The sequence below is a fragment of the Arvicola amphibius genome, chromosome 4 (genome assembly GCF_903992535.2).
Source record: "Arvicola amphibius chromosome 4, mArvAmp1.2, whole genome shotgun sequence".
Classification (NCBI taxonomy): domain Eukaryota; kingdom Metazoa; phylum Chordata; class Mammalia; order Rodentia; family Cricetidae; genus Arvicola; species Arvicola amphibius.
Window position 1 is genome coordinate 66678275 of NC_052050.1, and position 71885 is coordinate 66750159.

The window sequence follows — 71885 nt, forward strand, 5'->3', positions numbered from 1 at the left end:
CTGTGATTTTACCAAACCTATTCCTGTAGACTGAGTAAGAGCTCAAAGGAGACTCCCAGGGAGGAATGGGTTCAGTTTCTTGCTAAAATGACATCATAGAGGTGACAGGTACCTAGTTACCTGCAATGGGGGTAGCTGGGTAGGCCCCCCGATAATCACACTGACTTTATGGGAATGGGGTTTTTCATTGGCCCTGGTTCCTTGGGAAGCAGCAGGTATCAGGCTGCACATAAAGGATCTCCCTTGGGTGCTGTCTGAACCGCATCTGCCTCCTTTGAGAATGCCTTTTACTCACTTGAAGCTTTTGCGGCCTATTCTCTTGGGCCCATCACCTTGCCTTAGGAGTGTTTTATTCTCTGACCATCAGATGCATGGATCTTCCCAACAAACTTACTCCCTGACACTTGGCTGTCAAAACCCCTCAAGGTCACCCCCAGAAACCAAACTCAAGTGACTCAACCCTACTGTCCCTCTCACCTCTGACCCATCTCTCTCAGGGTCTAATCTGTCTCACGGAAGGCACAGAGCCCACGTTCCCTCTCTTCACACCAAACCTGGGATCCCAACACACTGCACCTTCCCCACCAGACAGATGGGACCCTCACAGGCAGCCTTGTGCTAAGATCCCTGTCTACAGGGTGGTGTGAACTCTGGTGAGGGGACCTTCCTGTGTAAGGTCCATCAGGCATGTTGTGTTCACCTGCCACACAGGTGAACAGGCATGTCTTGTACACCACCAGTCGGTTTGTCCCTGTCTGGAAAGGCCCTTCTCTGACTGTCTGACTCTGCTGGTGGCCCCCATGCGTCTCCTCTTCAAAATACCAATTGGAGGGCTGTAGAGATGGCTCAGCTGCTAAGATCACTTGTTGCTCCTGCAGAGGACCAGGTTTCAAGTCTCTGCACCCACATGGTGGCTCACAGCTGTCTGTAATTCCAGTTCCAGGGTCACTGACACCCTCTTCTGATTTCTGCAGGTACTGAGAAGGCACGTGGCACACACATACACACATGCAGGCGAATACCACACATACAAAGCGAATTTAGAAAGTGAGAACGAACTTTCAAAAGGACAGATTTGAAGAGTCTTCTGCTGTCTTTCCCGCCCTTGCTCATTCCTCAGCCCAAGGCTACCGGCTTCGACCCAATGCTACACTACAGCTGCTTCTAGAAGCGCCAAGACTTTCTCATCAGAATTCCAACAAGACACGTTCTCCTCATCCTCTTGGCCCCTTCAGCCATGCCGCATGCATTATCGCCTACGCCTGTCCCTTTCTGTGCTTTAGAGGGGACATGGCCTCTGGGGTCAATCTGACCTATTCACATTTGGTCCTGGTGATGTCACCTCTTAGTATCTTGACCCCAGTCTCTCTAAACCTCAGTTTCCTCATCTGCAAAATGGAAATAATAATAGCATGGCCTGATAGGCCCATTGTGAAGATTAAAGAAATTAACCACAAGGGCTTGGCTCTTGGCACGTCCTAAGGGCCGCTCAGTAGACTCAGCTGTGACAGCCCTGAGCGCCATCTCGATCTCTCCATCTCTGTCAGAAACGAGTCCAACCTCTCCCCCAACCCCTTCTCTGGCTGCTTCTCAACGATTCACCTATCTTAAACTAGACAAAGCTTCCGGGGACACTTCGCTGCACTGTTCCCTTGCTGGTCACCAACAGGTTTCAATGCTACTAATGCGAAGCACCAATTCCCTTTCAATAAACTTTATGATTCCTCTTATTGATTAAAAGCATTGTCATTAGTATATGAGATAACTTCTTGTCACTTTGCCCAAATGGCTTTAAATGCCTGTGCTCAGAAGATCATCCCACCTTTGCCTCTGAGCAGCTGGAACGACAGATAATGCCGCCGTTCGCAGTTTGGTATCGTATTTCCAGCAAGAACCAAACCCTACCAGTGCCAATGTTCTTTCCTTTCCCTCTTTTCCTCAAAAATAAAAAAGATATCTTTTGTGTGTGTGGTAGACATGTACATGTATGTATATGTATATATATGTATGTGTGTGTGTAGGCATGTATGTACATGCATGGTGTGTATGCGCACATGTGTGGTATATGCATATGTGTGTATACATGGCTGTGTGTGTACCTGTGTGTATGCGTATGTGCACCTGTGTAACTGTGTACATGTGTGTAGAGGGTACACGTGCCAGTGCACATACATGTTGCTAGAGGAGGCCCTCTGGTGCCCTGCTCTGTTATCCTTCACCCTAAGTGAGTGTCTTCCCCTATACCTGGGGCGAGGCTGGCAGCCAGCAAGCCCTGTAACCCTCCTGTCCCTGACAAAAGGGAAGGTCTCATTATGGCATTTTCATAAACTTAGGTCAAAAGCCTTGCTTATGCCCTACTCCCTCCTGTTGTCTCTACGCATCTAACAGTGCTGCTGGCGGTTTTTCATTGCTACAACACAAAACCAGGTGTTTTAAGGAGGCAAAGAACATATATAAGAATGTTTTGTCACCATAGCTTTAAAACTCATTGTTTTGGAGCCGGGCAGTGGTGGTGCACGCCTTTAATCCCACCACTCAAGGGAGCAAAGGCAGGCGGATCTCTATGAGTTCAAGGCCAGCCTGGTCTACAGAGTGAGTTCCAGGACAGCCAGGGCTACACAGAGAAACTCTGTCTTGAAAAACCAAAACCAAACCAAACCAACCAAACAAAAACCCAACAAAAAATTACAATTTTGAATTCTCTCAAAACATCTCACTTACATGAAAATAGAGATTTTCCTCAATGAGGAACCACACTGTATATGCTCTGGTCCCCAAAATGCTCATGCCAAAAGTAACAGCAAGCAATAGTGGAGAGCTCAGGAAACAAACCCCAGTCCCTGGGGCACTGGAGACCTTGCCCAAGTTAAAGCCACTGACAGATTTCAATTAGAGCTCCTCAAATATCATTGAGGGTCTTATCAAAATCAAAAATCTCTGGTTCTGAAAGCCGAGAGTACAATGCTGACATTGCAGGCCTGATACCACTGAGAGAGGAACAGGGCGGGAAGGCCACCTTTCTCTCAAGGCCAGGGTCTGTTTTATCTATGGTGCCTGCACACGGCAACTGCTTAACACAAGTTGTTTGGTTGGGTAATGCCTCCTGGGCATCTAGACTGGTCCTAAGTCTCCTGTGTGTTGCCTAGTGAGATTCCCTTGGTTACAGAGCATCCTCTGATCTAGATCTAGGAGTCAAGTCTCCTGGCACAAGGTCTGCTCCGTCGGGCTGGGAGTACGTGGTCTGTGGACACTCTTCCCTTCAATCCAGGTCTTTGCCTCCCTCCCCTTTGTCTTTCACCATATTTGGTCCTGCTCTGAAGACAGATGCACTCAATTTCCACTGCCTCAGCACAACGTGCTAGTCTTCATCTCTTGCTGATCGCATCGTACCACATCCCAACCCAGAGCCCGGGTCCTCCACCTGCTTCCCTGCAGCCCAGCCCAATCATCTTGAAGAAGCATTTTCCCCCAGCCCCATTGCACACATCTTTGAGCAAAGCTCCCAGCTCCCCATGTGGCATTGCCTGCTGACATGCCCCATGGGCAAGGGAATCTCCTCATCCTTTGGGGACTGTCCCCTCGCTCTCCACCCTCCTGACTTTCCCATTTTCTCTCTTGATGTGGCTTCTCGGGTCCTTTGTGGACTCCCCCATAACTGTCCCTGTTCCCTTCCCACCTTTGCAGGCCAGCACCCCACATGCATGCTCCAGGGCATACAGGGATACAAACTCCTCAGTATAGTTTTTCTTCAGGGAGTTGTTCTCCTCTTTCCACTTGCCCTCTCCACTCCGACTTGCCAATGCCACCTGCTAAACCTTCCACTAGAGTGCTTCCTCCAGTTCCCAGGGACACCGTTCTCTAAGGCCACCTTCATCCTTAAAGTCCCCAAGCCTTCCATCTGCACCATCTGAGGGATATCCCAGCACTTGCAGCCATATCTCCATCAAGGACTTTGTCCTCTAGACGCGGGCCTCAGCACAATGTCCTACTGCCCTGTACTGACATTAGATCAACGAAAGAGTGGGCTAGCTCCATCTACCACCTGCCGGGAATAAGGGTCAAGGAGGAAGCTGCCTAAAGACATACCTAGCTCCAGCTACCACCTGCCAGGGGACTAGCCCGCACACGGATGCTTGACTGTGCGTCAGAATGCCCACCCAGCTCAAGTCTGCTGCAGTGACTCTGGTGGCCACCTCCACCAGGTAGGGTGTACAGTAAGGACCAGGTTTGTAGAAGGGATGGTAGGATAAGGTCCCACTGCACAGGAGGCAAGAGCTGGCTCAGAGCCAAGCTACTCACTCTCACCTCGCTTTTCCACTCTGCCCATCTCTGTGACAAAGGAAGAAGATGGCCTTTGAATAAGCAAGCTGTCTTGCTTCCCATGTCGATGATCTCGAGTACTAGAAAGTGATGAATAAGCCTGTGGTTTGCTATGGAGGTTCCGTGTCAGATAAAGCTCCTTCCGATGCCTGTCCCCTCCCCCCTCTGCCCCTACGAGTTGTAAGCACATATAAGGTGGAGGCCACTGTGGCTTCTTCAGAACTCCTCAAAGGACCAGAACGGGACACAATGGCTCTTGTGAGCTCCAACACCAGTCTCTTCTCCTTGTTGTTTCTGTTCCTGATGCTGCTCCACCAGGGACTCCAGACTCCAGTGCCGCCTTCAGTTTCAGCCTCAGGCAAAGCCAGCAAGTTGAACTGCAACATTATTGTCAAGGAGATTCTTAGTTCCATCGAAGTGAGTATCTGGGTGAGGTTGGCCAGGTGCAGGCTGGCTCCAACAGGTGCCACCTCAGGCTGGCTCCAACAGGTGCCACCTCAGGCTGGCTCCAACAGGTGCCACCTCAGGCTGGCTCCAATAGGTGCCACCTCAGGCTGGCTCCAATAGTAGGCTGGCTCCAGTGGGTGCCTCAGGCCAAGAAGCTTCATGGTTCTTTCTGTGTCCTCACAGGAATCTGATCTCATTGAAGATGATGTCAGAGCACAACTGAAGGTAAGAGCTTGGCCCTGCTTTGGGGCATACTTGGGTCCCCTTTATCTCCTGCCTGGGGGACTTCAGCCATGTCCCTCTACCCTGCTCTGCTTCAGTTTTTGTATCTGTCTCAGTGGGGTTGTTAAGAGAAACATCAAATGACTCTAGGCCTTACACTTAGCTGGGGTCAGTACACACAGCCTTGGCTGTAGTAACAAAAGTTATATTTTAGCATATACAATGAAAAGACAGCTGTGGGTGAACCCTACAACAGGCCTCTGGCTCCATTTTCCGTGGGGAATCAATGAACTGGCCAATGGGCTGTGCCCTGTGGCTTCATCCTTTGCTGGTTTTCCTCCTTAAAAACCGAGTTCCACCAGCCCCAGACATTACTGTCCTAGTTTCAGCCAGATGCAACGGTTGTGTCTCTTTCTGTTGGCTTGGACCTAACATGAAGTCCTTTCCAAGTTTGTTAGATGTCTACATGTCCCCATCCTTGGGGGCGTGATAGGGTCCATAGGATTGTTTTTTAAGTCTCTAGAAATTCTTATTTAAGTTGACGCATTAACCTTGGTATCTGGCATTATTGGGCATAAAGTATTTCCCTTGGTCAACTCTCTGCCTTTTTCAGGTCTTGTCTGGGGTGGTGTGTTTTCCTCAAGTACTGACAGATCTGCCCAGCCCTTCACACAGCCCACAGACAGCCAGGGGTTAAGACTTGGTACTTGGGAGAGGCAGGCCTTTGCCCGGGATATATACTTGCTTTTAAGCCCAGGGTAAAGAAGGGACCAGGAATAAGGCTGTACAAAAACCCTCTAACAGCAGGCTCAGCTCCCCAGTTCTCACCCCCTCAGCTCTCATCCCCTCAGCTCTCACCTCCCAAGCTCTCACCTCCCCAGCTTCTACACAGAGGATTCTTTGCCTTCTCAGAATAACACCTTGCGGAGAGCAAACCTGTGCGAATTCCTGAGAATGGGAAATACATCAAAAATAGACAAAATTGAGACCAAACTTAAGGTATGTGAAACTGCTGTTTAGGGGATCCCTGTCTCCCTCCCCTCTTCTCAGCATTTAGTGGGCAGGGATGTAGGGCCTGCTCCTTTTTCGAGGGATCTGACTGTGTCTTGATACTCTCCACAGATACTTGGACGTTGTCTGCCCGAGGCTGAGGGCACCTCTGAGGTAAGCTGTCCTTCCCTCGACATACCCTGCAGATAGTGCCTTTACCCACATCCAGACTTAGCTTGCTATGGCCCTCAGCAGCCTGCTCACCTCTAACGCCTACCATCTCCTCCGGTTCTTCACAGATGCCCGGCATCTTCCTTACAAACGATAAAGACTTTAAGAAGAAACTGAGGTACTTTGTGAGCCAACTGAACGGTCTGCTGCCAACGCCAATCCCTACAACACCTCATCCAACCTCTGACCCGGTCACGTCTTGCCCTGTGACCATGAAATAAAAAAAGCAGCAGAAGTGTTGGAATGTCCCTCAGAGCCCACACCAAGGAGGAGGATTTCATTTTTCCCTTTGGCATCACATATATTATCAATTTATTTATTTTCTAAATTATGTTCCCATTTTACTTCACCGAGGCTATTTATTTATGTATTTATGTATTTATTTATTATTTATTTATTACCTTCTGCAATGTGAAGTATATCTGTTACAGCTGAGGAGTGGTTTCTCCACGTTTTGAAAGAGAAAAAAATAATTCCAAGGGAGACTGAGGGGATTTCATTTGTTCCTTGTGTTTTAAACCAGTTTTTGAACACTTGTGGAAATAAAGAGCTTTGAAAAAATGGCTTTGTCCAATGTCTTAGTGTGGCTTCATCTCTGTGCCAGTCCTAGATGAGACTTGTGGGCCATGCTCTTTGGGTGTAGGGTAGAGGCTGCCCATCTGAACTCCTCCCATCCCCTGCAGAGGACCGACCTCAACTCCAACATCACAAGCAGCCACGCAGCATGCAACATGTGCCAGACCTTAGTTTGCGCACTTCCCCTGTACTCTTTAGTACATTCCTCATTCTAAACTAGAGTGTGTGATCTCTGTCTTACGGGAATACTGAAGGGCGTGCTGCTGAAGACTGAAATCACATGAACTGTCTCCCCTAGTGGTCACGCTTAAAACTGCAGCAGTACCCGCAACTTCTCCCTTAGTTGAACTCCAGGTCCACACATGACAGAACCCTCTGAGGATGCAGGCTACTCAGACCCAGAAATCTTACTCCTTCTAGAAGTTTCCATGCCTTCCTGGGCTTCCGGCTTCTCTTGACTGATGTAGTCTCCCTATACTGTGCCTGACTTCAAACTCACCCTGGAACACATAGCCTGTTGAGCCAGACTGTGCTTTCAAAATGAGTCTTTGACCACTAATCCCAAATCTTTGGGGTCTTCATGGATTTGTCCACAGTCTGTATCCTAAGGGACCCACCTTCACCTCTTGGGTTTCTCCATGCATATCAACCTCATGGGAGTTCCAGACACCCCACGGCCTCACCTCAAACATTTGTAGGACCACCACTGCTACTCTGGATTGTCCAAGATGCCTCATGAAGGACACTCTTCTCTGAAAGCGAAGGGCAGACAGGGACCCACAAGAGGGGCAGCCTGAATGGTGGAGACCCAGACGGCACTAAAGTGGGGTTCAGTTACCGCCTGATTCTCTGATCCTGTGTGCTTCTTCTATGTCTGGCTTCCTGAACCCTACCTGGTGAGTCCTCAAGTCTAGGACCCGGTGGAGGAGGGGTGGGGGACCACAAGAGGCCAGATGAGCCATCTTCCTCGTCACCTTGCTGAGAAGTAGTAGTCTCCCCAGTTCCTCAAGAGTCCCATAAAGGCAGTTTTAGGCACTGACATCAGACCCTGGGGGCTTATTCCTTTTATTTTTCTTTTCTATCTTTATCTCTTTACGTTCCAAGTGAGAAACACCCCCAGTTGATTGAAGACGTAGGAAGATGTGGGCAATTTACCAGATACTAGCTCAGAAATGTATTCTTCTACATCCCTCCTTCCAATACACTTTTAAATTTCCAAAGAAATAAATCTCTCCCTGTGCCGCCCCCTCTCCAGACAGACTCACCCAGAAGACCTTGGGGTGCTCACAGGGCAGAGAAATGAGACATTGCTGCAGTTCTTTAAATGACCACTAGAGGGAGATATGTCCCTAGTCTTAGGGTAAGCCTAGGCATTGTGGGAAAGATGTCCCGTTAATTTGGAATTAGACCAGATTTCTCAGTTCTGAGTATCCATTTCTACCTACTTGCCTTCACTCACAGATTTTTTTGGGGGGGGGGGGTCTGGTCCTATTTTCATCCTATCTGAGACAACCTCTGTGCCCCATTCCTTGTCCCTATGACAAGCCATAGCTTGTCATCAATCCCACCTTCCTCTGCGATCTGCTACCTACTGCCCTGTCCAGCCATGCTTCTCCCATAACTAGTCCACCGAGATTCAAAGTCAGTGATGAACCTGAGACCAGCTCACACTGGCTCCTGGAGCCAATTGTTAAATGTTTAAAAAGAAATTGCAGAACTTCCTGGGTAAGGCGGCGGATTAGCAGCAGCATGTGTGTGCATAGATGAAAACTAGATAAACCCACAATAGCACCATTCATATAGGAAAGGGAGCTAAAGAAAACAGAAATAAGGCAGGATAGAAGTTTCTCCACAAGAGGAGCCAAGTCTCTGGTATCAGCCCCAACTCTGCTCCTGCTGGCCAGTTACAAATTGCCTCAGGAGCTAGAGAGAGGGGTCCAGGCTCTGGAAACATAATCGGAGGCTGAATAGGGCCTGCACAGATTGTAGCTGGAGCAACTCAGAGACCAGAGGCTAGGATCAGGAGATAGCCACCAGAGAAGACAACTGCCCTCCCCCGCCCCTGCCTGGTGAGCTGCGCTGGACCACGAGAGTTCTGTGGGACCTGGCCAGGGCTTTAATGGCACACAAAGGTAAGCACAAGTGTGCAGGCCTCACAGGCTCCAGAGCCTGCCACGCAAAGCCCAATCCTTAGAAAACCAGAGGCAAGGCTGTAGCTGGCAAGTAGCAGGCTTCAGAGCAGGGAATGCTGACAGAGTGAACTTTAGCGACGAGATCTCTCTCATTTGGAAGGACGCATTGACTTAACTTGCATGAATTACTGAGACTAGCAGCCCCCCTTTCACTTGTGGGGACCGATGCACCTACAGTTCTTTTTTTCTGCAGTCGTTTCTTTGCTCCTGAGGCCTTCCTTCTCTACTTCACTGCCTCATACCCCTGTCTCCATTTCTTCCCCATTTCACCAGTTACGTATTGATACCCTTAGCTCTAAAAGAAATGATAAGACACCCTTTCCCCAGCCAGTGCCTAGCAATGTTGTATCTGAACTTCATCAAGGACACCTCCAAAGTGCACACAAATCTTCTGCAAGTCAACAGCAGGGCAGCTGTTAACGCATGTATGTTACCAGCCTTGGCTCCGGTCTTAATAACAGCATGGGTAGCCGGCTCACCAGGAAGACTCGCATAAAATAAAACAAGCAAACAAGAGGAGTAGAGGAGAGTAAAATCTGGAGGACATATCTATCCTAACAGGTTCACGAAACACAACAAAGAATCACAAAAACTAAAACTCGCTACAGCACCATCACTAGCTCCCAACTCCTCTGTCTTTAGCTAATGAAATAACAGAAATTCCAGAAGATCACCAAGTCTAACTCTCCCCAACACACACTGCCTAAAGCAGTTAAGAAATTAGCTCAGTGCCGAAACAAACAAAAACCGCCAAAGAGAAACGGATCAGTAACTTAGAGGAGAAATACAAAACCATGAAGTAAAAAAATATCCAGCAAGGAAATTGAAACACTGAAAAGAGAACCAAACAGAAAGTTTTAGGAGTGAAAGAACCAGTAAATCAAATTTAGAAAGACAGTGGATGGCATGGTGAGATGGCTCAGGGGCAGAGGTGCTTATGTGTGGGTCTAACAACTCAAGTTTGATCCCCAAAGCCCAACCACAGGTGACAGGAGAGAACCAACCCCAAGACTGCTCTCTGACCTCCACACTTTCCACACTTGCACTGTGGGACACACGCGCCTGCATTCACACACACGCACATGCACACGCACACACACACACATTTGAAAATCGGTACAGTCATCGACAGACGAGCAAACTGAAGAATGAATTTCAGGTCATGAATGAACAAGGTCATAATAATACGTTCTGACATACAGAAAGACAAAGGGCCAACCACGGACTCCAGGGAACGCATTCAGGAGATCAAAGGTTGAAGTAGCAATAAAAAGTCTCCCAGTAAAGAAAGTCCTGGAACTTCAAGCGGTCACTGTCAAATTTTACCAGACCCTTGAAGAGGCACTAACCCCAGTGCCCCATGAACTGTCCATAAAACAAAAAGGGAACAGCTAACAGAGAATAACAGCACTACAAAATTCAGTACAAGCTCAGTAGTACCCTGACACCAAGGCCAGATAAGGACACAACAAATGGTAAAAGTATAGGCCAGTTTCTGCAGTGAACACACACACACACGCACACACGCACACGCACACACGCACATGCACATGTACACACATGCACATGTACACACACACGCACACGCACATGCACATGTACATGTGTGCGCGTGCACACAAGTTACCAATAAAATATTTACAAACTAAATTCAAGAACATATTAAGAAGATCATACATCATGAACAGATTGGTTTCATATCACAGATGCAAGTTTGGGTCAACATACATAAATCAATAAGTACGCGACACAAACAGACTTAAGGACAGAGTCATGTTATCACTTCTATAGGTACAGAAAAGATGTTTGACAAAATTCAACATGCCTTCATGATAAAAAGTCCCAAAGAATTTTAGAAGGAGCATAGCTCAACATAATAAATATTGCGTGTGGAAAACCTGTCATCAACAATATACTAAGCAGGCAAAATGGAGAGCATTTCTTCAAAATCTTGAACAGGATAAGGGCATCCACTTTCTCCACTTTTGTTCAATGTAGGGTTTCAAGTACTAGCCAGAGCAATAGACAAGGGAAAGAAATAAAAACAGATACAAACAGAGAATAGAGATGTTAAATTATCCTTATCCGCAGATGGCATGAATATGCTTAAAGTTTTCAACAGAAAAGCCTTAGACTTGACAGGTCTCCGCAGCAAAGTTTCAGAACATAAAATCTACACACAAAGATCAGCAGCTTTTCTGCGTGCTAATAATACATTTTCTGAGAAAGAAACTAGAGGAACACACCAATCGTGATAGCTCCAAAATTTAAAATACCTAGACAGGAGACTATTCAGCCTAGTCAATGAGATGACAGAATCCCACAATGAAAACCTGGAACACACTGAAACTAGAAATTATTGGCAAAATAAATATTGTGAAAATGGTTACATTACCAAAAGTAGTCTATGGTTTCGATGTGATTTCCATCAAAATTCCAGTGACATTCTTCTCAAAACCAGGAAAAAAAATCTAATTTTCTTATACACTTAGCTTAGAGAATACTAGGCAGAAAGAATAATGATAGAATTATTCATAATATCAAACCTCAAATTATCCTACAAAGCTATTGTCACAAACACAGTAGAAAACAGATACATACACCAATGGAACAGAATAGAGGCCACAACAATTAACCCACATGGCTATTGTCACCCGTTTGTTTTTGTTTGTTTTTTTTTTTTTTTTTTTTTTTTTTTTTTTTTTGGTTTTTCAAGACAGTGTTTCCCTGTAGTTTCTAGAGCCTGTCCTGGAACTAGCTCTTGTAGACCAGGCTGGTCTCAAACTCACAGAGATCCGCCTGCCTCTGCCTCCCGAGTGCTGGGATTAAAGGCGTGCGCCACCACCGCCCGGCTTGTCACCCGTTTTTTAACAAAGGCATTAAAACACACTCTGTAAAAAATAAGGTAACCTCTTCAAACTGGTGCTCAGGAAACTGGCTGTCCGCCTGCAGTGTACAGAATACTGAAAGTAGACCTTGGTCTCCATGCTGCACAAGGTCCAATTAAAAAGTAATCTAAGACCTGAATCTAATGCTGAAACTGCTGGAGGGAAAACAGTCCAAACATAGACATGAGCAAGAACCCCTAAGAGGAGTCTAGCAGCAAAGGAAATCACCCTCAGAGCTGACAAATAGTGTCAATGAAATTAAGTTTATACACAGCCAAGGACACTATCAACAAAGCAAGGAGACAAACTACAGAATAACAGTAAACTTTAAAAGACAGACAGTTCTCGAGAGAAGAAACAAGTGGTCAATAAATATTTGGAAAAGTATTCAACAATCTTAGCCATCAAGGCTGCTCAAAACTTTTTTGAGATTCCATCTCACTCCAGTCATACTAATACACATGCACACACACACACACACACACACACACACACACACACACACACACAGTGGTGGTCAGTGTGTGGAGAAAAAGAAACCCTTACTTACTGGGAGTATAAACTGGCACAGTCACTGTGGAAATCAATATGGAAGCTTTTCAAAAAGAAAAAGTAGAACTACCGTATGACCACTTCTGTATCTAAAAGATTCTAAGTCCTATCGTGGAGACACTTGCGCATCTGTTTTATCCACGTTAGCCAGGGAATGGAGCCAGCCTAGATCCCATCAGCAGAGAAGTAGCCAAAGGAAACGTGGTTTATATAGCAGAGCTCTAAGAAGCCATAAAGAAACATGAAATCATGGGATTTCAGTTGCGGGGCAGGGTGGGAGTGTGTATAGAACTGGAAATGACTGTATTACAAGAAGTAACCCAGACTCAGAAAAGACAAAAATCATTTATTTTCTCTCTACCGAGGGTCTTGTATTTTAGCGTTTATATATGTGTCTCTATGTGGATGTGGTTATAGGTCATGAAACTAGAGAGGGGACTGTGAGAAGGGAAACAGAGTTCTTAGGAGAGGTGAGAGGGGACAGTGGGTAACAGGATAGCTTTCAAAGCAGAATTGGGGCTACCCAAGGGAGGAAAAGGACCAACAGGAGGGGAATGGGGAGGTTGAGGGTGGGGAGGGGTTTCAAAGAAAGTATGTTGGGAATTGCAGAATGAAATCCATTACCTTGCATGCAATTTTTTTTTAAACTCTAAAAAAGAAGTAGTAATCACTGGACAAAGATCAGGTATCTGCAGCATGACAGTCATCAGTCTCGGCGGTAGAATTTACAACCGTTCAGATTGGGAAACATGCCTGTGCTAGCGTACTTCTCTGGTGTGATAAAACACTAACCCAGAGAACTTGTGGAGGAAAGGGTTTTTTGGGCTTACCAATCAGTCTGTCACCAAGCCAGCGGAAGCAAGAACTCAAGGCAGGAACCTGGAGGCAGGAACCTGGAGGCAGGAACTAAAGCAGAGACCAAGAAGGAATATTGCTTACCGGCTTGCTCAGTTTGCCTTCTTATAGGACCAGTGGCCATCAGCCCACCCACAATGGGCTGGGCCCTCCCACATCAGTTGTTAATCAAGAAAACCCCCTCAGACACACAGTCTGATGGAGGCATTTCTTCAACTGAGGTTAGCAAATCTCCTCAGTAGACTTCCGCCAGCTGCCAGAGCCCCTCTCACTGAAAGGGGGGACAGTCTGTCATTTTGCACTTGCCTAGCTGTCTCACTGAAGAGCTCCCTTCTACTTCTTTATGCTCCTGTCCCATGGCTGTAAATTTTCTTCAACTGACGGGTACTATGTTCCCACAGTGCCTTGCGGTCCATGGTGCACATTGGCTAAGTACCCATGTGGGAAGCTCTGTACTGGTCTTGCAGACATGTCTGTGAACTAAATAGATGTAGGGGCCTCTGGGGGAATTGCTTTAGGTGGCACGGTTTGTGAAAGTCTCTCTGAGGGAGCTAACATATAAGTGGGAGACCTAAATGACAAGAATGTGCCGTCTGTGTGACTGTCAGAGAGAGCAACACCCAGGAACCACAATGCATTGAGGGCATTCATGGGACAGAAGGACCTGGGATGCTTGCCATCCAACCTAATCTCTCTGCTTTTCTCCCAGTTCTGGGTTGGACCCTGGGGTGGTCCAGATCTGTATTGCTGAAGAAACTTACAATAAGCAGAAGTTAGTGGCCGGCGGGGACACAGACCTGGTACAGGAGGGTGTGCAGGGGGGAAGGGGAGGTTGGAAACACAGACACACTGTAAACATGGAGTGGCAGATGGAGATGATCTTCCTCAAGTGGGAGTGATCCTTCGCAGACCTCCTGTGGATACATTAATGTACCTCTGGAATTGTCCAGTCTGCTAGGAACGACCACTGACTTGTCTCACATTTGCCTTTGATGGCAGACCTCAGACCCTATCTCGGGTCAGCATAGTCTCGCCCAGACATAGCCCTGGGTTAGGGACCAGAATCAAGTTGTGGTTGGTTCTTGGTAGGATTTGCGAAGTATCTGTATTCTTTGGATTTAGACTGAATGTGTACCCCTAAATACATGTGCAATAGTATTTGCTAGTGGGGTTTTGAGGAAGATATTAAGTGTGTGTGGGCTCATAAATGGGATTAATGTTCTTAAATAAAGGACTTCTGGACAAGAGAGATGGACTGGTGGTTAAAAGTATGAACTCCTTCTGTGGAGTTCATGTTCCTAACACCAGCGCTGGGTGGCTCACAACTGCTTCCAAGGGTACTTGTACTAATTTGCATATAAGCCCTACCCCCACATACTAAAAAATAATCTTGAGAAAGGACCCCTGGAGTCAAGTCCTCATTCATGTGAGGACAACGTGACAGCCATCCGTGGACCCCCGGAGGCAGGCTAAAGAGCACTGTGCTGTTAGTTCCTTCTCTGTGGGTTTCTCAGTGTCCAGAACTATTTTTAAAAAAATCTCTGCTGTGCCTAATCCTTTGTTATGATGGCCCAGATGGACAGGCCCTGTGTCATGCCCAGCAACTGGCAGGAAAGGGAAGCTGGACTGGCTGGCATCTTCTCAGCAGTTGTCACAGTGACCAGACTGGCCTTTGTACTGGGTCAGTAAGTCCGAAGGGCAGCAGAGGGCAGCAGCAGTCCATGGCAAATCCTAGAGCGGGCGGCCTTCCTGCATTGGGGGCAGGGAGCCTCTTTGGAGAGTAGGTCACACCTGTCAATCATGAGTTTCACTTTCAGCTTTTATCAACTTTACAAGTATAGTTTTTTATTGGGAGGACAAGACAGGAAGCATGTCTTTTCTTCACCGAAAAAGATATGGGAACCCAGAAAAATGAATCAAAGACATTTCCAGAAAGATAAATATCTAAGAAGGTAGAAATAGAGAACATGGTTAAACTCAGCCCACAATTCGAACCCTCTTGGACCAGAAGCAGTTCTTTGCTCCTTTGAATTGCCACTTGAATCAGTTGCTGAGGCTTCTCCATACAAAGGCAGAGTTAATGAGATATAGGCTAGAACCCTTGGGGGCCTCCTGGCTTTGTCCAGTCAGCGGGAACAATACAGGGACAGGGGTCAGTACAGAATGAAAGAGATGGATGGATGGATGGATGGATGGACGGACGGACAGACGGACGCTGATCTCAGGTGCTTCCCACTGGAAGTGATGTCCAGGAGCGCACCCAAGCAGCAGGACTCCACCAGGCATGAGAGGATGGGCAAGATACTAGGAGTCAAGCAGATGGTACTGAGTAGCAAGGGCACAGTCATCTAATAGTGTCTGTGAATTAGGCACAGGGGAGTCTAAATAGTTGAACCATTCAGTCTAATTGAGTACCAGGTGGCCAAGGTAGAGGCAGGACCCCTTCTGGCCTCAACCGGTCCCTTCACCTCACTCATGCTCCCCCGCTCCCAGGATAGCCTAGCCAGCATGACAACCACAGAGATGAGAAAACTGGATGACCAAGGTCTGGGGGTTTGGTGGGTGTAGAGGTGCGGATGGTTAGGATGGGACCTTGAAGATACTGAGGCTCACACCATCAGGAAAGAGCCAGGGTAGAGGGAGGGAGCTGCAGGTAGAAGCAGAGACCAGTCCCGCAAAAGGGAGGGCTGTGTTCCTCTGATAACCAAGACACATGGAAGAGAGGGAGATCTAAGCCGAGGGAAGGGCGCTCTCATGGGGTGAGTAGGGCTACCTTTCCCCTTTAAAAACTTGAAGCCGGACATGGGTGTGTACTGGGCAAAGATACTGTCTTCCTGGAGCGAAAAGGGTGTAGAAAATCTCCACAAGGACTGAAGAAGTCTATGGTCACCCCTACTATAAGGGTGGACACAGTGAAATTCAGACAATGGGACTCTCCGGCTTCTAAAGCCCAAAGCCACAGTGTGTCTGCTGGTGCCACTGTGGTACAGGAGTCCTTCATCTGACCCAGGACCCTCCTGGGGCCTCCCCCTGTCTGGACAAGGGCCACCGGTATCTTGTGATGTGCCACCTTCTCCAAGTTGCAGCCTAAGTGTGCACCTGTCACTCAGCACATTCTGTATTCACAGAACCACCCATATACTCTTTAATATGATTTCTGTCCCCCTTTTCTACTTCCCTGCCTCCCCTTGCCCCAAAGTTTAGCGTCCTCTGTGATGTCCTGTGTCCTCAATTTCCCCTTCATTCCCCTGAAAGGCATTGTTCCTTACCTCAGCGCTATCCCCCTGTCACCGGTAGCCAGGCTTCCTCTGAAGGCCCAGGTTCCCCTTCCACCTCCAGCCTGGGTCCTGCAGACATTTCCATCCCCCTGGGCACTCCATGATCCCCAGGGTACATAGAGTCCTAGTGCTGGGACTTCTTATTGTCCCCCTCAGACAGAAGCCTTTGTCATCAACTCTTGGGACTTCCTTTAATAGATGCCCCCGCTGAGCCCTGCTAGGAGTACCCAGGGCTGTCCTGGAGAGCAGACCATGCAGCACAGACCTCTGATATGGACAACGGGTCCTCTATGAGCAGGGAGTTGGGGAGGTGTTAGAGAGGAGGCCGGACACTAGGGGTTCATGTCTGGTAACAGGACATGGGTCTCCCTTCTTCCCCCCTTCTATGAGCATATGCTATGATGTATTTTTTTCTGGCCCCATAAGCTGGGGTGAGTGCAGCAATAAAAATATCGCAAATGAAATGGCTTGGTGGCACTTTTGAGCAGACAGGACCACTGGAGTTTGGTTTCTAGGGCTTGCAACAGTAGGTAAGAGCACTTGCTGCCATACATGACGACCTGAGGTCTCTCCTGGGCACTCATGGCAGGAGAGAGCTGTCTCTTGACCCCTACACAAGCCATGGCATGCATACTACCATACAAATAAATAAGTGACTATTGAAAAAAATTAATAAATAGACAGCTGCTGCTAGCTCTCAGGGGGCTACATGCTTCAAATTCAGATGGTTGATAGGCACCTGGGTCAAGCAATATTGCTAAATTTGGTATCCTTGCACTCCTCAAGCAAACAGAGTTCAGGCTGCTTATTCATACAGGGTATGATCCTGGATTCCTGGTAGCCTAGAGCTGCCTCCTCCTAGCCAGGATAGGGGGCAGGAATGGGGAAGATGGTCTCGTTTCTTAATTGGTCCGTTACAGGAAAATGGGTGTAGCTCAGGCACTTTGTAGCCCACCCCACCCCCGAATTGAACCCCATTTTCCAGGCTGCCTTCGCCTCTTGAGGGTATGCATGGGATGTATGTCTTGAGGCACTAGGGCAGATCCGCATAGAGATTAGATTTCTCCATCAGGGACAATTTAATCTACTTCCCCTTCATGTAGAATGCTGACTTGTCCAGACCCTGGCGATGGCTTTCTCTCTTGGATGGTTTGGGAATCTGAGGCTGGAATGGGGGCCTCCCCACTAGCCCAAACAGAAAACCCAAGCAGAAAAATCTTCATCCACTGAGTTCTTGGCAAAATGTAAGAAGTACCTTTGGTGCCAACCTTCCTGCATCTCTGCAGTGACCTGCAGAGGTCTCCATCCCCCCGTGATGATGAGGAAGAAAATGTGTTTTTTTTTTTCTTTTTTTTTTTTTTTTTTGCACAATGACCAGGTCTGAAGGCAGATCTGCACCCATGACAGTCGAGGCTGCTGTTTCCCAAGGGGTGTATAAGACTTGGCATCCCCCTCCTGGGACGCATGTAGTCTGGGAGTATGGGAATGGTGTGTATTTAAAAGAAGTTAGGAGCTGCTGGTCCTGGGGATAGGAGGTCTCCAAGGACTCCTCTTTGCCACCAGCAGGCACTCTCAGTTTATGGTTACATTTTATGATCTCTGTTGGCCTCCAGCTGGAGTGGCCCAGGTAGGACTTACCCATGTGAGGGAACATAGGGGCTCAGGGGAGGTTTTGAAAGGACATTGACAGCTGTTGGAATGGGGGTGGGTGTCCAGAGACAAGGATCCTGTGAACTTAAAAGTTCAAGGCCAGAGCCTTCGGGGACATGAAATCCTGAGAGGCAGTTGACATGCTGGACCAGACAGGGGCTTGGGAAGAGTGAGGGAGCCTGGAAGTCCCTAACAGTTCTGTGAGTGGCTCCTTCCAGGACCCTGGTCCTGCTAAAAATATAAAGCAGCAATTGCCCCTTTAATTGTGACATCTCAGCTCCTGAAGCTGGGAGGTGTCAGAGCCAATCAAGGGTCTACAACTCCCCACTGCACCTGGAACAGAAAAAAGGGTCCTCTGCACTCCATGAAGTTGTAATGGCTTCTAACCTTATTTCCCTGCCTTTAATTTTTTTCCTCACACACTCACAAGTGACTCTTTCAAGGAGGGTGAATAAAGGCAGTGTCCCCTCTGGGTGCCCATGACCTCTCAGTTGGATATAAGGCTTGGGGCAGAGATATATGGGTGGGGCACATTCCTAACCCTGGAGGGAGAATCCTGGGTAAAGAGAAGGCCCAGGCAGTAGGAGGGCATAGTGGGAGGCAGACCTGGTACTTTCATGGTTGGGTACCCAGAAGACTTATCTGCCTGTGTGGGCTTGGCATAGTTTCTGGGTCCTGGGGAGGCAGCAAGGAGTCCTCCCCAAGAACAAGAAATAAAGCTAATAAGGTCTTATGTACCCTTGGTCCATCCTCAAAAGCCAGCATCCCAGCGCAGCCCACTGGGACACCCCAATGACCTCCCAGGGTTGGGCCTTAAGAGCTGGACCAAAACAATTGACCAAATATTTTAGGACATTATTGGCTTTCCCTTCACCTCATCAAACCCAGTCTGGCTGACATCCCAAACTTTACTGCTAGCTTGTATTTTCCCCACCGTTGATGCAAATGAATCTTAACCCAGCTAGCTGACCTAGACCCTGTGCTTCAAGAGACGCCACCTTCACTGACTGCCCAGTTTACTCTCATTCCATGGCTTTCTTCATGGTTGTCTGAGTTTTGTGCATATCTTCGTTGGCACTCTCAGCCATGTGTCTGTGTACCTAGGCATGGTGGTTCCTCTCCTCTATCCACAGGGACAAAGACCCTAGCTCTCTGAGAGCTAAGAGCATATTGTACACCCCCTTGAAGGCTTGGCTGAATGGACCCTCCGGTCCTCCCAGATTCATCAGGATTCATCAGTGTCAGAGGCCTGAGGATACCCAGGAGGCAGGGACAGAGCTAGAGGGAACCTGGGCCTTTAAAAATATACTGTGTGTGTGTGTGTGTGTGTGTGTGTGTGTGTGTGTGTGTGTGTGTAGAATGTGGGAAGAGTTATCTTGACGCAGAGACCCCAAGGGCTGGCGTTGTGGTGTCACCAGACACATATCTGGTGTGGCAGGGAGGGATAAGACCACCTTCTTGGGGAAGCACAAGCCACACAGAGTATTGTAGCATATCATGGCCATCAGTGGGGCAAGACTCCACAGGCTTTGACTCTGGGCGGAGGCTGTTTTCCTACTTCACTGTATCTGCTCCCAGGGACCGGGACAAGACAAGGCCCAACAATCCTTGAACATTCCAGAAATTCTGGGTCATCTGCCAGGTTAGGACTTCCCCCAGCATGAGGATGGTATCAGAATGCTGCCTCCCCTGGGAAAAATATCTTCCTACAAACTTTCCTAAGACAGACACAGCATCCATCAAGTGGATGACGCAATGGAAGTCAGGGAGGGGTACTTTCCTGGGATATTCCAGAATTCATGGAGCCCAAACCTGGGGCACAGCAATATCTAGAGAGATGGCAGAATCTGCTGAGAAAATTCTCCTTTAGATTCAAGGTGTCCTTGGGACAGTCACAGGCCACTCCTGCCCTCCTGCCAATGCAGAAAAGTCCCTCCATAGCTGCCCTGACGGATAAATGTGCTGGACTCACCATTTTCTGAACCAGGCAGGTGACCAGAGTTTCCCGAGTTACCCATCAGGGTAGTAGAAAGCATCCATGTGCAGGAATTGGCACGAGTTCAGGTCCCTGGCTCTGCTCTTATCCTTGCCTGTGGATCTCAGACCCCATTGATGACAAAGACCTCCCTAAGGAGTGTCAGTCACAAGGATGAGTCCAGTCATCTTAGATACTCATGTGTCTGTCCGGTGAGATGTGAGGGGCTTTGGGCCCCATTTCCTACCCCAGTGAAGACTTCCTCTTGTGATAAGGATCCTGGGGCGGTCACACACTCCGGGTTCCCCCAGGGCTCATGTCAAGGGACACTCCCAGGAAACTCCTTCCAGAGGGTTCTCTCCTGGCCTTGTGGGCAGGGAGGTCAAAGAGAGGGTCACTCTACCCATCTGGTCCCTACCTCTGCCCTGCCATGGCTCCATCGAGACCTTTGAATCAGCAAGGCTGTCTGATGCTATTGCCGCCTCTTTCCATGCGTGCAATCTAGGAATCCCTGCCTGTGCCACCGCCCCCACCCTGATGTCATCTTTCTAAGAGAAAGATTCATATCTGCCCACAAACTGCATCCCCAAACCCTTCGAGCTCTTCGAGATGCACGGACTTCGGCACCGGTAGACCATGTCCTTGGCAGGAGTCTTTTCTCGATGACCTCTGCTTTCCTCCCTTTCTGCTACTCCCCAAGGCTCTAGGCCCCCATCCTGCCACACGCTGGGCCCAGGAAACATGTCTTTAGTTCTTCAACGCAGTCATTCTGGCCCTCGTCTTTCTTCCTAAAAGATTCTTGGGGCGTTGTCCTGAGTTCCACCTGTTATCTGGTCCCTGAAAGTCCTCACTTGTGTCTGATTTCAACAGTCCACTGAATCAACTTTTGGGGTCCTAAAATGTGCTGCTTAGCTTAGAGGCCTCCTCTCATATCAAAAGGATACTGTCACAAGCCCAAAGGCTCTCATAAAGCAGGTGAGACAAGCAGAGCTCGCGTTAAATGCACCCTTAATATCAAACCTCCTCGACCCTGACATGTTCCTCTGAGTACATGCATATCCAACAGCACCAGCATACACAGATAGACATGTGTAGCCCCACAGCCTCAAACTTCCTTCATGGGAGGCATGGACCGGATCCCTTGTGCAAACACAAACTCGTGCTGTCTTCTCCAGAAGCCATTGTGAAAAGCAAACACTTGTTAGCCCGTCAAGAGCCTGCCACTTTTCCACAAGCAGTTCCTGCTTCCACAGAAAGGCCTCTGGAGCAGGAGGTGGGCTGGAGTAAGGGGCTGTGTAGGACACTAAGCCTGGGAGAACTTGCTAGAGATGCTAGAGGCCCCTGTGCCTGATCCACGGCAGCTACCGTGTTGAAGTCAGCCTCAGAGACTCCAGGTATCCACTAGTGGCACAGAGAGCCATGGGATGCCCTCTTTGAGGGACAGGCTGAACTGAAGTGGGCAAAGAGGCTCACATAACTCAGAGAGCACTAGCCACGCTGTGAACCTTTAGGATTGAACATTGCCTTTGTAAACGGGATTGTAGAAGTCAGCTGGGATGGCACCATAAGAGAACATGCTGTAGTCTGGCTGGCTTCTCTACCCTTTGCTGCCATTCCCTCTGCTCTCCAGGTCAGGGGGATGGGGGTGGTGGGGTGGCTCAGCTGTGTTCTCAGTGGGAGTCTGTGAAGACCATCATAGAATGGTGCCATTTGGCTGGACTTTTTCTAATGAGGTCATGGGACGGGCTTGTGTGAGGTCTGCATCTCAGAAGAAGGCTGGAAAGAGAATGGGCCAGGGCTGAAATGAGCCACCAGAGAAGGCGCAGCTAGCCTAGAGGCCTCCAGGGACAGCGGGCAGAATGGAAGTGGGAGCCCCACTCAAACCCCGCCCCAGCCACTCCAAGCCAGGAAGTCCAAATTTGCCTGGAGGCCCCTCTCAGAAGGAGACTATAGCCACAGGCTGGGTCAGACTGCCCAGGCACCCGGCAGGTGGGCTGCCAGTTCTTGGAAGGGCTCATTTTAATGAAAACCCCAAGCTTGTCAACCTGGGGGAAAGCGCACTGGCCCCATGTAGCTGATAAGGGCCAGGAGATTCCACAACTCAGGTAGTTCCCCCGCCCCCCTGGAGTTCTGTGGTCACCATTAATCATTTCCTCTAGCTGTGTATATAAGAGCTCTTCTGCAGTGAGCCCAGTACTCAGAGAGAAAGGCTAAGGTCCTGAGGAGGATGTGGCTGCAGATCTTACTTTTCCTTGGCATTGTGGTCCGTAGCTTTTCTGCACCCACTCGCTCACCCGCCCTTGTCACCCGGCCTTGGAAGCATGTCGATGCCATCAAAGAAGCCCTGAGCCTCCTGAATGACACCCCTACCATGGAGGTGAGTGAGGGAGAGAGTTCGGCTGTTTCCAGGCCACCCGCTGGCCCCTGCCTGGCCCTGCCTGGCCCTGCCTGTCAGCTTGGTAACATGGCACTTTCCTTTTACAGAACGAAGAAGATGTAGACATTGTTTCTGAAGAGTTCTCCATCCAGGTAAGCTGCTTCTCTCTGAGGTAGCCTCTCGGGGGTCCCTGCAGGGCTCTTTTTAATAGCCCCTTGCAAGGTTGTCTTAACTCTTCTCTGTCAGCTGGCTGTTAGGGGGAGGGGGCAGAGTCTGGGGAGTCAAGATGTCCACAGCCATTCTCCAGTGGCAGTCACGTGTACTCTTTTATTGTCATAGCCATGCCCCTCTGGCAGTCATGTGCATTCTTTTATCAACTGAGCAATAAGTTTGGGCAGAGCTAGCATTCAAAGGTCAGGGATCTGCAGGGGATGATGGGAAAGTGAGAGTCACTTTACGAGATGGTCTTGCTGCCTTAGAGTCTTCACTGTGCCCTGTGACCATGGAGAGAGGATACTGACTATAGAGGGACAGAGAGGGGTTTCTGGAACGATGCTTTGCCCACAAAGTGGTTTGGGGGGATTTCCCCACCTTGTCCAGCCCCTTCTAGAATCGTAGCAAGCAGCCTTTAATTGCAAAGTTGGGGGCTTGGAACTGGGAACGTCTCGAGGTAACAGGCTATAGAACATGGCTGTGCAAGCTGAGGGTGGCTGGGTCAAGCAGGGAGAGGGCAGCAGTCAGACCCTTCCTGTGCCACTTGGTGGGAACAGAAAGCAGTGACGAGCAAGTAGCCTGTATTCTGTGAGCGCCTGGCCTTTGCTTATCAATGAATGGTTACTTCTCACAGAGGCCAACATGTGTGCAGACCCGCTTGAAGGTGTACGAGCAGGGCCTCCGGGGCAACCTCACCAAACTCAGGGGCGCCTTGAAGATGATGGCCAGTCACTACGAGAAGAACTGCCCCCCAACCCCGGTGAGTGCACAGCATCAGGGCACAGGGCAGGAATGCCTTAGTCTGGGAGGGCGGGGCCGGTGAGGAGTGACCTCTGGCTGTGTGGTTTTGGGGGCCCCTCAAGAACTGGCCATGGCTCCTATTCATCCCTAGAGGCTAGGCTGAGGACCAGCAGCGCCCATTGCTCCCCGCAGCAGGAGCTACCTGCCCTTGTACATGTCATTATCAGCCATGAGGTCAGAGGTGAGGCAAACCCGAGAAAATTCAAAGCCTGCCGGAGCCCAGGAAAAGAGCCAGCACCCAGGCACTACTTCCTGACTAGACTTTCCTGTGGGATGCCTGTATTTCATGGATACAAAGATGGGGCTCCTAGAATGGGCAGACACCCCAAACATTCCCCTTTTCTTTCCTCATGGAAGAGTGAGCCCTGTACCTTTTTAGAGGTGAGGAGGTGCCTCAGGCTGGCCACTTGCCTCTCACCAGGAATCAAGCCCAACTAACCTGAAGACCAGAGATCACAGTCCCTGAACACCACTAGCAGGTCTGTGCGTGCCGTAGGCAGCACACAGACAGCTGTAGTGTCACCTGATCCTTTCAGATGGGTTCTGGCCTCTGAGTTCCCAGTGGCACAAGAAATACACAGCTACTTCGTTGTGCCAGCCACTCACCTGGACTCAAGTGTTTCCTTTTTCTCGTCCTCTTCAGGAAACTGACTGTGACACCCAAATCACCACATATGAGGATTTCATAGACAACCTTAAAGGCTTTCTCTTTGACATCCCCTTTGACTGCTGGAAACCAGTCCAGAAATGAGGCGGCCCCGGCCAGCTCTGGATCCAACTTCTCAGACTGCTGCTTTCGCTCCTGCCAAATGAGCCAGGAACTCAGGAGTTCTGCCTTGAAGGGACCAACAGTGGGCCACGGCCACTGCGGGAGCAGTACAGACCTCTGAAAATGCTGACTCCGACACGGCAGTGGGGAACAAAGGAGGGATATTTTCTACTGATAGGGACCAGTGATATTTATTTATATATTTATATTTTTTAAAATATTTATTTATTTATTTATTTAACTTTACAACTATATTTATTAAGGATGTCTTATAATAATAATAAATTATTGAAACTTTTGTTTGTGTGACTATATGGCTTAATTTTAAGAATTTGGGTGGTAGGTAAGGGTGGGTGGCTATTGAGGTAGGGAGTCGATGAGGGCCAACACTGTCATAGTCAAAGAGAGGGAAGATCAAGGTCTGGGTCCAGCATGGACCTGGGGCAGCACTCACACGCCTTAACCTTCTGGGGAGCTCAAAAGCTTCTGCCCCGGAGAAAGGACTCAGGGTTCATTAGGAAGTTGAAGTAACTGGTTCACAGACCTGGCCCAGAGAAGGGGTGTCACCCTTTCTAGGAAATAAGGGGCTTCTGGGGCTGGCGGTCACTGTTTAAACAAGTCAACCCTGGCATCCAGCAAAACTACTGTTCCCCTTTGTGGCTATGGACGTCGTGCCCCTATTCTGCCCTCACACTTGGGGCCTCAACCACTCTTAAAGTAAATCAGCAAATAGACCAACTGTTCGGAGAAAAAGAAACTAAACCACAGGGGTCAGAGCTCGGCATATTTACCCGACTTTTCCCCAAAGGCTTGACTCTAATCTTTAGCAGCCAGAATGTCAGTGTGGTGAATATTAGGACATAGCTATAAGGTGGTACTTTTCTTAACAGGTTTTTATCTTTCCATTACATTTTGACCCTCACTGGTATTTTCTACTAAAATCCATGGCTTTGGGACTAAGAGAAATGTGGTTATCCTGTCTTTGCTTGACAACCAGGCTGAAGGTCTTATCCTCCATTTGTGACCCTGTGGTCCCTTCTGAGGACCACTGGAAAGTGAGTGCGTGCCCAAAGCTGGGGGTTGGGCTATAGGACCAGCCTTTTTTCTGTACGTGGACTGAGGAAGCTGTCTGTCTGCAGTTTAAGGTTCCTGCAGGTGCTAGGATACAGTGATCACCCATTGCTTCCTGTGCTCCAGCCTGCAGAAGGATGGCTCAGTCCCAGTCAAACCCTGCCTCAGGCAAAAACACCACAACACCTTTAATAATCGCAAACACAAATTCTTAGAGCCATCCTGAATCCCAACAAAGAGAAGGGTCCATGGAGTGTGGCATGATATTAAAATGCACCATAAGCGCATCTCACCCAGCAATAAGGTCCCCTTTGTCTTCCTCAGAAGCCATTGATAAACAGCAGCTACATTTCCTTAGACCCATATGTGTATATATAGGTGTCCTTCCACTGAAATGCTGCCAAACAAGACAAGCTTGGATCTACTGTGAGTTGCCTCTGAGACTATGCACCTGTGTGTGTCCCTGGCTTTTGTATTTTGTGGGTCAGAAAGTCATTGTGCCCCGATGAAGGTAACTACCATGGCTCTCCAGAAAAGTCACACGGCCATCTGTGCTGAGATTCAGCAAGAACTGTCTGAGGACAAGAAGACCTACCACGTTAAGTCTGACTTTCCATCCATCCCCACACACTCACGCCTGTGACCCTTCGTGGTCCACTGCTCTTGCTTGCAGGGCTATTGAAGTAGACCCCAGAACAGCAGTGAGGTCAGAGGCATCTGCCATCTTTGGCCTTTATGACCACAGCCACATGGGGAGAGAGGAATCGGCTCAGTCAGCAAACAGGGTGGAGATAAGAATGAGAAATGCTGAGGATTTGAGAACCTAACCTCAGGCTCAGTCAATAAATGAGCCGGTGGCCACATGCTTAGCTTTGCCAGGCTTCCCATCCACCAGCAGACCTAAGAGGAGATGAAGGTGTCCATTGCCTCCACTGCGTAGCCTGCAGGATCCACAAGTCTCCTGTAAGGTCTTCGGTCCAGGGCTCCATCAGACCAGGGTGAGCAGGGTATCTGCTCGTATTCTGCTGGGCAGGCCCACCACCCCAGGGCTTCTATCCCTGTTTCTGGAACTCTGCTATGGGAACTTTACAAAAGACTTCACCGCTGCTCTGAAGAAGCTGTCTGAGAGCTATGACAAGCAGGACACACACATAGCAAAGATTTATAAGGACATGAAACTCCTCACAGAAATCTGCACAAAGCTGGAAAGAAGCTGCTGCTTGCTTTTAGGGGAACCTGAGACTCCACTTGCTTGCAGTGGAGCCTGGAGTCTGGTGAGGCAGAGGTCTTTGTCTGAACACTACTTGCCTCATCCAAAGTGGGGGAGGGGTTCATGCCTCACTGTTATTCTTTGGGATCATCTCAAAGCCAAAAGAACTCTCCTCGTTGATAGAGTATTGGAAATGGGGAGTAGAAAATTGTACAGGGCTGAGGGAGGTCAATTCAAGGGTACTTCTGGGGGCCTCAGCCTGTGTCCTACCCAGGGTCCATGTGGGACAGATCTGAGACAAGTCAAATAGGTTGATCACTGACTCAGCTGGAAAAAGGAAAACTAAGCCTGTTCCAGGTGACCTGGGGGCCTCTTCTGGGCTGGAGTCCCTTGAGGAGTCTACAGTGTGAGGAGACTGGAGTTTGGGTGAGCACGTGGAGACCCGACTGAGTTGTGCTCTCTCTGCCTTCCGCTTGCACGCTGCCCGGCACTCCCATTTGTCACTCTTGCGACCTTCTCTGGGACAGCAACGGGACCTGCCTCTCAGTCTTTGCTTCCTTCCCGCAGCTCTGTATGGTCCTCAGACTCTAGATCTCGGCGTCACGGGTGGTCCCATACTTTCCCTCAGACGGTGGGCTGGGGGTCTCCCTGAGTCACTTCCTAGGAGAAGGAGCTTACCAGGCGCCGTGACTGGGAAGACAAGTTTCCTTTGCTTTTTTGTTTGTTTGTTTCTGGGAAGAAGATGACTTTAACCATGTGTTACTTCAGCCTTCAGATCTACCAGAGGACTGCGCTACTGAGAAAGTGGTTTCTCCAAGTTCAAGGAAGCCTTGAGAAGAGTTGCCATCTCCATAGAAGGAGGGAAATCAAGGGCAGCTTCTGGGGCTCTGTCTTTTCCTGGGGTTGGAGGAGTCTCAGAAATTATTTGCTATGGGCATGGGGAAGGGGAGGGAGTCTGGTGCTGGGCTGGGAGACAAGGCTGTGGGTGGGCCGTAGGGGACTGTACCTGAGACTACACATCTGTAACTTATCTATTAGTGCTCACTGCTTCGATAGAGCCTGAGTGTGAAAAGACTGGAGAGAGCCTTGTCTGGGGCCTCATAGCCTGAGAAGGAGAGGGAGGAAGCATGAAACACTTTCATCATGAAGCACTTGACCTGGAGTCCCCCACACAGGAAGTACTCCTTTGACTACTTCCAGTTCCCTCATCTGATCCTATCCAAATCTGATCTTTTCCCAGAATCCCCTTCTCAGTCCAGTACCTACCCACCTCCAAGACCCAAGCATGAAACACACACACACACACACACACACACACACACACACACACACAGGCTTAAATCACTTCCTCCCTTGTTCTCAACTATAGCTCCTGGGCAGGTCTGCAGATCCACCCCAGAATGCAGCCAGGGGGACACCCAGGCCACCTACTGAAGACTAGGCATAGTGTAGGACTTTCCAGGAAGGATGTCCACAGAGCTCAGGAGTCCTTACACCCCCAACTCTCCCAGCACCAGAAAAGGGTCACCTACCCACTAAGTAAAGCACCTCATCTGGCCTATATGGTTCCTCCCAACACTTCCTGGGTGTCTGGCATGATGACACATCTTTGACCCTTAACACTTGCACCCCCACTCCCACAGCCAGTGTTGCTTAGGTCCTGAACTCCCAAGCTCTGACCCCCACTCTCAGTACTAACCCTCACCCTAATCATTTGAACACTTCATGGGATTGCCTGGGATGACCCCACAATTCAAGTAATTTCCCATAACCCAAAGCCCTGAGACCAGAGCTTCAACAAGCAGAGATGGAAAAGGCTCTTCTTATCCAGAAACGCAATGAGCCATCCGTCATCTCATGACAAATCCTGCCTACTGTCAGGCTGTGCCCAGTTATGCAGGCCACCCACATACCTGCCATCTCTGCCAAAGGACCCCGGGCCACAATTTCTCATCTCCATCTGGAGATATCAGATACCACAGAGGCCAGAGATCAGAAATAAGCCCAGGCAAAGTTGTCTAGCAATCTCAGGACCCAGGGCACAATCCTGTGACTCTAGGTCAGATATCAGGGAGGGGCAGCTGCAGGACCAGGGCCAAGGCTAGTTTCATCTTGGAGAAAAATTTGGTCTGATTATAAAGGTTGTGAGCTCTTGTGTGAGCAGTTTGGGTACTCAGCGTTACTAAGGCCACTCCTTTGTCACCAGTAGTCAAGTCTGTTTAGGGCTGCTGGGACATCCTTCCAGGAGGCCCCATTCCTTCAGGCTTCATTAGTTTCCTATGAATGTTGGTATATGAGCTCCCTGATCTTGAACTCCTGACAAAGCCTGAGGCAGCTGTAATGGAATTGGGAACCTACATCCTTGTCACCTCCACGGCTTGCTATGTGACCTTGGATGAATATCTTAGTCACTTAGCTACAGAGTCCACAAAGTTAGGATGAACCGAAGGCCACACCCCAGCCTGAGTATAAGGGTTTCAACCAACCTGAACTGCTGCAGAGCTTCAGGCTGCTCAGGGGACACTGCTCTGTGGTCAGAGAGGCCAACAGCATTGCAGGCCAACAGAGGAGCAGAAAAGACACAGGCACAGATGTGGTGAACTAGTCCAAGTCTTTAGTCAAGGTCACCAGACAGCTGCCCACAAAGAGGCCCTGCAGTGAGGGTCTCTTGGATTTTCCATGCTCCACAGTTTTCCCTCTAGGTAGGCTCAGCTCTGGAGGTGGTGTGAGGACGTCTGCTGGGGCTGCATGCATCCAGGTACTGCTCCTGAGAGCAGCGGGCCTGAGTCCACAGCTCCCTGTATTTGGGACATGGTGTGGGGATGTCTGCTGTGGCTGCTGTGTCCAGTGACTGCTCCTGAGAGCAGCCGGCCTGAGTCCACAACTGCCTGCACTTGGGTTTAAGAAGACATTGCTCTAGTGAAAAGCTGGAGTTCTGGGATAGATACTCAGTTCACAAAACATAGCCTTGACCTGACATTGTCTGGATCAAGCCCTGAGCACAGGGACCAGGACAAAATTGTAGCTTCTGTAGGCAGCACCCAAGAGTAGGCTTGCCTCTGAAGAAACATGTTTGGCTTATCTGAGCCCATCTCGAGTCCAGGAGGGACAGTAGGGCTGTCTGGCTAAGAGACAGACCCATCCATCCACTTATCATGACTTTCTAGAATACAGGACTAGACCCACTCATCCCAGAGGCCTCCTGGGCGTTCTTCCTCACAGTTATCAACAGTACTCTGAGAAACCCATGAAAGCAGCCCTAGGAGCCTTGCTCACGATGGACCTTGAGAACGGGACCATCTCGTAGACAGCCCCATGCAGTCTTTGAACATGATGTGGTCACAGAGAGGTAACACAGGAGGGAAGATTAACCCATAAGAAGGGACTATTTGTCAACGTGACACACCTGGGGAAGTGGAACCTCAACTGAGGAATTGCCTGTGGGCGTATCTTTAGGGTATTTCCTTTATTGCTTGTTGATGTAAAAGGCTCCACCCCAGACAGATGCTATCAACCGCTGGACAGGTTGACCTGGGTTGAATAAAAAGGTAACTGATGGGAGGCAGAGGCAAGTGGATCTCTGTGAGTTTGAGGTCAGCCTGGTCTATAAGAGCTAGTTCCAGGATAGGCTCCGAAGCTACAGAGAAATCCTGTCTCAAACAAACAAACAAAAGGTAATGGAATAAGCCAGTAAGCCATGTTCCCCCATCATCCCTGCTCTAGTTCCTGTCTTGGATTCCTTCAGGGATGGACTGAAACCTGTAAACCCAATAAACTCTTCCCTCTACCGGATTGGTTTTGGCCGTGGTGTTTCTCCCAGCAACAGAAACCCAACTATAGGTGCCAAGCTAACACGGTCACTCGGAGAGGCTGCTGTGAAGGCCCACAATGGTACCCATGCTGAAATGACCCCACAGGGGCTGAGAGGGAGAACTGGGACAAGGTGTGAGGAGAGATGAGAAGAGACTGTCTGGGGAGAGAAGCTACATCGAAGGTTAATGCACAGCATGGATCACCCTCCCCTTGCTTATAGTAAACTTGCATTTTCAACATCCCTGTACAGCATCTGAAAATTCTCCAAATGAATCGTCCAGTCAAGATGCTGAGGGCAAGCTTACAGTAGCTAATGTAGCAGATCTTTTCTAAGGGCTGGGGCAGGGGACAAGATGCCACTCAGCCTGGGCACAGAAGAGTTAGCCGGCTCTTCACCAGTTGGCAGCACCACCCTTGGAGTGCACGAGGAGGTGGAGAACAAGGTGTCATTTGCATCTTCATCCTCCCTATCCCGCAAATCTTAGGGGCTGACAGCCCTCAGGCTGCCCATGTCGCCTGTGGCACAAGGCCCAAAATGCTCTGTACTGGCCCTAGAAACCAGGCATGCTGTGTTTCTGAGCCCTTCTTGTGATTCTTGACTGCCTGCATATAAAGGCGTTTGGTGGCCTGAGTCTGTGACGACAGTGGAGGACGTGGCTGGGGAGATGACTTCGTGGGTGAAGTGCTGGAGGTGCAAGCATGAGGACCAGAGTTCAGATCCCCGGTGCTCACGTAACAGGCTGAGGGTGGTGGTGGGAACCTCATACTCAATCCTGGGAGGCAGAGACAGGAGGATTCTGGGGACTCTTGGCCAGCCAGTCTAGCCAATCAGATAGCTTCATGTTCAATGAGTTACCTGACTCAGAAAAATAAGATGATATCTGATATCAACTTCTGGCCCTTACTTGAGAATGGGCATACACGCGCACACGCGCGCACACACACACAGCTACACACACACACACACACACACACACACACACACACACACACAGTGGAGGCAGGGCCACAGGGACCAAGCACAGACTGCATCCACACAGACTTCTGACCAAGCTACTGGTTTGTATTGAGACACAAGCCAAACGTTATGGATCCAGTATCTCCTGACTTGGAACCTTCCATACTGTTCCAGTGAAGAAATACTGAGTTAATTTTGCTCCCTAGCCTCATATTTCTTATATGTGCAGTGGGGTACAGGTATGAATGGAGGTGCCTCAGCCCCAGCCAGCCCACCCTGACACAGAGATCCAGAAGCTGCAGTGGCTGAGAGAGCCCAGTGCAAGCACAGGGAGCCCACATGCTCATGGCACGCAGGTCGTCTGAATAGCAGAGTGGGCAGTCCCTAGGACAGGGACTTGGCCCAGGGGAGTCTTTGAGCCTATATTCTCTAGAAGCTTCCCACCTTCACGCCCCAGAGAGGTGGGGACTTCCTCAGGATAACATGGGAGGTGAACCAGACAGAATTCTTAGCCTGACCCACAGAAGCCCCCTTCGTGGGCCCTCAAGAGGGCTGCTGGGTGCAGAGCTCGCCTTCACAAAGGGCTGACCAATTTCCCTGCTGTGAAGAGACCCTGAGACCTGAGCTGCCCGGAAAGCTGCAGCTTCAGGGGTATTTTTCACTGTGGTTTGCGACAGGAGGAGTGAGACAGTTTTGCAGTTTCGTGCCGCCGCTGATGTTATCACTGAGCTGACTGGCTCTGTCACCCTGCAATGATTAACTGTGGTCCTTTCCCTTTCCCTCTGCTCGAGGGACGATGAACAGCCCTGGCCCTGCCCTCAGAGCCACCCGGGCTTCATCCCTGGCAAAGCTGGCCTGCTACACACTGCTGTGTATGATGAAGTCTGTAAAATGTGCCCAACTTAGACTTTTCACAAATACTCATATCCATAGAACCAATATCCAGAGAGTAGAGCATTTCCCAACAGACACAAAGTACGTCTGCTATTTTATCATGAAATAGTTTTTGCTGTTCTTGGACTTCATTTGGGCAGATGCCTATGTTCATATTATCTTTTACATCTGTGGTCTTGTTGACATATAGGATTATATTATACAACTATCCCATAATTACCTCAACTTTAATTTCTTTACATTAACTTATTTAGTGTGGGAAGAGTACATGTGTGTCTCACTGTGCACCAATGGTAGTCAGAGACAGTGTGGGGGAGAAGCCTGTTCTTTCCTTTAACTATGTGGGTCCTGGGGACCGAACTCAGGTCTTCAGGCTTGGTGGCAAGCAGGCCGTTTCACCAGGCCAACTATCTCAGAGTTAATTTCTCCACTATACTATTGATGGACAGTTTGTTCCTACCTACGGTTAATAATAAAGTTGCATTGGGCATTCTGTATGTGTTTTGGGAGTCCTTAGTGTTTCTGGTTTTTTGTTTGTTTGTTTGTTTTAATTCTGAGTTTGGTGTGGAACTGTTGGTTGCAAGGTATGAGCGTTAGGTTTAAGAGAAAGCTCTAAACATTTTTCTAAGGGAGGTGTTTATAAACAAGATGTTTATTTATTTATTTATTTATTTTTGGCTAGACACTGCTTATCCTCTTCCAACATTGGGTCTCCTTTCTCTTTTTCAGACCACTTCCCAAGCACCGTTACCATTGCTGGGAAGTTTCCCCTCCCCTGTCCACTCTCTCCCAGCTGTCAACCGTCTGACAATTTCAACTATCAGGAAACAAAACACAAATCCGCTTGAATCCTAACTCCTGTTTCTGGGGTCACAGACCTGCCCTGGGGAGCAAGGCTTGCAGGCCAAAGTGATGTGTGCACAAGGTTTAGAGGCAGGTTAGGTAGTTTATGGTTTGCTAGTACCCATTCCCGCCCCCACCCCCACCCCGGTCTCATGGCTAGGAAGGTGCTACCTTCAATCATACTGTCTCCTTATGGGGAGTCAAAGGGGGTTCATACAGGGTCCCTTGACATGGATACATGTGATTGCCAGGGCCTTTGTGTGACCTTTGTTCATGAGATTCAGGCCTCTGGGAGCCTCCAGGGAACTCAGCCTGCTTCTGTGCTATGTAGAGAGATCAGGCCAAGGGACAGAGCCCCTAGGCGCAGTCCTGCGTTCCTGTTGGGAGGCTGATAGTCACAGTACCCTGTCAGTGCCCTACTGTGTCCTGGTGGACTCACTTCCCTGACCTCTTTTACCTCGGCCTGCTTCTCTCTGTCCTTACGGCTTCTCTCTGACCTGCCTCACGGACATGGATACCTCAGCCATTCCACAGGCTTGCACCTCCCAGTCTCCTCTCCACAGTTGCCACCCATTAATTCACCCCCAAAGTATTTATGGATGTCTAAAGGAAAGCAGGGGCCACGGCAGGCACCGTGGGACTCTCATGCCTGGAGTGTTCACATTTTAGGGGACTGCTACACCGGCTGGGCTGCTGGCCAACTCAGGGTGAGCTCTGACCTGGCACCAGACACTATTCTCCCACTCTGGCCCACTCACTGCTTACCCCCACCCCCAACAAATCTCCTCACATTAATCCTAAGCCTCAGAACACAAGCCAATCAGTTCTGCTCACTGACACCTCTGTCTGCAATGTACCACAGTCAAGTAGATGACACCTGGTTTCCAGCAAGACAAAGTAAGACTCAGGGAGGTGGGGGGATACTACGCTGGGTACCACTTCTTTAACATCCACTCTGGAGCTTGTTTCTGGTCCCAGAGATGCACTGTCACCTGCTTTTCTGGGGATGGGGTGTTTCTGCCCTATCCCTCCGTCCGAGGAGGCCCTTCACCCTCCAGGTTCCAGATACGGCTATTTCCCAGCAGAAGTAAGCTTTTCATTTCCTCTGATTGGAGGAAACATTCACAGATCTTAGGGAAATGAGGCAGAAGAGATAACAGAAAGCTTCTGAGGTTTAGAAAATGCCCTTTGTGGGTTGGTCAGATGGCTCGGCAAGCAAAGGTGCTCGCTACAGAGAATGACAACTTGAAGTCATTTCCCCAAGACCCATGCAGTGGAAGAGGACCACAGATGTCCTCTGACCGCCACACGTCTACTTCAGCATGAGTTGAGAGAGAGAGAAGGGGTGAAGGGGGTGGGGATACATTAAAAAAATTTAAAAGAAAAAAAATGCTCTTTGGGGCAAAGCCTCCCAGGAACTCTGTAAAGGTACTCAAAACACAGACAGGATGCTGTTCTCCATGTGAGAGGTGAGTCAAAAGGATGCCCTGGGCCCGGAGCCCACAGCAGCTAGCTCTTTTCCCACTTAGTGGACTGGGGAACCGCCTCAAAGGGAGCAGCAGGATGGAAAGAAGCCCAGCTCTTTGGCAATCTGTCACACTTCCTCCAGCTCAGAAGCTGGGGCAGCCCCAAGCTCTCCTGGTAGAGATCTTGGCACTCACCCAACCTTTTCCTCTAGCCAGGGAGGGTGAGGTCATGTGCTGGGAGGGGTGGCAAGGGAGACATCAATTGCTACTAGGGTCATAGCTCCAAGTCAGAAATGGCATAGCAACAGGATAATTCACAGTCCCCTTTCTCCTCACACCCTAAGAAGCCCTGACTGCCAGTTCAGGTCCTTCTCCACACTGGCTTCTCTTCAGGCAGTTTCTATTGGTCTTTTTCAAATCCTAAACTGAAGCAGAAGCTCTGTACTACATCAAGGCTTGGGACGGGGCAGGGGATCAACTCTCCCTTGAAGTGCATCCCAACGGATGCAGAAATAAGAGTGAACGACATTTCTGCATGTGCCTGGGCCATAGATAGGTACTCCAAAGACTTCTGTGCCTATGTGCAGTATGGAGAGACAGACAGACACTGGAGCTCCGGGAACAAACAGAAGGACCATGATCTAGGTCTTCTGTCTAGGATCAGTCCCCATGGCGGTAAGGAGCATCTTCCCTTAGAGCTCGTGGGTTAAGGGCCCATAAGTCACAGGGACGCAGACGGATGGACACCAAAAGTCCATGACAGTGAATGAGAAACAGAGAAATGGACAGATAAGATAGATAGACATGATAGACAGCCAGAGCTGGATGGGTCATATGGAGAGACCAGTTGGGAACTTGGGCAGTGATTTATTGAATGACAGAAAAGTAGGCGAGAGAACTTCTAGCATGGAAGATACAGTGGGTGGAAGGCCCCGGAGGAATCACAGCTCCATCGGAAATGACATAGCAACAGGATAACTCACATTCCCCCGTCCTCTCCGCACCCAAGAAATCTCTGCTGGAATGACTTCTAGCCTCTAGATCCTTTCTCCCACTGGGACAGTTTGGGGTCCAGGCACCAGTAGTGGATGGCAGTTCTGTCTCTGAACACAGAAGGTTCAAAGGTTCCCATTTGGACACAGTGATCAGATACACTGAGACTCTTGGGACACCTCTACCCATATTTGCAATACTGCCCTACAAGTGCACACACACACACGCATATACGCATGCACGCTCGCACACACGCATGCATGCATGCACACACATATACACAATAACAAAGAACTCTCTGGGACCCTGGGAAGGAGTGAGATTATTCTGCCTTGAAAAGACCTTCATGTTAAATTCAAGATCCATCTACCTGCCTCAGGTTGGGGTCTCTGGAGACTGGATCCTAAGATGAAGACCAGCATATTTTGGGAAGGAAGGGGAGGTGGCAGAGTAAACAAAGAAGAGCCCAGTCTGCAAGGCAATCATGACAAGTATCTCAGCTGACCCAGAGGAGAATTCCAGAGCTAGCACAGCCTGTCGGTTTCCCTGTGACAAGCTGAGGAAGTTGAGCCTGTGTGTCTTCATGTTGATATGCAGATGGATGTAAGTTGCCCGTGGAAGGAGCCATGACCTCACATGTGGTAATTTTCTTCAGGTCAGGAAATTCCCAAGGAAGAATGATTGCCAGAAACTGTCATCTTCCAATAGAGCTTGTAAACACGGGCAAGCCCTTGACCCTTGAAGGTAATATATCCCAGTATCTACCACAATCTACCCTATAATCTGTTAGGTCCATTCTTTTTCTTTCTTCCTTCCTTCCTTCCTTCCTTTCTTTCTTTCTTTCTTTCTTTCTTTCTTTCTTTCTTTCTTTCTTTCTTCCTTCCTTTTTTCCTTTCTTTCTTTCTTCCTTCCTTTTTTCCTTTCTTTCTTTCTTCCTTCCTTTTTTCCTTTCTTTCTTTCTTCCTTCCTTTTTTCCTTTCTTCCTTTCTTTCTTTCTTCCTTTCTTCCTTCCTTCCTCCTTCCTTCCTTTTTTCCTTTCTTTCTTTTTTCCTTCCTTCCTTCCATCCATTTCTTTCTTGCTCCTTCCTTGCTTTCTTGTTCTTTTAAGAGATAATACTAAAATAAAATAAGATAATTTTATGAGTCACCATGTGGTTGACTGGAAATTGAACTCAGGACCTTTGGAAGAGCAGGCAATGCTCTTAACCTCTGAGCTATCTCTCCAGCCCCAATAAGATAATTTTAAAATGAGATAAAAATCTAATGTATCAAAGATGGGCCAAACAAACAAAGTAAAAGAGCCCAAGGAAAGGCACAAGTATCTGAGGTCCACCCATTCACACACTCAAGAATCCCTTAAAAACAGCAAACTGGAAGCCATAATATGCATGAAGAGAACCTTGTGAAGACCCATGCAGGTGCTATGTATGCTGTTTCAGTCTCTATGAGCTCACATGAACTTTGTTTATGTTGATTTAGAGGGCCTTGCTTTCTTGGTGCCCTCCATGCCCTCTGGCTCTTACACTCTTTCTGCATCCTCTTCCATGGGGTTCCCTGAGCCCTGAGAGCAGGAATTTGATGGAGACATCCCATCAGGACTGAGTGTTCCAGTCCTGTGGGTCTGTGTATTTGCTCTCATCAGCTATAGGAGGAAGCTTCTCTGATGATGGCTTAGCAAGGCAATGATGTATGAGAATAACAGAAAGTCATTTATTGCTACTTTTTTCCCCACACCATAAGAGGGCATGGGCAGGCAGGCACACTCAGGACACAGACGGCACACGGCCGCCCTGTGACAGAATCGAACAACTCGGGACAGATGGCCCACGACGCTCTGTGAGAGGAATCAGTCCCGGAAATCTAACCCAGGACCTTGGGATTTGCAAGCGCCGCGCTTAACACACTGAGCCACTGCTCAGCTCTGCTACCTTTTTTTTTTAAACAGTATTATTTGGTTTTACCCTAGCTCAGGCAATCTAATTTCTGGTTCATGATCACCCAAGCAGTGTTGGGTACAGGTTCCATCTTGTGGAGTGGGCCTTAGGTCAAACCAGATATTGGTTGATTACTCCCACAAGATTCAAGATACCATTGCCCTAGCATATTTTGCAGGCAAGACACCACCGTAGATCAGAGGGTTTATGGATGGCTTGTGTTTATGTTTCTCCTTTGGTATCACACAGAGTACCTTCTTGTACCAAAGATGCTGGAATAAAGGGTTGAAGCCTCCATGCAGGCATCAGTTACCAGTTCAGCTTCTCCATGTTCAATGAGCTGTGTTACTGTTATCTTCAGCAATGGGGCCTTGCCATCAGTTTCTGGAGAGCAACCTACAGTCTTGGCAATAGTCTGGGTTGTTTTGGGATTCCCATGGGACCCTTTTGGCTAACAGCTCAATGCAATCCCAGTACTGGAAGATTCATTAGGTGACAAGAGATGGCCAGTTGGGATTCTGTCTGTCTCCCCCTTATTTGGCAGCTTCATTTAGAGTGCCTTCACACAGACACACACAGATACACACACACACACAGATACACACACACACACACACACACACACGCACGCACGCACGCACGCACGCACGCACGCACAGTTCTATGGTATTTGGCTTCCACATTACCCCTCAAACAGCTCTCAGTTTAGCTGTCTCTCCCCATATTCCCTATCTCCTGTCTCTGTCTCCCTTCCTCCTCCCAACTTGATCCTCCCATTCCAGCCCCCACCCCATCCATTGGTAACTATCTATCCTATTTCCCTTTCCTAATGGGATCTGTATGTCCTCCCAGTTCCTTATGCTATTAGGTCCCCTTCTTTATGTAATCCCTTACCATAAGTTCCAGAATTCCAGAACAGTGCTACTGACAAATGGCTAAGCCCTAACCTGCAATGTTTTCAAAGTTTCATGATAGCCGGGCGGTGGTGGCGCACGCCTTTAATCCCAGCACTCGGGAGGCAGAGGCAGGCGGATCTCTGTGAGTTCGAGGCCAGCCTGGTCTACAAGAGCTAGTTCCAGGACAGGCTCTAAAAAAGCTGCAGAGAAACCCTGTCTCGAAAAACCAAAAAAAAGAAAAAAGAAAAAAAAAGTTTCATGATCTGAGTGCTCTCACTGTCCCCAGGTTTCTGTAAATAGAGACTGCTTTCTCATTTTCCAGCCACCCAGGCCTGAACAATCACACAGAAACTGTATTCATTACAACACTGTTTGACCAATGACCCAGTTGTATTTCTAGCTAGTTGTTACATCTTAAATTAGCCCATTTCTATTATTTTATATTTTACCATGAGGCTTATGGTTTGTTACCTCTTGTTTCTTGGGTGACTATATGGAATCTGCCTGACTCTACCTTCTTTCCTTCTCTATCTCTGCTTGGATTTCCGCCTTACTATATTCTGCCCGGCCATCGGCCAAAGCAGCTTCTTTATTAACCAATGGTAATAAAACATATTCACAGCATACAGAGGGGAATTCCACATCGTCTCCCTTTTTCTTTCTAAAAAAAAAAGAGGAAGGCTTTAACTTTAGTATAATAAAATTACATATAACAAAACAGGTATCAAGCAAGAATTACAGTTACAATATTTCTTTGTGAGTCTGAAGTTTCATATCTGGTTTATCTTTTATCATAACTACAGGTTTCAAGCTACCAGTGACTGGCAGAAATTTACAGCCTGGCAGAAATTTAGCAATGGGCTCTCACACTTAAGTAGCTAGCCCAGCACAGCTGTGATGTCATTGACCTTCTCTCGCTGGGGGAAACTGAAAAGGGGAAAGTTGGTAATGGATTAAAGCTGATTACATGGCCACCACAGATAGCAATCTTGATGTCGGTCATTTCCTCTTCTGCTCTCTAGTCCAACTCCTCTTCAGTCCTAGTGCCTGTCTTCATCCCGGCAGCTTGCCGGTAGCTTCTCTGAGTTATCTGACCCCGGGTCTGCTCTCATGTCAGGGTCAAGATGCCAAATAGAAAAAGGAAATAGTGGGAACCCTGGGAAGATGGCTTTACCAACTTAAACTGCTTCACATTTATGTAAGGATCTGAGTTCAAATCCTTGGCATCCACATTTTACAAAAAACACAGTAAGTGTGCTGACACGTGCCTGAATCTCAGTGCTGGGGAATCAGAGACAGGAAGACCCTGGGGCTTGCTGGTCGTCAGTCCAGCTGCATTGGTGAGTGTCAGGTTCAGTGAGACTTTGTCTCATGAAACAAAATAGAGAAAATTGAAGAAGACATCTGACATCACCCTCTGCCTCTACAATGTGTGCGTGCGTGAGTGCGCACGCATGTGCACACGTGTGCAATGTATGATACCAAAGCCCTGAAGTTGATCACATTGTGGGGACATGCATCCCTCTCACTCCCACTGATGAGATTAAGCACTCCCACCCAGATGGCGACTCTTCTCTCCCTGGGTAGAAAGAAGCTGAAGTGCTCCGGATGCAGCATTAGCTATAGTCTAACAGGACTCCTCTCTGGCCTTCAATGGAAATGCTTCTTCTCAGGGAAACAAGACCACAGAGCAGTGAGGGGAAGCCAAAACATTCCAAATGATTCACCAGGGATGATCCTATCAGAGACCATTCCTGCTTTTGTCCCAAGATGTTTGTTTATAGCTATCGGAATACAGCTTCCGATTACAGCGTTTGGTTTATAGTAAGAACTGTGTCCTGAGGAGCCTATGATCCTCCTTCCAAGTTGTTTTTCAGCGAGGCCTTTCATTGGTCATTGCGCAGTGTGCTAACAGACTGACGGCACTTATGTGGTACAGTCTGTGGCGAGCAGCAGATTCCATGGTTTTGGACTCTCACCTTCAATGCTGATGTGTTATATGGAGTCCTATACTAGTAGATCACAGACTTTGAAAGCCCCTGGACAGTGGTGTTGGCTAAGTCCCTGCAGAGGAAGGCCAGCTTGTTGACAGACTGATCAACTGAGGTTTTTCCCGAGGCTCTGAAGCACAGAGAAGAAACATGCTTGGCAGAGCCCATGCTAGTCTGGAGGCCCTGATGAATGGAAAAGCAACTGGGGTCCTTCTGTTAAGCCAGGACTGTGCTCGGACAGAGTTGGTTATAGCCTGTGGCTTCAGACTCTGAGAACCCAGCCCTTCCCACCATATAGGACTATGGTCATCAGCCGCAATGCTGTTGCTGTGTGCTCTATCTGTAATGTTTTTGAGGTATCCTGTGCTCCCCTTATGCAACATAGTTTGACTTAGCCCCACTGTATGATAGTTTCTGCTATCTTCATCCCATTTCTCCTATGGAAATGTCAGACAAGATGCTGAACTTCTTAATAAGCTTGCTTGGCATAAGACATAACTTTGGCAAGACCTCCTGATTCCAATCTGTCTCCTTATCTTCTGATTCCCTGCTCCCTTTTCCCAGGACCCTGTCACTGAAGAATGACCCATTGGTTCAGGTCACAAACCTATACCCAAATGCATATTTATTCTTGTAAAAATGACTGATTGACTATTCCAGGTTATAAGATGATAGGATAGAGCTAGTTGACTAACAACCAAATAGTTTATTGATAACTTCAAGATCCAATATCATAGCTGCATGTATCTAGGAATATGTACATGTCCCTGATTAGTTGGCATTGAGGGATCACTCATGAAGGCTTTGAAGCCATAGGTATGAGCCAAGAGAAAAGCTGGGGCGTCATGAGATGGATAGCATGGGGCTTGTGTGACTCATGCCATCTCTAATCCTGTTGATGTTGAGTTCAGATGTATTATTTCTAGCTTATGCCAATGGTTGCTGTACTCAGTAAGTCCGAGAGGAACCCATCATGAGTAGTTCTTGCTATATGAACACTTCATCAGGTCTTCTAGATTTGCCAGGGTTCAGAAGTCTGATAGCTGTTTTCCAAAAGGTGTATAATCCCCAATATAGAAGTAGATGCTTTTTAGCCTGGAATCAGTTGTCTCTGTGGCCTACATGTGGAACTATTTGGCCTGGAGATACTACAGAGACCTTTTCTGCCTGGGTATCCACCCAAAGGTGGCAGGATTTTATGTAACTGCCAGAGTAACTGGTCAGAGTAATCACCTCAGGTTATTAACATCTGTAATAGGTTACATCTGCCACCCCAGAAGGCATGCCACAGCTGCTCTTTCTTCAAGAAGGGAAGCCCAAGATGTCATAATTTGCCACACACTTCTTGGGAAATGTCCTGGCATGCTCCAGGATCCGCGATCATGTTCTCTGAACAACTTACTGCTGAGGCAGGCTCTAATGCCCAAAGGGCTCGTTTCCTGGGTTGTCTATGCTTTGCCATGGCCACTGACTTTATCCAGCTTGTCTCATGTTATCGATAGGTCAGACCAGTGGGAAATTACAAAGGATGTTCCAGAAACTTAAGGCCTCTTAGAACCTTATACCAAAGGTCAAAGGAATCAACCTTGCCTTAGAAATGTAAGCTTCCAAGTCCCAACTGAATGCAAACCATAACCAACATGGACAGAAAAGAAGAGTGTCACCAGAGCAGTGGCCACCTGCCCCATTGCCTGAGGTTGGGCTCATACACTGTGGTAAAGACACAGTATCTGGGAAGCACGTTGATGCACTTTGATGGATAGGTACTAGCCCACTGTTATAATCCAAGACTGATCTGGATCTTGATGGTCGATTGGGTGACTCGCCTTTTAGATCCTTAATGATGTCACTGACTGCTACCAGTACCTCCCAGATGGGATGCTGGTTTTTATTTATTTATTTATTTATTTATTTATTTATTTATCTAGAAGAGGGAGAAAATTTGGAGGCTTCCACTTAGCCCTTACTGTAGAGGCCACAGCCCAATGTAGGGGTTGTGCTAATTAGCAAATGTATTTATCCTGTTATATTACTGGGAGGGCCTATGGACTGGCAGGTGGCTCTGAATATGACTCCAGTCAGGAATCCACTTCTTCCTCAGCCCACATTTATGCCCACAACTCACACAAGAGGGTCATGGGGCCACTAACAGTCTCCAGGTAATAATGTCAACTCAACTTCTGTGCTCTCTGGTCCTCAAAATGTTTGGCTCTTCTCTTTTTTTCTGAGCACACATGTATTCACCTAGTTGAATGGCCATGTGTCCCCCCTGGCACATTTTCACGCATGCTTGCTGTGATCATGTAGGTCTTCTCCCTCATTTCGGGAGATCTGGCTGATTCTTTAATAAAAGAAACATTTTACTGGGGTGTCTGGATTGATTTTCTGTTCCAGTTTCATTTCTGTTGTTGTAATTAAAAAACAAAACAAAACAAAACACCTTACTGTGTTAGTTACATCTCTGTTGCTGTGATAAGACACCATGACCAAGGCAGTTTAGAGCAGGAAGGGTTTACAGTTGGGGGCTTACAGTTCAGAGAGTGAGCCCATGACCATCATGGTGGACAGCATGACGACAGACAAGCATGGCTCTGGAGCAGTAGCTGAGCACTTACACCTTTGTCCACAAGCATGAGGTAGAGAGAGAGAGAGAGAGAGAGAGAGAGAGAGAGAGAGAGAGAGAGAGAGAGAGAGAGAGAGAGAGAGAGAGAGAACTGGGAATGACATGGCTTTTTGAAACCTCAAAACCCACCCCCAGTGACACACCTCCTCCAACAAGCCCACACCTCCTAACCCTTCCCAAGCAGTTCCACTAAAAGGGTCCAAACATTCGAGCATGTGAACCTTATAAAGAGGCCATTCTCATTCTAACGGTCACATGACAAAAAGCAATTTGGAGAAAGGGTTTGACCCCTCAATTCCAGATTACAGTCCATGACAGCAGGAAGTCACAATCGCAGAGACTTAAGAAAGCTGTCAACAAAGAGTCTTCCCAGGGAAGACCACACCAATTGGTTATCCAATACCAAATGGTCATCCCTGAAAGCATACATAAAAGTAATATTATACAGACTGAGCATATCATATTCATGTATTTAGGTATATATTTTTGTGCATATGTGTGTAATAACACGTAAGTACATGCATATATGTAATAACATTTAATAAAAAAGAGGCCATGAATTTGAAAAGGAGCAAAAAGTAGTACATATGAAAGGGTTGGAGGGAGAAGAGGAAGTGTAATTATATTGTAATCTTCAAAAATAATAGAAACAATTAAAAATTTGTAAGTTCATTTTAAAATGGCTGTGTATGCAGGGTTAATGACCGCAAAGCCTCAGGGAGGCTGAGGAACTCTAGTAAGGAAAGCTAATTTGACTGATAACAATTGTGGGCTGCTGTTGGGATCCAGGAGGCTTCTGACAGAAACATCAGCAAACCAACCTCCATGGTATTTACCACTGAGACTTCAGGGGAACTGACCTGCAAATGGAATCTTCTGCCCTCCAAGTTCTCTTTTCTGCCACCGAAAACCCCAAATGCCCTGTGCTGAGTGCACAATCTCCACTCTAAGGAGAGACCACTGCCCTTTGGTGTTCTGATTAAAGGATTCCTCTGCTTCTGCAGAGTTTGGGCTCCTCTTTATTTCCATGTCACCTCAATCAATCCCAATCTAACAGTGTATCCTTTCCATTCTTAGAGGTATCCTTAATAAACAAAACAGTAAACTCTGAAAAAAAAAAAAGAAAGCTGTCACATTCAGTCAAGAGCAGAAGAGGACAGAGATGACCAGCACTCTGTTCATGTTCTCTCCTCTTACACAGGTCAGGTCCCAACCCCAAGGGATGGTATTGCCCACATTCAGGGTGGGTCTTCTTACCTCAGTTAACTAAGCTACAGAAAATGTGGACAGGTCAACCTCATCTAAGCAATCCCTTATTGGGACTCTCCTCCCCGGTGACTCTAGACTGTATTAAGTTGAAGAATAAAACTAACCATCACATCATCTGTGATCGATTCTTTTGATTGCAAACAATGAGTTGTTTGGGAGCTGGAAAGATGGCTCTGCGGTGTAGAGGTCCCAGGTTCAAATCTCAGCATCTACATGGTGGCTGACAATACTCCACATGCGTAACTCTAGTTCCAGGGGCCTGGTGCCCTTTCTTGACTCTCATGAATACCAGGCATGCACACAGCACACATACATACACACAGCCAAAACATTCATTCCAGTAAAATAAAATAAAGAAATCTTTAAAAAAAATTGAAAAAAGAATGAGCAGTTGCTTGTTGGTCTCTAATTTATTTTGATGCTAAAGATGCTGAGCTCCACGGCCATCTTCATAACTTCCTATGAGTCAGGCTCTCGTTGCTCTCTCCCTAACCTTGCCACTTACAATTGGGCTACCTACCTGAGTACCATCATCAGTAATTATCTCAGAATCTTGTCATCCTATCACTAATAGCGATGCTAGTTCTCTGAGGACCTGTTCTATTGCAGATAGATATTGGCTTGCAGAGAACTTTACTCTGTAGCAATATTGACGCTTTTCTTTCCAGAATGTTCCTTCCTGTACTGGTTTCTTCTAGGCCTTCAGATTTTTTTTTCAGCCCTGCTTAGTACATGTAGTCTTGTACACCTAATTCCTGGAGATGTATACTGCTACAGCAATTCTGGCATTTCTATGTGACATAATGTCTGCCACCTTTCGGTCATGCTTTTGAAGTCACTGTATCAACGTTCATACCTTCTCCTTGGGTCTTGCTTTAGTTTTAAACCCTGTATCCTTGGAGAGTTCTCCTGTAACAGTAAGTGTTCCCATCCAGACTTATGTTTGACCATTGGCTCAGGATCCAGTCTAATGCGTTCTTTCTCAACTCTTGCTGGGACTTGATAGCTAGGATGTACACATCCTTCCTCCACGTATACTCCTCTTGTACAGTTATCACTGTGATAGTTGGTTTTAATGCCAGCATCTTACTTGAGGAATTGTCCTGGTTGCCTTCACTGATGTGAGAAGAGCCACTCTAAATGTGGGCAGTCTGGTAGCAGATCAAAAGGGACATGGCTGACCAAAGACCACTTGCCTTTTGCCCGCTCAGCCTTCTAACTTGCCGCCAAATCAATTTATCTCATTATTTCTGTTGATTCCTTTACTGATATTAAAGCAGGTGTTTCTAGGCTACCTTCACTGACTAGCAACTCTCCAGAAACCCTCCAGGACTTCATACCAGATTTGGATGACTAAGGCAACCAGCCAGCCTCAAAGACTGAATAAGCCAGTAAGCATCATTGCTGTGGTCCCTGCCTCCAAGTTCTTACCTCAAGTTCCTGCCTTGACTTTCCCCAGTGATAGATGGTAACCTGTAAAATAATAATTTTTTTTTCTTCCCAAGTTGCTTTTGGCCGTTGTATTTACCACAGCAAATTAGAACTTCAATGGGGCACATCCGGCCAGGTTATGGTGATTGTAGTCACTGGCCCAGTGTCCAAGAGAAGAGGTGGGAGCAGAAGATGGAGGTTCTGTATTATCTCTTTAAAACAAGAGGGAATACCCCTCTCAAGAGAGTTGAACAAGTTACTTCCAAAGCTCTAGGGTTTAGGAGGAGTCTGAGAAGCCAAGGTTTTCAGTACAGCAGGACTCCCTAGATCATGTGTAAAGGTCTTGTTCTGTCTCGATGGAGGCTCTGTGTTTGTCATAGAGTATAGAGTTTGCCCATGGGAGCCCATCTCTTTCCGCTGCTATATCAAAATATCAGAAGCTGGGATTTGTAAAGAAAAGGGCTGTATCTCCCAGCTTTGGGGTTTCAAGGCCAAGAAGCAGGGTGCTAGTGCTGGCAGGGCCCCCAGCTACATTACGTCATGGTGGTTGGAATCTTGGCTGGAGTGTGTGTAACAAGAAGAGGACGCGTGACAAGACAGGAAGCCAGAGAGAATGAGAGAGATTCATGGATTAGGCGCGATGTTCTATAATAGCTCACTCTGTGAGAACAAATGACTCACTCCACAAGACCAGTAGCAACCCTTTCCAAGGGCAGCACCCCAACTCATGACCTAGTTACCTCTTAGCGGGTCCACCATCTTCCAAGGACTGAGCTTCAAACATTGGAAGCCCTGGGGTATTCAGTCAAACTATGTCTCAGAGACATTGCTATCGACAAGTCTTGGGCTTGACCCTCGGTTTTTGCTTCTCTCTTGTAAGAGGCAAGGGTCGTTTCCCAGCACTAAGGAGGCCTTTCACAACTAGATTCTCCTCCGCAATTGATCACCTCAGTCTCTTAATTATCTTTTTCTGAGACTCAGTTAATCTTGCCCATACCATTCTCTCCATAGGAGGGAATTCCCTGTATCTCTCCAGCACCTGGGGCCACTCATGAGCTAATGCCTCATCTTCTAACATGGGTGAAAGTTTTAACAATTGCATCAGAGGCTGCTTTGCCTGCACCTTGGGGTGGGGCCTCACTGATAGCCAGATAAGGGGTGAATCTAGTTCAAGACCCCAACATTGCAGGCACCCACCCAATCATTCTTGGAACTAGATGGTATAGATTAGGTGCTGTCAGAAGTGGACTCTGAGTCAGACAGGACCTTTATCATAAAGAGCTCTTGTGGTTGAGCCCTGTGGAAAAGGAAGGCCTGAAGCAGGATTGGGCAGGAGGAGCGATTGAGCTGTCACTGTTTTTGCCCTGGTCCCAGCTGAGCCCCGAGCACTGACATTAGGACAGTCTCTTAGGGTTTTCTAAAAGATCAGTGTGTGGGGGCTACATTAAGCAACTTTTTAGCATAAGCCGACCCTAAAGGGTTGACGGCAGTGGCCATCTTTTGAAGACCTCCCAATAACTTGTAGAAATTCTTCACCCATCAAGGAAGGGATGAAATACCCCAATCTTATGGGGGCATTCCCAAGACTATCTCAAAATGCCAAGGACAAACCTGACCCTAGGCAACTGAGTCAGAAGCCTGATTACAACCTCTACAATGAGATTCCATTGCTTTAGGGAAACACCCCATATGCCTATCAACTGATGAAAGGATAGACGAAATACTCACGTACACAGTGGGAAAACACTCGGCCATCAAAAAGAAGCAATTCTGCCATTTAGAGCATGGATAGAACTGGACATCATTGTGGCCAATGAAATAAGTAGGCCACAGAAAGACAAATACCACCTGGGCACAGCCATACGTGGAAATCTACAAATGTAAATCCCGCAGAAGCTGGGAGTGCTCGGGCCGGTTACAAGAGTAGGGTTTGGAGGAAGAGAAGGGTGGGTCCACCGGCACTAAGTTGCCCTCCAGTAGGGGCGGGACACTCTGAGGCACTGTTGTGCTGTGGAGCAACTTCAGATGACAACTGTGGAGTACATGTCTGAAAATCCTAGAATGGATTTTTAAAAGCTTATAGCTATGAGAAGGGACACACGTTTGGGAAGATGAATGTATTTCACCTGATTTACATAATGCATGTGTATTAAACATTACATGGTAAACCCTATTACCATGTACAACTTTTAAGTTTTGTGTATCAGTTAAATAAAAACAATCAAACTAATGAGGGAAAAAGAGATTCTGCTGCTTTATCTTGTTTCTTTCCTTTGGGGATACACCCAGTCTCAGAGAAGACCCTCACTCTATCATGCTCAGTTCCTCAAGAGAAATGACTTTGGGATGACCCCTTGCCCCTCTGATGTTGGATGAACACTATGTCTCAGGTACAGTTATCCTGGACACCAATTCATAGCCACTTGGCCCTATAAATCGTGGGCAGATTCAGCCCCAACTCAGTTGAGGGATGGGGTGTCGTGCCCAGGAACAGATGTCTTAAGCAGGTACCATCAGGGAGGTCTGTGCGAGGAGGAAAAGTCATCTGGGACAGGTGAGCATGTCTGTGTGGGATCCCTTGGAGTCATTCATTCATGCCAGATGGTCTAATGAGAGCTTGACAGGGATAGGTTAAAGTCAGCTCTGAGAATTCGGCACCAACAGTTCGTGGTTAAGGTGGCTTCATGACAAAGAAGGACAAGCAGAGATACGTCTTGGGATACCACTCATCTGGGAGGTTGCTCATGAGGTGTGGCAGGCTAGGAAAGATCAGGGACACTGGTCAGAGGGTCAAACCATACTGTGGCTTTCTGAGCAACAGCCGGAGACCTTCAGAACAGGACAACAGAAGGGACCAACCCTAGCCCAAGAAATTCGCACACCTAGAAGTTAAACAGAGAAGGGAGAAGCTGCAGAAGAACCCAGTGAGAGCTGGTCATCGAGAACGATGAGAACCAGTCGGGGCAAGAGCTGAGGTCTCCCTTGAAATGTCCCCCGATCCTGGAGGGAGCAGTACAGTGTGAGGGAGAGGTGGTATCTGCTGGTGGGGACATCTTGGGACAGATGGGGTACATGGGGAGATGATGTGGGTAGAAGGAGCCTCTATGTCAGGCTTGAGTGGTGGACCTTTGGCTTGGTGGAATAGTGACACGATTCGGAGAGGGGCAGCCTCAGGACTACAAGTAATATCGGCTGTCCCACACTGAGCTCTACCCAGGGCTCGCTAGAGCAGGGTGGGCAGGAACAGCTGTCCAGATGACAGCTCATGTCTGGGTTTCCCCAAGGGGCAAGTCTGACCGGTCCACCCGTCCATTCTGGCAGCTGCTAGCTCTCAGGCACGACGACATCCATTTGTTTCCAGGGCTTTTCTACCAAGCTGTGCTGTTTCCTAAAGGGAAACCCCAGCCCTGGGAAAACAGACCCCTACTTCCTGACTAAGGCCTCCAGAATTTGAGCCAGAGGCTAGGGTGGGGCAAGTCATTGAGTCAGGACAGTGGTTTTCTAGCTTCCTTAGCTTATCTCCCCAGGCGTCCTCACTACCCTGTGTGATGATGACCCTGATAGGAGGGGGAGCTGAAGCCCAGGCGGTACTGGTGCTGGAATGACTTCTGCTACTTCTTTAACACTCGTCACAGTCACATGTATGAGAGAGAGAGAGAGAGAGAGAGAGAGAGAGAGAGAGAGAGAGAGAGAGAGAGAGAGAGAGAGAGAGAGAGAGAAGAAGAAGGGAGGGAGGGAGGGAGGGAAGGAAGGAGGAAGAGAGGGAGGGAGGGAGGGAGGGAGGGAGGGAGGGAGGGAGGGAGGGAAGGGGACATGACCCCACCTCACAGATGAGGCAATTGAAGCTGCCAGCAGAGACACGTGACTTGTCCAGGATCACACCCCCAGAGGGTGGTAGAGTTGAGACCAGATGGGAAGCCTCAGAAGCTCAGCAGGTGCTTGTCTGTCTCACCCTGCTCTGGCCACTCGGCCCAGTAGGACATGACACTCAAATGCACACCAAAGCCCTGTGATTTTGAATCGCTGCCAGAGAGAGATGCCGGGCCCTCCAGTGTCTGCCCTCTGTCTGCTGTGCAAACCTCAGCTTGAGCTCTTCCTGCCAACCCCCTCCCCCAAGGCTGCCTCTCCAACCTAGAAGCTCAGCCCTCTCGCTCTCACCCCTCCTGGAGATGGGAACCCCCTCATACCCGTCAGTGTGGTAAAGCCCATTTTACCAATGGAAAGACTAAAAGGAGGGGGGAGGGGAGCCAAGGGTAGAACATACATGGATCTAATATCCCATGTTTGGGCAGCCCCCAAGTGTCCATGCGTGAGCTTAAAGTGACAGGAGCCTTGCATCTTGACCACTTGAGAAGACAAGAGTGGGGCTTCTGGGGCAGCCCCAGATTAAGGGCCTTCAGAGGGGATCTCCTCTCCAAGTTCTCCACAGGAAGCATGTGGGGCTGCCAGCCAGCCTCTGAGGTCTGGGCATCCCCAGGGAGAAGCACAGGGGTGGCTGGCAGCCTCCATTTCCCAGCCTCTGGCCTTTTTCCCATTCTTCTTATCTCTAGAGTCTGGCTTCCTGTTGCTTTGAAAAAGTCACACAGCCTACTGGTTAGCTGTCACCAAACCAAAAGGCTTTTGCCCCCTGTCTTCTGGGAACACAGGTACAACAGTCTTCCCACAGCAGCACCCAGATCATCTGGAGACAGCTCAGTAGCCCAGCAGCAGGCCCCATGAGTCTTCTGAAGGATGGACACACCCAGCCATCCATTCAGTGAAAACTAAGCACCCACTATGTTTAAGGTATCATCCTGGGCCCCGGGGCTTTGGAGGAAACAAGACAAGGTCCCTGCCCTGTCAGAGCTTACAGGCTACCAAAGGATATAGACAGCAATGCAGTGGACTGGTAAATTCTCAGCATCTAACCCAAGGGATGAAGATGATAAATGGGGGAGGTATAGAGACGCTAGGTGGTTGTTGGGACTCTTTCGGAGGAGGCAACACTTGGCTGAGATCTGAGTCATGATGTTTTGAAGAAACACTCTGGCTATGCATCCTCCAGAAATCTGTGGCTATCAGGTGATAGCCTGGGTTAGAGGGTAGAGCACAAATCGGGAGAATGGACAAGGGAAGTAAGCAGACAGAGGCTGGCGCCTAGGAGGCAGGGGAACACAGGGATCAAGGTCCTGCAATATGAAAGTTCCTTATCTCATCTTCTCTATTCTCTGCTCCTTGGCTGGCCTATGTTCTGGAGGCTACTGTCAAATGTCCATGCACAGAAGGGACATTTAGCAGAAGGAAATGGGGGCAGATGTCAAGGGGGGGAATGGAGGCCTGACCCAGCTGAACTGCTTCATGTTTAGGGATTATGGTGTTGCATTTGATTTTTTTTTTTTTTAAATAGGGTCTTACATAGCCCAGATGGATCTGAAACTTCTGATCCTCCGGTCTCAAGCTTCCAAGCCCTGAGATTATAGGAATGCATATCTCTTGGTTTTACACAGGGCTGGGGCTCAAACCCAGGGCTTTGAGCATGCTCGGCATGCATTCTACAGACTAGCTACAGTCCTAGCATGGCATTGGCTAAGATCCAGCAGGTGTCTTTCTTCTTGGATCCCCATTACCCTGAAATGTGAGAACATAGAGAGGTCAATATCATTGCTACTGCCTACTGCCTGCCACTCAGGACTTGACCTGCCTTTGATCTGGGCTGACACCTGAGGGTGACACCCACGGAAGCTGCAGGATGTTGCTCATCAGATGGCCCAACTGGCATCCTTTGGTGTGAAGCAGCATCTGAGATCCCAGCTCCAGGGGAGCAAGAAGGGGTTGCTTGACGAGGTTAGTGATAGACAAGGATTTGCTGAGAGACTCCCTGGAAAAAAGTCAACATTTGCCAGAGTCGCATGGCTCACCAATGGAAGAACATTCCTTTCCACTGAGCTTCCATGACCCTGTGAGGCCAAAGCAGAAGGGCCTGAGATGCCGACACCAAGGGGCAGCAATGGGAGTAAAGACAGTCACAGTGTCGTGGAGTGTCACAGAGCTGTGGAGTGTCACAGTGCTGTGGAGTGTCACACTGTCATGGAGTGTCACACTGTCATGGAGTATCACAGTGTCGTGGAGTGTCACAGTGTCGTGGAGTGTCCGGGAAGAGAGGAGCACTGTGGGAGCGAGCACTTAGTGTAGGAACAAAAGTGATTACCAAAGTCACTCTCATCGGCCAACTGTGGCTATGCCAGGTGGGTCGGAAGCCCATGATCAGGTATTCATTTCCTCTCTAGTAGGGATGACACCCCACATTGGAATGTGGGGAGTCAGAGAGTGTGTAACACTGTAACATTTTAAACAGCAGTACTGCTCTGGACTCTAAATGAGACCAGAGAACAGGGTTCAGAAGGGACAAGATGCTGGTTTCCTAGAAACTGATACCCCATCTTGGAGGCCAGTATGAGGATGCTCACCTTCTATACCTTTTTATAGCTTCCTTGAGAGACCCCTTGGAAAGCTGGTCTGTCTCATGACCTCCTTTAGAGGCCAAGAAAGTTTGCCTATTTGGGACTCACTTGCTAATTAATAGCTGTGGTGCCTGGTGTCCATGAACCAAATCTCTAGAATTCAATGAATCCAGAAGATAGTCCTGTACTCCTGTGTGCCAGCTCTGCGGGAGGCCATTAAGCAGAGTCCTTGGATACAAAACTCATGCTATCCTGGCACTCTTACAGATGTCCCGATTTACCTCATACCACCAAGCAGAATCGAGAGCAACAATGTAATCTCAGGTTGTTTTTACACATTTCTGCCAGGTATAAAGGCCCTCTAAGAATCAAGTGAGTGAGCAAAAGAGAGCCCTAAAGAGAGAGAGAGAGAGACCTTAAATGGCTTCAACTCACACATCCTCTTTACCCTGTCCCCTCCGAATTAAAACAAGTTTAACTGGCTCTCAGACAAAGCAGCCATAGCCACCGAACAGAACTTATCATCTAAGTAACACCCAATCCCACTAGACCATCTCCAAGGCATCACAAAAACTTCTCCACAGAAGTCAAGTATGACAGTGCACATCTGTCATCCCAGCTCCAAAGAGGCAGGGATGGGTGTATTCCTGAAGTTCACCAGCCCTGGAGCTCCAGATTTTGTAAGAGAGATCCTGACTCAAAACAAATAAGGTGGAGGGCAATAGGAAGACCCATGGCTGACCTCTGGCCGCACAAACCAATGCTAAAACAGAAAAAGCAAACAAACAAGAAAAAATACAATAAACAACCAGACAATCATCTTAATAACGATGCAAGTTTATTGTTAAACGTTTCAAACAAGAAAACTTTGAACATCCCATACGTAGAGATGGCACTTCCGGGTGCCTCGGGTCCTTGCCAACAGAATCAAGTATGGACCCATCCTCTTATGGATATGTAACCTATTGTTTGTGCATTTAGTAAAGTGTGCCACACATCAGCAACATCACCCAGAGACAAATGATTAAAAGAATTCAGAGGAAGTTGTCACCTGGTGTGGTGTGAGTGAATTATCTTTTGGTAAGAGAAACTTCTAGAGGAATTCCTTTCCTTTCTGGCACACAGAAGCATATCTTGAACTACTGAGGCAACATTAATAATGGTTGAACCAAAGAGATGGCTCCCCAGGTAAAGGTGTTTGTTGTCAAACCTGACCACAAGTTCAATCCCTGGTACCCATATGATAAAAGGAGAGAACCAACTCTCTGAAATTGTCCTTTGCCATCCATATAAGCAATGTGGCATGCACACGCGCGCGCACACACACACACACACACACACACACACACACACACACACACTAAATGAATAAAAATTAAATTGAATTTAACACTCCATAGCTGACATATATCAGACACGTGGGAGACACAGCACTGCTAAAACTTTCCCAAGCCCTGATTCACTGAAGTCATGGGATAAGCATCTCTGAGTCTTTGTTCTTCACCAGAAAGTGGGAGTGACTGGTACCCATCTCACGGGACATTTGTCAACAGTTACAAGGCAATTAGAGCGGCTTTGGGGATATGAATAAGGTCTGTCATGGAGATAAACAGGGCATGCCTCCTGTTCTCTGACAGCCAAGGGACAGACAAGCAAAAGGCAAAGGCACAGGAGAGGGGGCTGCCTGGACCCCACAGCACCGGTGACACAGAGACTCCTCAGCCACCCGCCCCGGCCTCCATGTCAGCATCGCTGAGAAACCTGCTGAGAAACCTGTGACTTATCTAAAGACCCCGTTATCAAGTTTCCTGAAGGGCAAGAAAACCCGCCCAGGAGGAGTCTGTTTTGGCTTCAGATTAGCTCATTGTTGCTATAGAAACCTGCCTGGGGACCCCAGAGGCTCACACTCCACCCAGCTGTATGCATGATGAATGAGGGAGAGGGAAAGTGGCAAGGGCTAGGCACCCCACACACGGCTAGTTGATCTTGCCACACCCTGTAACATTCTCATTTTCTCTGTCTGTCTGTCTTCCCCTCCCTCTCTCTCCCTGTCTGTCTCTGCCTCCCTTTCCCTCCACCTCCCTTTGTCTCTTTCTGTCTGTCTCTTTGACTCCATGTCTGCCTCTGTCTTTCTGTTTCTGCCTCTGTCTGTCTCGTTCTCTCTCTCTCCTCTCTCTCTCTCTCTCTCTCTCTCTCTCTCTCTCTCTCTCTCTCTCGGTTTCTCCTGTAGTCCAGGCTTGTTACAAACTCACCATGCAGCTAAGGATGACTTTGAATATCTCATCCTCCTGCCTCCAACCTCCTGAGCGCTGGTACTATAGGCAGGTGCCACCAGACCTGTTCTGCGCTGTGCTTGGGATCAAATGCAGGACTTCATGTGTGCTAGGCACACACTCTGCCACCTGAGCCCCATCTCCAGCCTTCATATGGATATGTCCTGAGCTGAGCTCCTGAAGGTCCCTCAAGCCTGCCCACCCCAGCGTCTCGTTTTCACCACACTCAAGTCTGTCTTCCCGGCTGCTCAGAACTCAGCCCTCACAGCCTTTGGCTCAGCTCTCTCTGCCATTTGCACATCCAATAACCAGCCCCGGAGGACTCTCTTTTCAAAGCATATCTAGAATCCAGCATTTCTCACCACTGCTCCCAAGGTGGTTCAAGTCACGGTTCTCGATAGCTAATACCCACTTGCATTGGCACCCTCCTCTCAACATAGAACCAGCAAGTTCCTGTTACAAGGCTGGTCAGATGGTGCCACCCTATTCAGCACCCTCCAGGGCACCCCAGCTTTGACACTACAAGGTCCCCTGTATCCTCCATCACCTCCCTGACTCCATCCCCTTACTCTTCCAATCACACTGGCCAGCTCTTCTTAGAGGACATCAGCCCCAGGGCCTTTGCACCTTCGCTTTCCTCTTCTAACTCCTTAACTGCCTCCAAATCTCAGCTCAGATGTGATCTCCTTAGAGAACCTTCCATGCCCACACCACTCAGGATTTCAGCCCCTTCCATCGCCGCTCCTGTGCACTGGTCCCACTCCTGATTTTCCTGCTTCTGTAGGCAAGCACTCTACACGGTTACGTCCCCAACTTTCTGTGCTGGCTGGTTTTATGTCAACTTAACACAAGCTGTAGTTCCCGAGAGGAGGGCACCTCAACTGAGAAAATGCCTCTATAAAACTGAGCTGCAGGCAAGCCTGTAGGGCATTTTCTTAATTCACAATCAAGGGAGGAGGGCCCAGCCCACTGTGGGTGTGACCACCCCGGGCTGGCAGTCCTGGCTTCTATAAGAAAGCAGGCTGAGCAAGCCATGGGGAGCAAACCAGTAAGCAGCACCCCTCATGGCCTCTGCATCAGGTCCTGCCTCCAGGATCCTGCCCTGTTTCAGTTCCCATCCCGACTTCCCTCAATGTTGGACTATGATGTAGAAATATAAGCCAAACAAACCCTTCTCTTCCTTGCTTTGAGTCGTGGTATTCCAGCACAACAACAGTAACCCTGATCCAGACACTGCTGTTTCGTTTTTCTCTGCCCTTGTCCTGAATTTGTTTATTTTAACTGCATATTGTCTGTGATTATTTTTTTACATTTTTACAAAGCTGTATTTTACTGTTAATTATGTGTATTATGCGGGTGTGTGCACAACACGAATGCAGATAGAGGACAGCAGAGGGCATCAGATCCCCGGAAGCTAGAGTTAATGGCGGTTGTGAGCAGGCTAATATGGGTGCTGGGAATTAAACCATCTCTCCAGCCAAACATGATATGTTTCTTTTTTAATTCTTTAATCACAACTTAAAAATGTTTTTAAAATATTTTATTTTGTTTTATTGTTTAATTTTGTTTGAGCCATAGTTTCTCTGTGTAGCCCTGACTGGCCTGGAATTTACTCTGTAGATCAGAACGGCCTCAAAGTCACAGAGCTCTGCCTGCTTCTGCTCCCCTGTGCTGGGATTACAGGTGTGCACTGTCATGTCTAGCTTACATATATATATATGTGTGTGTGTGTGTGTGTGTGTGTGTGTGTGTGTGTAGATAGATAGATAGATAGATAGATAGATAGATAGATAGATACATAGGCAAGAATATTTACCTGCATCGTCTACTCATCCCTCCCAAGTGGCCAAATCAGTGCCCAGCACACAGAGTTGCTCAAGCGGAGAATGAATGAATGGATTTAACAGGGATGAACTACTCGTTAGGGAACCGCCCAAGTCCTAGCTGCGGGATACAGTCAGGAACTGAAAGATATCTTGGACTCTATAGATGAGGTTATTTCTACCAAGTTGCTTCCCCCTCCCCCCACATTCCCAAAAGAACAAGTCAATGAAAAGTAGTTGACTTGTGGGACTTCTGCTCAGATGACAATCAGAGAACACACAGGTCCTGTTGTAGCCTCAGCTAGGTTCAGTAAACAATGGCCAGTCCCACTGTGGCCCTGAGTCACTGAGAAGATTGTTGGCTGTGGTCAGCATTGTTGATTAAGGTGGGGATGTGTGAGAAGTTGAAAAGTATGTCTACTTCAGGTTTCAGCCGCGTCAGGGGCTCACTCACCCATGCTGTCTCAGAGACTTCCACACCAATGCCTATACCGGCTTTACCAAGGGTGGGTGACGGTGACCAGCTTCTTGTCTGTCTCATTTACCTGCCAAGCCTTCCTCTGAACTGGCACTGGGCACACTGCCCTCTGAGTGTAGCTCCTGCCTCCGTATATGGGTGAGCCATGCTCCTGAATTCCCCGTGCTGAGAAAGCTTTTCCCTACAAGACAGGCCAAAGCTTTGAGGCTAATTTGCTTCCCATCCCACTCTTCTGACTTCTATGAGTATCAAGTGGTACCTGGCAAAGTGGCTGGGTATCTTTCACCTCTTCACAGGCATTGACAGAGTCCTCCATGTCCCTAAGAAACAGGAGTCCCGAGTCCCTACAGAATCAAGGCAATGACCTAGGTCTTTGGGGGAAAAAAAGGCTGACTTTCAAATCAACAACCAACAGCAACACATAATCCTAATGTCCTTAAACAAACACTAGGAAATTGCTCTCACTTTGAGCAAGTCACATAGCTGCCCCGATGGGTTTGGGGTTGGGTGTCTTAACCTCCAGGTATGGTGGCACTCTGTGGAGTAGGAAGGCTCCTCAGAAACACCAGGGAGTTCAGGATAAGACCCTCTAGGAACTAGTCAGAGTGGATTGACCAGATGAATTCCCAGAGAACTGGCTCACACTTGAGGGAAGCTCCTAGGTATCCTGGTGTGACCATAGGCTAATATGGCTCTGCCTGTCTAATGGGCAAGAGCTCCAAGCCCAAGTGATTTCCTGAGAGTCTCTGAGGAGTCCTCCAGGAATGCCTCTCTTAAATAGAGCATCCTCAGAGAGGCTGTAGCCTGGGCCCTTCAGCCACTGAGTCCTCAGAGAACACATTTTCTTTTTGGTAAACTTGGTTAAGGCTACTGTACCCACACCCTTCCATGAGATGCTAAGAGATCTCTTGCCTAGGAAGGATGAAGTGCTGGAGAGGTTGGAATGGGGCTGTGAGGCTAACAGATAGAGACTTAGAAAGCCGGATGTCTGTGCCCAGGACCTCCCTGGTTCCTGCCTCAGGAGGAAAGGCTGCAGACTCTTAGAGCCATTCTCCGCGTTTTTTGAGTCTACGGCAACATAAGGGATAGGGGGTGGGGCAGGGGTCACTTTCATGACTAATAACCTAATCATGGAAAATGACGGCTTCCTGAGCTACTCTACCAGAGGTGGCCACAAAACTCTTTATGATGTGGCCAAAAATTCCTCCTGTCGCCGCAGCCCTAGAAAATGGGTCAAAGACATCTATGGAACTCTCAAAGCAGGGCCTAGCTCACACCATCTACTTGTATGTCACCAACCTGCAAACACTGGGGCTGTTTTGACAACAAGGTCATCCTCCCTGGTGTGAGCTCAGCCTTGACTCGGGAGTCAGTCATCAGTCCTGGCCTGCTCGCCCCTCCTTAGGGGAATGATAAATTATGGAAGTCACAGAGGTCGTGTCTGGTGTTTGCCTCCAACAAAGTGCATGCGGTGTCTCTGAGGTCTGCAGAAGCAGCTCCTCGTGAGACACTTAACAAATGGCCCAGGGCTGTGTCAGCCTAAATACCTGTCATCCAAGGTGACATGCTCTTTTTCTCTCATTGCTAGTGTGCATGTTCACTGGTGGGTGTGCGTGTGTGTGTGCAGGTGCCTGTGTGTGTGTGTGTGTGTGTGTGTGTGTGTGCAGGTGCCTATGTGTGTGTGCTGGTGCCTATGTGTATGTGCAGGTGCCTATGTGTGTGTGCAGTTTCCTATGTGTGTATGCAGGTGTATGTGTGTGTGGTGCAGGTGTATATATGTGTATGTGTGTGTGTGCGTGTGCAGGTGTATATGTGTATGTGTGTGGCTGGGTGTAGAGGTCATCAGCTCAAGAGTGTAGGTGTTGTTCTGTCTTGCTTTATTTTGAACAGGGTTCTCCCTGTCTGGAAATCAAGTTGTTAGGCTAGGCTGTCTTCACTTCTCCAGCACACGGTAACATGCATGTCACCACTCCTGGGTTGTTGCTGCTGCTGTTTTTCTCCCACTTAGCCATCTCCCCAAGCCCAATGATGGGTTCCTTTGTCTTGAAGCTTCACCTGATCTCAGTCAAATCCTATGGGTCCTTCACTTGGAGTAGGGCAACCTGGTGAATGAGGAACTAACAGATTTACATAGCGCTTTCCTTGGCCTCAGGTGATTGACAGCAGCTGACAGCCGGCTGCGAGATCCAATGTAAGAGGAGCTCTCTCCCTGAATGTTTGGCATCCCATTGACAGAAGGGCACAGCTCAACTGGTCAGCTTTCAGTGCCCGAGTGAACTGTGGGTCCTGGGCCATCTTTCTCAGCACTCTGAGATTTAGCTACCCCCAGATATTGGGGATAGCATTCTGTTGTCAGGGTTACGGTGGAAGTCCTAGGAATGAAGCAGCAGGTAGAATTGTGTTTGAGGACCTTTGCGGAGGGGAGCAAGGGGCCCGTGGTAGAGAGAGACAAAGTGCTTAGCTCTGAGAGCTTCCAGCGAGGCCTCTGGGTCAGCACTCCCACCTGCTTCGATACCTCAGCTTTCAACAGGGCCCCAGGACTGAAGGAGGGATGGGATCTCTAGGATGGACATCCCATGGGTCTGAGGAGAATTTGGGTCTGAAAGGTTTCAGATGGGCGGACCTAAATGGCTGTCTTCCAAGATACCATTTCCTTTGGTTCAGAAGCCTCATCCAATTTCTGGCCTTGACTGGGTGAGGGCTGATGGCTGTGTGGCTCTGTCCCAACAGGACCCCAAGAAGCCTCTCGTCAGTCGTTAGCTAGGGACAAGAGGTCCTGTGTCTGCCTGGCCTAGGGCCAGGCTTGTGCTGACTCATAAAATTCTGCCTGGAGCCCGAGGTCCCGAGCAATGATTCAGGCAGCCTGGAATCCAGGGAAAACCAGCTTTGCTTTCCACCAGAGAGAGCAGTACAGCTGGGTATGAGCTCACTGGCCAGACAGGGACAGGGACAGTGGGAAACTGCCCATCCCTTATAGGCAAGAAGAATAAGGGACTGAGCTTTGAGCCTGAAACATTCTCAGCAAGCCCCATATCAACCTATCTAAAATTAGCTTTCGGCATCTAAATCACTTCCTGTTACAAAAACCACAGGCCCGATGCTTCAAGTCATCACCCTGCCTGCTAAAAGGGAGTGGGGGGCTGGTGATATAGGGGTGCTGCACACTAAAAACTGTAATGCTTCAAAAGAGACATAGGAATCAGGAGCCTCTCTCCCTCACAGCAGAAGGACTGACAGGCAAGGCCCATGAAGGTTGCGGCTGCAGGGACAGGAACCACTATGAACAAGTGTGTGCACAACACACATGCACACACAGCCAGACTCACATACTCATAGCCATGGACCAGAGTCTTCTGTTTCTGCACAAGGACTCCCACATGGATGGTCTCAGCACATCTCTGCTGTGGCTCTTCCATTCTTTTTTTGCTTTAGAGACAGGGTCTCTCTACAGAGCCCTGGCTGTCCTGGAACTCACTATGTAGACCTTGCTGACCTTGAATGCACAGAGACCTACCTGCCTCTGCCGCCCAAGTGCATGGATTAAAGGTGTGTGCTATCATTCCTGACTGCTGTGGCTCTTCTAAACACAGGATGCATTGAGAGAGAAGGGCAGGTCTGGCCTGCTTGCAGCATCTGTGGCTCTGTCTTGACTTCTCTTCTAACCGGCTACAAATGAGCAAGGTTAGCTCTGTGCTTAGCACATGGCTGTGGTGATATTTTATTTGTGTTGTAGCAAAAAAACAAATCTTGCCTGAAGATCAGAGTGTGGAGCTAGCCACAACAGTTAGCCACAGAGGCCAAGCAGTAGTGACCTACACCTTTAATCCCAGCACTGAGGCAGATTGATCTCTGTGAGTTCAAGGCCACCCTGGGCTACAAGAGATTGAATAAATCTAAAAATGAAAAAGGATCAAGTGGTGGTGGCTCATACCTTTAATCCCAGCACTGGGGAGGTGGAGACCGGAAGGGATATGGCTGGGTGGAGAGAGGCATAAAAGGCAGAAGGAAACAGAAGCTCAGAGCATTCATTCTGAGCATTTGTGGAGACAGGATCTTGCTCCCTTGGGTCTGAGGATTTAGTAGAGGTAAAAGGTCTCTCCAGTGGCTGGCTTCTTTGCTTCTGAGATCTTTTAACTTTCACCCCAATATCTGACTCCGGCTTTTTATTATTAAGACCAATTAGAACCCGTACTACACCTGACCCTAAGTCTTTGTTCCAGAAACTGCCAAGTGTTTCCTGTGTAGGGAAAACCAGGTGGAGCATGGGCTGCGTGTGTGAAACAAGTCAAAGGCCATCTTTGCATGTGAGGAACTGAAGTGTGTGTGGGGGGAGATATTTGAGTCCCCAAACTCCCCAGAAACCTGTTATTCTTCTTCCCTCAGCTGTCCCCAGCTCTAGATTTGGGCTGCAGGTTGCCAGCAGCTGTGGACAATGAGTGGCATAGTCATGAAGGAGAAACTGATAATCTGTCACACACCTGGTGAGCCCCAGTCTGTGTCCTCCAAACCCTGAGGGAAACTGGGCACACACCTGAATGTTCTATTAAGTTTGCTGCCGTTCCCCTAGGACCCTTAGCAGTGACACCCGATAGAGAGAAGTTTCTCAGTAGATGTTTGTAAAAACAAAACAACAAAACCTAGAGATGGGAGACTGGATGGTGTTAGCACTGATAGACAGAGACCATCCACCAGCTCCCAACCTGGGCACAGAAGCATCTAGTCACTGAGCGGGTGCTTTTACAGCGGGGCTGCTGAGACAGCAAGTAGCAGCTGCCCGCTTCCGCTTCCGTAGGAGGGACTCGACTAGGTGGTCTTGGTGGTGGTGGTTTCATCCCACAGGCACCATGGCTGACATCAGTGAGATCACCTTCAGAATGATGGAAGCCTAGTATTAAACAGGAGTCTGTCTCTAGATGACATGACGGTGCCCATTACATCCCTCACTGCTTCATGGTCAAGAGACCCACGCTCCAGGTGACTGAGATGTCAGATGATCATGCTCGTTGTCAGAGACGTCAGGTGACCCCCTCGGCTGTGGCTAACCCAAGTAGGAAATATTTCGGGTTCCCAAGAAGAGAAGTCCTGTTGAATACAAACAGCACCTTAGCTCAGGGTCCTAGGGGTTTGCAGGCCTCCATGGTTGAGCATACCTGGATAGAGATGGTGGAGGACTTTTATCTAAGGGCATGGAGGATCATGGAGAATCCAGAGCGCCTCACAGGATAGCTGGGTGACTGTGAGGGTTGGCAAAGCAAGTGGGGGCCACCAACACTTGATCAGCTATTGTTTGGATCAGTGAGGCCAAGTGGGGGTTTTTCCAGAGAGCTGGACAGCCAGCCAAGGTGTGGTCAGCACTCTTCTACAGAACAGGCTGTTTTCAACGTGCCTCCTCTAAGCTAGGACCTATCTAGTCACTTGGGATCAGTGAGGAGGTGACTCTGTCCCTGTGTAATCACATATTCCACCGAAGATGATGAGAAACAGAATCTTAGATAGCTCAGGTTGGCTTCACAGTCGCTATGTAGCTTCAGAGGACCTTGAACTCCTGATCTTCCTGCCTTCATCTCCAAAGCGCTGGGATTACAAGTATCTGCCACCATACCCGGTTTATATAGTTTTGGGGATCAAACCTGGGGCTCTGGGCATGCTAGGCAAGCACTACTATGAACCAAGCTATACCCCCAACCCCTAAGACAGGTAATTGCTTTTATTGGCTAATGAATAAAGGACTACTTTGAGCCTATAGCAGAGCTATAGGGGAACAGAGCTAGGTGGGGAAAACTAAACAGAATGCTGGGAACAAGAAGGCAGAGTCAGAGAGACGCTATGAAGCCGCAGCCAGAGTCAGACATGACTAATTGTTACCCGTAAGCCACTGCCATGTGGCAATATAAGGATTAATAGAAATGCATTAAATTAAGTTGTAAGAGTTAGCCAATAAGAAGCCAGAGCTAATGGGCCAAGCAGTGTTTTAATTAATATGGTTTCTGTGTGGATTATTTTAAGTCTAAGGTAGCTGGGCAGCCAGGAACCAAACAAGTGGCACCTCCTCCTACAGGCTAGAAAAAAGCTAGACTTCAACCCCAGTGGATGTCTGACTTCATTCTATGCTGGTCAACATGGAATCACTTAGCCCCTTGGCAGTAGAAGACTACATGGGAATGCCAGATAAAAGATCAACAAACCAAATGCCAGAGTCTTCCCATATACAAGAATGATTTCCCTGCCGGGCGGTGGTGGCGCACGCCTTTAATCCCAGCACTCGGGAGGCAGAGGCAGGTGGATCTCTGTGAGTTCGAGACCAGCCTGGTCTACAAGAGCTAGCTCCAGGACAGGCTCTAAAGCTGCAGAGAAACCCTGTCTCGAAAAACCAAAAAAAAAAAAAAAAAAAAAAAAAAAAAAAAAAAAAAAAAGAATGATTTCCCTTCCAAGCATCTTAAATCCCAATTCTATCAAATTCAAAATCTGCGTAGGATTCCTCACACAGCTGGACAGGCTAACTGAAATTACAGAGGATCTCATTTGTGGAGATGAGGGGGGAAGACACAGCCTACTTTATATCAAACTATGAAGGACTCAATGCCATTGTGCTGATGCCGAGGTAAAGAAGTGAACCCACAAATCAGAACGAAGAATCCAGAAGAACCACGTGTTATCAAGTCCGGTTGCAGAACAGGTAAGAATGCTAACCTCAACTCTATCCAAGGTCACTCTCATTTTGGTTTACCCCTAATGTGGTTAATAATCAGGAGTACAGTGATACTCACGCAATGGGGATACATGCAGGGCACGACACCTCATTGCCATTCTTCCTCTCTCACAAGAGCACCCCCAAGTTTGATGATTTTGGGCAAATTATGTAGAAGTTCACTGGAAAAATCTGGATTCCAGCACACGTTGCCTTCTACAGTCTGGTCTGTGAGAGCATGAGAACTAGTCATTCTGCTCTTCAGAATGCCACACCACATAGGGCCAATTGAAAATGTTTGTTGCCAAGGATGACGTTAGTTTTAATTGTCAATGTGACATAACACAGAATTAACTCGGAAGGGGGTCTCAAAGGACTGTCTCCATCAGATTGGCAAGTGGGTAAATCTGTGGGAAACTATACTAATTAACTTATTGGATATGGATGACCCAGCCCACTGTGGGTGGCACCATTCCCAAGGCTGGGTCTCCTAAACTGCATAAGAGTGGAGAAATGAAGCTGAGCACACACAGGCAAGTGAGCTGCGTGTATCCATCTCTCTGCTCTTGACTGTGGAGGTCCTGCAACCCTCTGGGCTCTTGCTGCTGCTTCCCTGGGGTGATGGACTCTTACCTGGAATTGTAGCTAAAATAAACACTTTGTTTCCTAAGTTCATTTTTGTCAGAGTATTCTATCCTAACACCAGAGAAGAAAGGAGGGACACCAGGAATTTCAACCATTTACCCTGGTTTTGAGGTGTCGGGGAGCCTTCTGTCTATGTTCACCCTCCTTTCAGAAAGCAGGCCTGGGTGGGGTCTACTGTAGGAATATTTCATATCATTGTGAACCAGATGAACTTTCAGTAAATAATATAAAAACAGTTGTCCATTAAATTTCTTACAAATACTTTCATTTTTAAATAATAAAAAATTCAACTCAAGTTGACCCGGGGAATAAAGAAAATATATCAGCTTATATAAAAAACAATGACCAAAATAAGGATAGATGTTAGTACGAAGCCGACCATAGTACAGGCAGTGGGTGGAGGATGGATAAAAAGGGGGGGTCCTCTGTTATAGCCAGTTCAGCCCTGGGGGCCAGTGCCCAACATGCAGACTGAGATGCGGTACCTCCCATCTGAGTGGTACCCCACTCCTAAAGCATTTTGCCCAAGCTTTGAGAGACTGTCCCTCAGCCCATCTTTAGGTAGTGGCTGGGAACAGAAGTCTAGGGTTGCATGACAGAAAAAGGGGGTGCCTGGGAATTGATACAGAACAGGATGGATCTTTCCAGCCAGAGGTCTGTGTCTGTTCACATCCACAGGGAGGGGACTAAGGATGGAATCATCACCTACCCCTTTCTCTAATGAGAAGCAAAATGTCTTTTACTCACAGATGTGTTAGCCCTAATTCCCTTCAGTTAGCCAAGTTAGAAAGGAAAGAGCCTGCCCGTCAGCCAGGGCAAAGAAAGTCATTCTTTCCACAGAAAGATACCAGAGGCACTCAGGGCAGAGGGGAGTCCTTCCAAGCCATGGTCCAAACCCTGGGGAAGATGGCTAGAGATGCTACAGTCTTACCTGCCGGAAATGGAATGCTGGGGGTGGTGTGGTTCAGAAAAATACCCTTTGGTTTTTATTGATCCACTTCTCAGTTTACCAAGAAAGTTCAGCCCAGCCTCTCTCCGCCCACTCTGCAGTGACTTCAGGGGAAACTTGTGGGGATTGAAGTGCTCCATCCCAGGAAGAGGGGACGAGGAGGACGTCTCCCCTGAGGTTAAGGTGTGAGATGACAAAATCTGCAGCACCACGGAAGACCTTTCAGGGCTGAGACTTCCTGTGTCCACCTCCAGCGCCTCTCAGAGACCAGAGGAAGCTGATGAGTTCAGTTTGCTCTTCACAGGAAGGCAAGCAGAGCTTTCGCCGTCATTTTACAGCGGAGTGAGCTGCCACCAACAGGGCAGGCACGTATATGGGCTCATTATTTAATTTATTTATGCCAGAATACAGCACCCACTTTGAAAGGGAGAGTGACCAGGGAGGGGAACAATGGTACAGCTCACTAAACACCCCACCCCCACCCCACCCGATCAGTAGTCTGAAGAGTTTCATCTCACATTAGGGACCTCCATTCAGGCAAAACCAGGCCTGATGGCTTTGAGGAGGGAAAGAATTTCAAGATGGACCCAAATGAATCAGAGTTGGAGATTTATTAGGAGACATTCTTAACACAGGGGTTACTAGAGACATGGCTGGGGGAGGAATGAGCCCCATCTGGGTATGAGCTTCTCCAGGGATTCTCCAGTGTCTCTGCAATGGGGCTTGAGTGTCTCCATTTACATCCATAAAGGGTAGTTAGAAGCAGTACCACAAGACAGAGGCCTCAAGACGACGGTGCTAGGCAAAGTACTATGGGATAAGCTATTTGACGCCCCAGATCTTGCACAGTGAGGTTTAAGGAAAAGCCAAGGAAAGGCATGGTAGGATAGATATTGTGGATTCTGGGTGAAAATCTGCATTTTTATGCCAAGTAGTAAGAAGTTCCACTTTGGCTATGGAGGAAGGAAGCCCTTGTCAGGACAGGGCCCAGTGTTTTCCGGAGGCTGACCTTGACTTTCTCACCATTAGACTCTGTGACCACCTCTTGAGCCCTGTGGCGAAGTGGTTCTTCAGATGATGCAGAATACTTTACCCGTGGTTCTTAACCTATAGGTCGCAGCCCCTCTGGGGGGAAGGGCCATATAGCAGATATCTTGCATATCAGATATTTACATTATAATTCATAACAGGGGTAAAATTACAGTTATGAAGCGGCAATGAAAACATTTTTATGGTTGGGGATCACCACAACATAAAGAACTATACTAAAGGGTTGCAGCATTAGGAAGGCTGAGAACCACTGCCTTAGATGGTTAGTGAGCCCACCATCTCCTCTTCCATCCAATCCCTACTCCCAAGGCATAAAGTGAAACTCTCTCACCTGTTTCTCAAGGAAAGTCTCTACAAGACACATGACAAGACTTTTCCCTCAACCTTTGCCCTGTAGGCCCTCAGGTCAGAGTCCAGGATGCAGAATTCCCCTTCGAGAAAGTCCAGAGTCCCTACTTTGTATATACAGAGTTCTATGGCTCAGACTAGGATAGGTAGGAGCCAATGACCTCATTCCTACATGGAGGATGGAAGGAATAAAAAGCAACTCCAGGGAATGCCCCCAGGATGCTGACCCAGATGGAGGAAGGAGAAAATAAACAGGGAAAAGGCAGACAAAGTTAAGAAGGAAAGCCAACAGGATACACACCTCCCATCACGTCACACGGTTGGAAATGTACCAACATGGCTTCCTGGAGCAGCTCCAACCACTGAACCAAAGGCCTCCAACCTGCAGCCATGATAAAGGCACAAGTCCTAAGTGTGGTAACCCAGGTCCAGGTTGGCTGGGTCATGGCCCACAGCTCTGTACCCTGCGAGCCCTCGCTCTCCAAGCTGATTGCTTTCTCCCCTGTCACCACATGTGCTGACTAGGCCCTCTCTTACTGGTGTTTGTAGAGCTCAAGCCTAAGCCCTGGCATCTCCAACAAGCTAGACTCAACTACCCACCCTCGATCTGCTCATTTAAAGCAACAAGCAATATTGAAAAGGCAGAGAAAAGGAGTTTATTCGGGGCAGCTGAACGGGGAAGATGAACAAATGAAGAGGTGCAGTGGCCCCACCCCAGCTCACCCCTGGAGTCCCGATGTGGGGTTTAGGTTTAAAGAGAGGACAAGAGGCGTAAGTAAGATCAAGGAGTGGTCCTGCCCACCAGTGACCCACCACTTTCCTTGACTCCCGTCTGTACAGTAAAGCGCTCTGACATATCGGAACTGCACCAAATAACGGGGCGATTTCCTCCTTGGTCTGGCACAGGCTTCTGCTTTACCTTCCTGGAGCATGACGCTCCTGGGGACTTTCTAATTCTTTGGAGTGCACTGCTTCAGTACTGATAGTACAGGTGTCTCTCTTCAAAGTACCCCTCCTGCAGGACTCTAGCACCTTAGCAACGTTCTCCCTTTTCCCTGCTCCTCCAAGACCCATTGCATGCTGGCCCCCTCCTCCTGAAGCCTTCCTAAGAGCCCAGTGCAGAGGGCACCTCCCCTTCTTTTACCACCTTGACAAAGTTTTTTGAGAAATGTATTTTTTGCTGTTCCTTGCTCCACCTGGCTGGGTATCTCCGACTAGACGCAGCTCCTTGCAGGAATGAGGTTTTTTTGTTTTTGTTTTTTTTTTGGTTTTTCGAGGCAGGGTTTCTCTGTGGCTCTGGAGCCTGTCCTGGAACTAGCTCTTGTAGACCAGGCTGGTCTCGAACTCACAGAGATACGCCTGCCTCTGCCTCCCGAGTGCTGGGATTAAAGGCGTGCGCCACCACCGCCCGGCAGGAATGAGGTTTTTGATTGCCGTCTTTTGAAAACTCTCCCCGCTAAGCTTTGCTTCAGTTCCACAAACCGTACAGAGAGTCAGAGCTGTCCCTAGAGCCACGTGTATGTATTCCCATTGGGGTTAACAGGCCACTAAAAGTTATTGTCCCTGCTTCAGACATGGCTAGATTGGTCCCCGGCTCCTCCGACTCTCCAAGGCTGGGGAATATCCTTTTGTTGAATGGGGCTGGGCCCGTATTATACACGGCTCTTCTCTTCACCAACCCCACCCCATTCCATGACGATCTTACACACCTCAGAATCATCTAAGCATTCAGGAATAGATTTAATCTGTGACAAAAACCCCCCACCATCTTGAACTAGTACTGGACACACCCAGGCCTCTCTCTGCAATGAAAAACAAACCAACCAAAAATTGTACAGTTCACAAGGAGGGGGAATGAGTTTTCTGATGTGACGCAGAGGGATGGACAACATAAGCAGAGTGGAAAATTGCAAAGAAATAGCTTGATCGTAAAATTTCAGTTTTAGATCCCAACAGAAGCAATGAATGTAATACCATGTAATATATGAAACATAATGAGTGAATTAATGAGTAATTTTCCAAAAAATGAAGGAAAAATCATAGAAACAAGAAAACAATGACGCACTGGAAAAAGTTAGACAGGAAAGGTATAAGACCGAATCTTAGTGCTGGAAAGATGACTTGACAATGCAGTGCCTTCTGCACAAGTATGAGGACCTGAGTTCAGGTCCCCAGTACTTACATAAATGCTGAGCATAGTGTGTGCCTATAATCCCTCGCCAGGGAGACAGAGGTAGAAGGATTCTTCGGGCTCATTGGACGGTTAGTCTTGCCAATTTGGTGAGTCCTGGGTTCAGCGGGGCACCCTGTCTTAAAAAAAATAATGTGGAGATCAATTAGGGAAGATGCCCAATGTTGACCTCTAGCCTCAATGTTCACCACAGTTCAAGCACATACCACACAAGCATGGACACACATGGACATACACATATATACACACGTGCACAAACATACACACACACACACAGACACTGAAGTAAATGTCTGAGATACGAAGGCCTACCTACAGATGTTAAGATACAGCTGTGTAGAGAGTAGTAGGAGCCCTGAGTAAGTGAAGCCTTGAGTGAACATCTGCTGTTGATGTGGGCACAGCCATGTATGTCAAGGACACTAGCACCTCAGACCCAAGGCTTTCCCCACTCTCTGGGGTGAAGCTCAGAGGAAAAATTGCAAAGCCTTCCTCAGGTTCATGTGTGGACGTTGAAGGTGTGCGCTGAAATGTCTACCGTATCACCCCCAAGATTGTGGCATGAAGACTGCTCCCCTACAGGGTCTGACTGCTCCTGAAGATCAGCCAAACCTGTCTCCTTGACCCAGCCATACACCACAAACCCCGCCTCCTTGTTCAGCTGGATACAATAATTCCACCCCAACCCTGTTCAACTCTAAATAATAAACACACTAAGCTTCCTGGGGTTTGCAGTTTCCCCATCCAGGAGCCCAGACCTGCTGACACCAGCTTTTTGTGTGTCCATCTGTCTGTCTTTTCTTCACCCCCTCACTGCCTGTAGTCAGGCCAAGTACCAGGAGCGACTCAAGGACACGTCATAGCTGTCAATGCACACAAGGTACTCACTTTAAGTAAGCAGGTAACATGCTCAAAACTATTTCAGCTGTGCATAAACCCTTGCAAAGGTTAGTCTTAATTGTCAACTGGACACCATCTACAGCCACCTAGAATGGAGTCTCAATGAGGGATTGTCCAGATTAGGTTGGCCTATGTGAAAGTCTGTGGAAGACTGTCTTGAATACATTTATCAAGGTTAGGAAGACCTAGCCCACTGTGGGTAGCACCATTCCCCAAGCAGAGGATCCTGGATTGTGTAAGAGTGGAGAGAGGGAGCTGAACGTTGGCGTGTGTGCAGTAATTCACTGGACTCCGCTCTTTTTTTTTTTTTTTTTCTTTTTTTTTGGTTTTTCGAGACAGGGTTTCTCTGCAGCTTTTTTAGAGCCTGTCCTGGAACTAGCTCTTGTAGACCAGGCTGGCCTCGAACTCACAGAGATCCGCCTGCCTCTGCCTCCCGAGTGCTGGGATTAAAGGCGTGCGCCACCACCGCCCGGCTGGACTCCTCTCTTGACTGCAGATGTGATGTGACCAGTTGCTTCGAGTCCTTGCTGCCTTGAGTTTCATGACAGACGGTAACCTGGAACTGTCAACTGAATACGCCCTTTCTCCATTAAATTGCTTTTGTTGTTATATTTTATTAAACAACAAAAAATGAAAGTAAAACACATTTCAAAGAAAAACGGTAACAACCGAGCCGTTCATGGATGATGGTTCTGCTGGAACCTGGGGAGTCAGGGGAGAGCACTCAGGAGAAAACAAGCCTGCTGAGGCCTGAATGAAAGAGGCAGAACCTTAGAGGTCTTCTGAGGAGAGAGGCTAGGGAGCCAATTATGGCATGGTTAAGGAAAAGAATTAAGGTCAGGATAACCACAAGGAGGCAAGAGAGTAGGGTAGGGTGGGGTGCAGAAAGCCCACAAGATTAGCATATGAAAGAAGCTGATTTGCCTAGAGGAAGACTGGACACCTCTCAAAGACCCACAGGTAACAGACAGAGCACGCGTGAGGAAAGGCCACTGTGTACAAATGCACAAGAAAGCCAGAGCTATGCAAACGACTCAGGGAGGACCACAGCCTCAGAGCACGCGGTTGTTGTAGCTTGCTTCTCTTCTGCTGTGATAAACACTGGGACCCAAAGTGACCTGGACAAGAAAGGGTCACCGTCACTGATGAAATCTACGGTGACATCCCCTGCAGAAACTGAAGCAGGGCCTGTGGAGGACACTGTTTACTGCCTTGGTCACTCCGGCTTGCTCAGCTAGCTTTTCTCCAGAGTCCATGCTTCCAGTCAGTCTAGGGATGGCAATACTCACAGTGGGCTGAGCCCTTCCAGGTCAATTAGCAATCAAGAAAATGTCTCACAGCTCTGCCCACAGGCCAGGGAGATGGAGGCGATTCTACAGTACAGGTTTCCTCTCTTGAGGTGTGTCAAGGCTTACGTCACAGTGTTGACTATGGTTAGCCATGATAGCCACGGAGTTTCTAGCCTTCCTCTGATCTCTGACCCCACTTTTCCCTTTGGCAATGCACTCTTTCTTGATAACTATCTGACACTACTACTATGCACCTCTCTCTCTCTCTCTCTCTCTCTCTCTCTCTCTCTCTCTCTCTCTCTCTCTCTCTCTCTCTCTCTCTTCCAGGATGCAAGAACCTAAAAATTCCAGCAGTTGTTGACCAGACTCTCGTAACTACTGATAACAACACATTGAGCAAGGGGGAAGTGGTAGGCAGTGAGAATGGGGAAGTCGGCAGGGAGAAGAGGATGACCAAGCATGGCCACGACACTAGGAATAAAGCATGTGGGGTACCACAGGAGAATCTGGTCTAGGCACTGCTCCATTTGGTCAAACGGAGAGTGACCTGCCACAAGGAGAGGAAAGGACTGATTAGGAACACATCTCAAAAGCCACTAGAGCAACAGTTCTCAATCTGCGAGGCACAGCCCCTTTGGGGGCTAATGACCTTTTCACAGGGGTCACCTAAGATCATCAGAAAACACAGTATTATGATTCATAACAGTGATAAAATTACAGTTAGGAAGTAGCAATGAAAATAATTGTATGGTTGGGGGTCACCACAACATGAGGAACTGTATTAAAAGATCACAGCTTTAGGAAGTTTGAAAACCACCAATCCAGACAAAAGATGGCAATAAACTTGGACCTGAGTCTTATTTTAAAAATATAAGTCATATATATTTTAAATACTAAATATATTAGCATATGCTACCTATAATGTACTCTGGTGATATTTACCCCCCCCAATTACCCTCTCTCCCTGATGCTTGCAGAGTTCCATCTCCTTTCCAAAGAATACCCTCTTCTTCATGTGTTATCTAGTCTAGATTTGACCTGTGGGAGAGAGTAGGTAATATCTATTGTTCTGAGCCTGATTTA

General features: G+C 48.2%; 1 protein-coding gene across 2 annotated transcripts; it reads left to right on the top strand.

Annotated features, from left to right (window-relative positions):
• Positions 1-22403: 22403 nt before the first annotated feature.
• Positions 22404-24467, top strand: Csf2 (colony stimulating factor 2). 2 transcript variants are annotated; one of them, XM_038329096.1, is made up of 4 exons: positions 22404-22569; positions 22671-22705; positions 23401-23526; positions 24211-24467. In XM_038329096.1, exons 1-4 carry the CDS (start codon positions 22404-22406, stop codon positions 24316-24318), a joined length of 435 nt encoding a protein of 144 aa, XP_038185024.1. In that variant the 3' UTR covers positions 24319-24467. The 2 variants fall into 2 exon arrangements, with proteins under 2 accessions (XP_038185024.1, XP_038185023.1); XM_038329095.1 differs by having other exon boundaries at positions 22404-22553; positions 22661-22705.
• Positions 24468-71885: the final 47418 nt, after the last annotated feature.

Coding starts and splice junctions, on each gene's coding strand:
- Csf2 (XM_038329096.1), top strand. CDS start 22,404: ATGTGGCTGCAGATCTTACTTTTCCTTGGCATTGTGGTCCGTAGCTTT. Junction 22,570..22,670: donor GGAGGTGAGTGAGGGAGAGA/GTTCGGCTGTTT, acceptor AGAACGAAGAAG/ATGTAGACATTGTTTCTGAA. Junction 22,706..23,400: donor CTGAAGAGTTCTCCATCCAG/GTAAGCTGCTTC, acceptor TACTTCTCACAG/AGGCCAACATGTGTGCAGAC.